This window comes from Benincasa hispida, chromosome 9 (assembly GCF_009727055.1).
Source record: "Benincasa hispida cultivar B227 chromosome 9, ASM972705v1, whole genome shotgun sequence".
Lineage (NCBI taxonomy): Eukaryota > Viridiplantae > Streptophyta > Magnoliopsida > Cucurbitales > Cucurbitaceae > Benincasa > Benincasa hispida.
Window position 1 is genome coordinate 84,069,280 of NC_052357.1, and position 72,089 is coordinate 84,141,368.

Consider the following 72,089-nt stretch of genomic DNA (forward strand, 5'->3'; position numbering starts at 1 on the left):
AAATGTTGTACATTTAACTTAGGGGAGGAATTGTTAGGAACTAGTCAAGGTTTAGTGGAGCTTTTAGTTTTGAGCAGTGGTCTTATTTTTAGGAGTTTGTTAGTTGTTGAAATGCCTTGAATCTATTTGTTGGCGCTTCGAATAACATATTCAGATTTTATATTTAGTATATTTATTTATTTGCAGTTATTTACGATTTTGACCCTCGTATTTAGAGCAGTGCGATATATAAACTATCTAACCTAGAGGTGCCGTTCTTAATGTAATTCTGAAAACATTCTTTTGAAATAATATTGTTCTCCCTTTACCCGTGGACATAGCTAATACACTGTTAGTGAACCACGTATATCTGTGTGTTGATCTTTCGTACTTTACATTCCTTTTTGTGTTCTTTAATTGTTGATTTCGCAACATTAGTAATAGTCTTCTTTATAGGAATTTGTTAGCAGTGGTTCCTTATTTGTAGTCTTTTCAGTTTGTTTTTGTATAGCTATATACAGTTCAAAAGTTTATTCAATGCCATGAAAAATATTAGGTTGAATATCATTTTTCATAAATTTGATTACAATTCTTACATGGCTAGATAATAGTTCAATTAAAAAATTCTTTCATTATTAATACTTACCAAAACTTGGGTATAAAATAATTGGTGTAAAAATTGTATTTCTATGCGACATATAAATTTGAATAGAGATATCATTTTCTTTTTTCTTTCCTTTTTTTTCTTTTTTTTTAAAAAAACAAGATTGAAGGAAGTAAGAAGAGAATGAAGAGTCGAAATCACATTAATAGGGAATTAATTAACCAATAAAAGCAACAGGTTTCTTAGAAAACAAGTCAAATGTAAATGAGCATGGCAATAAAGAATAATTGATGCACCATTCAATAAATAAGTTGATAAACCTAATTAATTGTTTACATATGTGATGCACCATTCAATAAATTGTTAACATATTTTGGTAGTTTTGAAATTCAAAATTTCATAATTGTTTACATATGTGATGCACCATTCAATAAATAAGTTGATAAACCTAATTAATTTCATTGATCAACATGGAATATAGACTTAAAATCGTTTTATGAAAAAATTGCCTAAAAAATGGAAGAAAATAAAGGAATTGAAGAATCTAGGGGTCTAGTAAATTATTATGCAGTGGGAACTGGGAAGCCAGGAAGGTGGTTATTTAAAATTTAAACAGTGCCCCAATTCAGGGGATTTGAGAAAGAAAAAGAAAGTCAACAATTTAGTCGCAAATTGGCCTTGAATTTCGTATTCTTAATGAAAATTTGAAACTTAATTAATAACATTAATGGAATCTTGAAATTTCTGCCTATCCGTAACGTTTATTTAAACAAGAGTCAACATTTGAAAATTTGGATCCCAACCTGAACACGTTTTTGCCAATTTTACATTTGTCGTTCGAGTTTCAAACTAATTGCTATGTAAAAACTATTGGTTATCACTCTTGATTTTAATTTTTCCTTTCTTGATCTGCTCATCTTTTAACCCTACATTTCTTCTTACACGTCTATTATAAAAACTAGATGTTGCTGTCAAAATAAGTATAGTTTAATTAGCATAAAATTTGTACTATCAATATTGAGATTAAATAGATTAATTTGTTCTAAAAAGTTACTATATATCATTGAGTAAATTCCACTAACCTTTCTAAGGAGATGTTACGAGCTTTCCCTCCAAAATATATTAAAAAAGAGAGAGAGAATAATTGACAAAGATTTGATGAGAATAATTGGAAAAATGATTTCGTTATTAAGTGGAATTTAATAACAAATCAAATCTAGCAGCACTCGATTAGGTTGTCTCAATTAACGATAATTCTGCATTCAACACAAAATCTTATGAATGCATCTCCATTTCGAACCTTAATTTCTTCACTTAATACTAAATCTTTCCCTTAATCATTCTCTCCACACCATACACCATCAGCTTCCTATTTATTGACAGCCATTGATCTTTTTTTAGATTTGCATCAATCCACATTCAAGTGCACGGGGTACACAATTATTTTAATTTATTAAAAACCACTTGATGATTTTACAGAAAACTATGATTTTCATAATTAAATCTTTGTATTAGCTGTGTGATGAACACCCAAAAACTGATTAGGTGAAAATCAAGTAATAATTATTCTTTTTATACAGCTTGTTTTGTTTGTGCCATAGCCGTAAGCTAATTACCATTCAATGATTCTTATTTTAAAATAATAATAATAATGAAATATTACCGTACCTAAATTTTTTAAGAATATGTGCTTGATCTTTAGATTTTGGAGAGTACAGTACAACAAGAGTTGTATGCTGCATTCAAGAGTACGTGCTTGACCTCTAGATTGTCAAATTAAATCTATTTTGTCCTCGAATTTTAAAGAATAAGTGTATTTAATTCATGAATTTTGAAAATTGTACTTTGTAGTCCTGAGTTCTTAAAAATAGACTTCGAAAGATCTCTAATTAAAATTTTCAAATAATTATTTAAAATAAAGAAAAATCACGATTATGATACAAACAAAAAATCAAATGCATCTATTATTCAAAATTTATGTACTAAAAATGTATGTATGCGACTATAAAAGTAATTTTTTTGAATAATAATAATAATAATAATAATGCCAGATGTTTGCAGCAAACGAAGCATCCTTGTTTTGATCAAATCGTGTTGCTTTAATTAATAAATCAAGAGTATTCTTTTTCCGGTTGGACCTCCAAGAGAGCATCTCCCTTTTAAAATTTTAAAATCACGAAAAGTCAATTCAAATTGCTGTTTGGGTTCGTCCAATTATTAAAAAGGGTAAAAGAAAAAGAAAAAGAAAGAAAGAAAGAAAGAAAACTTGGGATCCAATTCACTCTAAAAGTCCAAAAACAGTACAGTACTACAACACATAACATAAGGAAAATGTACAATGTTTGTCAAACCCAAAAGGAGATTCTAAAATATCAATTCATACATTATTATTATTATTATTATTATTATTATTATTATTATTATTATCTCAAATTGCAGAAATGCTCTTCCTTTATTACTTCTTGAAGGAAATGAAATCTTTTAGAAAAAAGGAAAAAGAGAGAGCTTTTTAATTAATCTCATTCTTTGAGTTTGAACGTTGGTCTCCTGAAGAAGACTTTGTGGTTCTTCGTATAATGTGGACCCGGGAAAGCAAAGCCCAATAAGAAACCGAAAGGAAAGAAATTGAAATTTGAAAAAGGAATTAGTTGAAGAAATAAGGGAATCCAAGGTGACTTGTGGGTGGAGAGTATGATGGGGAGTCCCGGTATCCGGTAAAAAATATATAATATATAATATTATATACATATTATATGGAAACCATCTGGGACCCACTAACCCCACCTCCTCACTCAATGACTTTTGCATTAAAAGCTGTTAAAGGTCAACTCTATCCCACTGTCTCCAACTAATAATATCTTGTCCTCTCTCTCTGTTCCCGATTTTACCGAGTCCTCAATCTAACGGCTATTCTCAACCCTTTTGACCTTCATCTATCTCTCCCACAAAATTTTAAAACCCTCCTCCCAACCGGTTCACCCTTTTCCTTTTAAACAGATGGGTCAAACCTGCTGACAATTTCCCCATACGTGGACTCTTTTCATTGGCTCCAGGGTTTGACGGCACACGGACCATGATCCACCCGTCACTTGCCCGAGATGCCATCAGTTTGACTCCAATCCTTTCCTTCCCCTTCCCCCAAATTCTTTTTTCATCTTTCTCTTCTCTTTCTTTCTCCCTTTTGCTTTCCTCGTCACCAGTTTCCTACAATTTCATTTCCTTTTCTTTCTCAATATATAAATACTCTGTCCCTTCTCACCTCTGTTTCCATTCCATATGCTCCTTCTCAACAATAACATGGCTGTGGACCTCATGGTGGGTTTTGGGGATGCTACAACTTCTTCAAGTTTCACGCCCAACATGGAAGAAAATGCCGCTGTTTCTGCTGTTCAAGAGGCCGCCTCTGCTGGGATTCAAAGCGTTCACAATTTCCTCCGATTGATGTCCCATACCCCTAATCACCAACACTCCCAAGACGATTCTTCTACTTCCACTATTCCTAATGGATACGAAGCCGTCGCCGATTCCGTCGTTAGTAAATTCAAGAAGGTTATTTCTTTGCTCGAGCGGAACAGAACCGGTCACGCCCGTTTCAGAAGGGCTCCGGTTCTTACTACTACTCCGCCGCCTCCTCCTCCCCCCAAGGTTAAGCCGCAGCAACAAGATCCGAGTTCGTCGTCTCCGATTTCAGTCCCTCACATTCAAGTAAAGAAACAAGAATCAGTGTCTGCTTTTAAGGTTTATTGCCCGACGCCCTCCCCTGTTGTGCGTTTGCCTCCTCTGCCTCACAACAACCCCCATCAGCCTTCACATCCACCCAATACCTTCCAAGCCCAGCAAAATACTTCGTCGGTGGTACACAAAAATGGGTCTGTAGATAGAAAAGATGCGACTACCACTATCAATTTTGCAGCCTCACCCCCGATTTCCGCTGCAAATTCGTATATTTCATCGTTAACCGGAGACACCGAAAGCTTACAGCCATCTCTGTCATCTGGGTTCCAGTTCACCCACATGTCCCAGGTCTCTTCCGCCGGAAAACCCCCTCTTTCATCCTCTTCGCTAAAGAGAAAATGTAATTCCATGGAGGATTCCGCCATGAAGTGTGGCTCATCCTCCGGCCGGTGTCACTGTTCCAAGAAGAGGTTGGTCCTTGCAACAGATTTTTAAAATACCACATAAATTTGTCTAAATTGTGTTTAGAATGAATATATTCGATTCGTTATTGAACTGTGAAATTTCTATGGTTTAGCAGGAAAAACAGAATAAAAAGAGTTATCAGAGTTCCCGCCGTTAGCTCAAAACTAGCCGATATCCCACCAGACGATTACTCCTGGAGAAAGTACGGCCAAAAACCCATCAAAGGCTCTCCTCATCCAAGGTGTGTAATTTTTACTTTGAATCATCCATTGTTTCAGTGTTGGTTTGTTTGTGTGTGTGTGTGGTGAAATTAACAACTGGTTCAATGAACTCGGTCCTTTAGTGGGTCAGAACAGAGGAACTCGTTGACCTCTGTTCTCGGTTCTTTTTTTTTAAAAAAAAAAAAAAAAATCCAAGCATAATAATTATATATTCGAGAAAAAGAGTGTATGATTTGATTATGGCATTAGGTTGTTTGTTTGTTTTCTTATAATGTCAAAAAGCAAATAAAATATAAAGTAGAGGAGGGTAGAGTAGAAGGGAGGACTGACAAAAGGTCATTTTGGTAAATGAACAGGGGATATTACAAATGTAGCAGTCTAAGAGGCTGCCCAGCACGGAAACACGTAGAACGTGCCTTAGACGATCCAACAATGCTGATTGTAACTTACGAAAACGATCACAATCACGCCCACTCCACCGAAACACCTGCAGCGCTTGTTCTCGAATCATCATAATAGTCAACTCATCCAACGGCCACAAATCTCCATCAATATTATATTATATCAAAAACAAATATATATATATATAAATATAATTTGGAAGAAACCTACAGGTTCAAATTATAGGGACCAATAGTCAACGCTGCGGCTTGGGCACCGTCTCCAAGAAGATTAGTGGGTGCGTTGCGCTGTCTGTCCGTGTCTATATAGAAAATTAGGATATTGCCCCCTTTGTGTTTCTCTCTCTTCTCTCTCTCTTATGAAGTTTTTTTTTTTTTTTTTGGGTGTTTTTTGGGATTTGGAAATTAGAAGGGTGTGGGAGTGGGAGAGGGGGAAAGGCATTGGACGGTGGGATTTGGTGGGTGTTGAGTCACGCTACTAGTGGGGCCTTTGTTTTTATAAACTTTCATATGCTCTCGAATATTAATATTCCTTCAGATTTTTTTCTGATCATTATATCATATTGGATTAGATGGTGGATTTATTTTATGTATTAACAAACAAATATCCCACCTTTATTCCTTCCCCATTACCATTTTCACTCAATTTTTATTCTTCTATGTAAATTTCCCATTTCTTATTCCTCTTTTTTTTAAATAAAAAAAAAACAAACAAAATAGCAAACATTTCGATCCATTCGTTTTTGGATTATAATTTGTACAGCAACGCTTTGTCGTTTGCAAAGAAGTTTAATGGTCAGATCTAAATAGAGAAGGGCAGAGATTCTGTGGTCACGTGTATTTAGTCATGAAATTGCTTAGAATATGTTTTTTTAAACTAATTTATGAAAAGAAAAACAAATGTGTGATTTTTCCTCACCGAGGGGTCTGGGTTTCACTTCACTTGGGCTCATTGATGCTGGCCCAAGCCCGATATGGGTCGAGAGAAATATCCATGATCCATTTAATTCTGTGGGCTTCTTTGCCCATCATCCACATCAACTTCTTGTTTGACTATGGGAAAGAAAACTGCAATGTCCATCAATCACAATCCGATATACGAAATTCAGCTTTCATTATAGATTTCTAAAAAAACCTGTCACTCATGTCTATACCTTTTCATAAAGAAGAGATAAAGGGCCGAATTTTTAATGTGCATTAAGACATTGAGTTCTTGTTCCACTAAGGGAGAGGCCCAGCTGTATCCAATAACGCAATCATATTTATCATCATAAGATAATGGAATCCAATGGGCAAAAGGTGTCTTGAAAATAAAGAAAAATAGTTGACTTCCATAAGACCTATCTCGATCCTCCAATAGAAGACTGCTGCTCTTTACAACTCAGATAATAATGTATGATCTTACAATTATCATGATGTTATACTCGTAACAAATCATAGTCTGAAAGCAAATTAAATATTATTAATTATTCAGTTCCGTACGAGTTCACTTTATAAAACTGAAGAGGCTGAACTATATGTAAGAAAGGGCCGATTAAAAGATAAGCTGTTGTCATATCCTATTGAACCATATCTTCAATTTGATGAGCATTTTATGCGATGGTGGTCTTTATACAAAGGCACGCTTCATTATAGCTTTTTATCATTACCATTTGGCTTCTGTTCCAGTGTTGGGACTTGAAGTACTGGACCCATTTTCTTGTAAAGTTAGGATCATTGGTTTCCACTTTAGTACTGTAAGATAATAACATAACTTTTTGGCTTTTGGTTTTATGTTTTATAAACATGACATTAAAATCAACTTACCAATTTACAAACCCATACCTGCTCTGTTTGAACCCAAAGAGGTTTCCAGCATACCCTCTTCTTTTCGCCAGCTTTCAGTTTCTTATATATAGTAGGCTGTTTTATGGAAAAACTTAGGTCTGATTTTGCCACTTCTATGCTTTTAAAATCCTGAATAACTACAAAGCAAGCAATTTGTTGGGTTGATAATGAATAACATACCTGCTAGAGTTTTGCTGTTTCTGTTCTTCAACCTTCTTTCTTCTTTCGTTGTCCACGCCATAGCCAACAATACCAACAGCAAAACACAAGATTTCAAAGTAGATAGTGCCAGAAGTTCGGGGAAAGGCTGTGATCACGACTGGTCTCACTGCAAGCACCCGATAACTCCTCAGCCATCATCTCTTTTGCCTGTTGAAGCAGAGGTTTTGATATTTGAAGACCTGAGGCTTTCAGTGGTGTACCCTGTGATTCAAAAATTCAAGTCAATTATCACCTCGGATCCTCTAGGAATCACTAAAACATGGGTTGGATCGGATATATGCAACTACAAAGGCTTTTACTGTGACAACCCACCGGACAACAAGTCTGCCACGGCGGTTGCATCCATCGATTTCAATGGCTTTCAACTCAGTGCACCATCCCTTGATGGCTTCCTCGATCAGCTCCCTGATATTGCTGTTTTTCATGCCAATTCCAACAATTTTTCTGGCACCATCTCCACGAACATTGCTAAGCTCCCTTACCTATACGAGCTGGATGTGAGCAACAACCGATTATCTGGTCCTTTTCCCACTGCTGTTATTGGTATGAACAGTCTCATCTTCTTGGACCTTCGGTTCAATTTCTTCAGTGGGTCAATCCCACCTCAAGTTTTCGTGCAGGACCTTGATTTTCTACTCATCAACAACAACAATTTCATGCAGAGTCTCCCAGACAGTGTTTCCATCACCCATATTCTCTATCTCACCTTAGCCAACAATAAATTCAGTGGTCCAATTCCTGGTGGCATTGTGAAAGCTTTGTCATCTCTGACAGAGGTTCTGCTCTTAAACAACTCATTATCAGGATGTCTGCCTTATGAGTTAGGATCACTTGACGAAGCAATCGTGTTTGATGCCGGCAACAACCGACTAACAGGACCATTGCCCTTTTCGCTAGGTTGCCTAAAGAACGTGGAGCAGTTGAATTTCGCAGGAAATCTATTGTATGGTATGGTGCCGGAAGTGGTTTGTGCGCTTGGACATCTGGTAAATCTATCTTTGTCGGACAATTATTTCACAGTTGTTGGGCCACTGTGTCGGATTTTGATAGGGAGAGGAGTATTAAATATTAGGAACAATTGCATTCCAGATCTTCCTTTCCAGAGACCAATTACTGAATGTGCAAAATTCTTAGCATTCCCCAGAATTTGCCCTCGCATGTGGTCTTATACTTTAATGCCCTGCATGCTTCCCTCTTTCAATCCCCCAATTTTTTCCATTCCCAAATATTGGCCACATTTTCCCTAGATTTATACATTCCGAGTCTCATCTTGGAAGCGCATTGTGTGTGTTTTTCAATTGAAATCCCAAGAATAGTCTCAGTTACATCTTTCATCAACCCCCATAGCAAGGGGAAACAGATTCGTACACTACAATTCATTATTGATTCCTAACCAAGAACATCTTCCGACGGGACTATGGCATTCGTATTGTGGTTTGTTTAACCCTAATTAAGCAGATAATTAGAGATACCTGTTACGAAAATCCATATAACCGGAGGCGTGGTTCACCGTGGGGATGCTGAATGATTGTTGGTAAATCTGATTAGTGGAAGCTTTGCCTTTGCGGCTGTCCTCGCCATAGCCGTAAGATAAGAAATTTGTGCACGGGCGGTAGGGTGTGCGGCTGCACAGCCAGCCCAACTTCTGTTGTTACCCACTATGTTGGGATTAGTGCTTTGGGTTAGGTATCAATAATCAAATACCGTCTTACAAAGTTATTTTTTGCTTCCTTTCTTTCCATATATGCCCTTCCTCTTAATTATTATTTATTACAATTGTCCCAACTCCTAATAATATGATTATTTTTTTTTAGATTTTCTCTTCTTTTGCCTTTTAACGTCTATTTAAAAAGGAAACTTTTTTAATTAATTAATTTCAACGAGTAAGATATTCATATTAATAATACTCTGTGTATGTCAACAAAACCTTGTAACTAAAAGAATTCGAAACAACCTGGTTATTGTTATTGTAAAAGATTCAATATGTATTTAGTTATTATAAGCATAATTCAACCATCAATATATTCTTTCTTTTTTCCTTTTTTCTTTTTCCTTTTTCCTTTTTTATTTTTAACAATGTAGTAATGTAAATTACTTAATTAACCCTAAACAAATAAAGAAATTGTGATTAGTGTGGGTATGACTTTTTTTCCTATAAACTTTGAAGTTAAAATTTCGATCTACTACTCCATGTTTCGTCAAAATAATTATAATTGATTTTTTTTTTTTGTATATTATTCAATATAGTGGTATGTTTTATAGAGATGAATAATAAGATACATATACACAAAATGAGGTAAAAAAAAGAAAGTATAAATTAGTCTAAAAAGTATAAAAATCCTAATTTGCTACTTTTCAGTAGAACAATATATGGTAACATCCTCCTTCAAAATCAAGGTGGTAGAGTGACAACCAACTTGAGTTTGTGAAGCAACTGAAGAAAGCGACTGGGTGACAAAGTTTTTGTGAAGATATCTGCCGGTTGCTCTGTAATGGAGATGGAGCGCAAGAGAAAAGTATTGCCTAGCTAGAAGATGATGTCGAACAAAGTGACAATCATTTTTAATGCACTTGGTATGTTCATGGAACATATCATTGTAAGCAATCTGGATGGCATTACGTTATTACAATGAAGTATACTAACAGATTGTCGAGAAACACCAATATCAACATGAAGCCAGTGAAATCATAGTAACTCAGAAGTAGCATCAGTAAGAGCATGATATTCAGATTCTGTACTGGAACGAGAAACAACAATTTATTTCTTACTTCGCCAAGAGATGAGATAATCATATAAGTAAAAGTAGTAACTTGTGGTGGAACGTCGACCAGTACGTGGGATCACCAGCCCAATCAACAGCAAGGTAGCCAGATAACACTAAGGATGACTTGGAAGAAAACTAAAGTCTATGGCTAAGAGTACCTTTGACATATCGTAGAATGCGAAGAACAATGGTGAAATGTATAGACCTAGAAGTGGCTAAGAGCTGACTAATAATGTGAACAACATATGCAATATCTGGATGGGTCATAGTAAGGTAAATGAGATTACTGACCATATGTTGATAAGGAATGACATCTTTGAGAAGAACACCATCAAATGGAATCAAACGAACGTTTAGATCTAATGGTGTTGGTGATATGGTTGACTCAGTAATGTCAGATCAGGATAGAAGATCAGAAGCGTATTTAGTTTGAGACAAGTAGTAACCATTAGAGTAAGATGAGACCTCAAGTCCAAGGAAGTAACTGAGTGGTCCTAAATCTTTCATCTCAAAGTGTTTCTCCAGATAGTTTTGCAAGTCAGATATAGTCTGATGCCCATCACCTGTAACTATCATATCATCAACATAGAGAAGGAGAAGAACAATACCATGAAAAGTCTGACGTGTTAAAAGAGTTGTATCATAGGGATTGGAACAAAATCAAGGTTGGGTGATAATGGAATTAAATGTGGCAAACCATGCTTGTGACGTTTATTTCAGACCATATAAGGCTCGTTGGAGAAGACATAATTTTTTAGATAGAGAAGTTGTGTCAGGCAGAGGTTTCATATACACCTCCACAGATAGAGTGCCATTGAGAAAGCATTTTTAACATCCATCTGCAGAAGGGGTCATTGTTTGGTAGCTGCAATAGCTAAAAGACTGTGAAGAGATGTCATTCGAGCTACTAGAGCAAATGTCTCTTCATAGTGAATGTCGTATTCTCGAGAATAGCCTTTTGCAACAAGTAGAGCCTTATAACGTTCAATAAAGCCATCAGTGTTGGTGTTGACAATCAACAAGCGAAAGCAATTAGTATCTTAAATACTCTAATTTCATTAACTTTAGCAACCAAGTAAGCATGTTCAAAATAAGGAAATAGGGTTTCTGAAGTATACCTTTGATGAACTCTTGAAATCTTCAATTTCAGCTCGACTGTCCCCTCCAACACCTTGAAGACCACCACTTGATCTTTCCTACTATTTTCTTAGCCCTAAGGTGGAACCCAAACGAGGTTGAATTAAGGAGAGATTTGGAGGACTTTTTTGGTTTTGGTGTGAAATGGTAGAGAGAACCTTTCTCTCACAAAAACTTAAATTGCATCCATCCTATTTCTCAGCAAAATTGATTCATTTTGTTCATCAACAACATGCAACCAATTTGATGAGAAATTGACACCATAACCCCAATATTTTGGGTGGAATAAAAGGTGTTTAAAGCGGAAAAAGTCCACCAAGTATTTTTTTTTTTTTTTCATTTTCAAACTGAATTCAAATTTCAAATTTCAAAATTTTGATCTAAAATGAAATTATAATTTTATATAAAATATTAATTCAACTATTATATTGTATAAAATTCATTAATTTTTAAACAAAATTAATTCCATAAGTAATTTTGTATAAATTTAATTCTTAATATTAATTAAATAGTTTAATTATTATATTAATTAAATACCAATTCCTCAAACATGAATCCTTATTCATGGATTTATGTAATTAATATTTAAATCATATTTAAATATTATCCAACTCTCCAAATTTATTTAATTCGATAAGTAAACGTTTAATTATATCATATATAATTAATAATTTCCTTAAATTGAATTTGAACGTTTCAAATTTTCTCATCACTCTATTCTAAGGTTTAATTTGTTTGTGAGCTAGTAGGGGACCTAATGGACCTACAAATCATGGGTTCCAAAAATCCGAGATTGACCGGCTAAACTCTTGAACCCAATTAACCAACATTAATTAACTACTGGGTCACCCCACTAAAACCCAGGCACTCCCCTCACTGTAGATCTATGAAGCACAAATACTTCATGTGAGGCAAAGAATCAGTATCAGACATGTATTGAGTACCGATACTTCAAATACTTCTCAGATACGTATCTGACACGCGATTTAACGTATCTATTTCTATGCGTACTTTTTTTAAAAGAAAAAAGACAAGTAACTCATCTAATCTTTCCCAATCTAGAATTAGGCAACCTATTTAAAAAGCTCACTACTTGAGTCTAAAACTAAAAGAGAAAAAAAAAAATAACGGACCAAACCCTAGACTAGAATCATCTAATCTCTATCTTCACATTTGAATTCCCACAAAGTCCACCAAAATATAAACCATTTGGACATCTTCAACAATAAGTTCTTCGTTTATTTTCATACTTCTTTTTTGCAATATGAGTCACTTTTCTATTGCATTTTATTAACTATTGTACTTCAACATCTTAGATGTTACTTTTTTTTGTATTGTATTTCAGTGTTTGTATTCTATTTTGTTCTATTGTTTTTAACTTGTATGCTAAATTTATCTATATCCTAGATTTTTTTTAAAGAAAAAAATGTATTTCAACGCATCTTTAGACGTATCCGTATCTAAGTTTTTTAGAAATTGACGAATCGCTGTATCTGATCGTATCCGTATCGTGTAGTCGTATCTGTGTATGTGCTTCATAGATGTAGATCTATTTCTGTACACTTGATATAAACCATAATTAGTAAGTCAACCCTTCATTCACAGGTTGTTCGTAATAATAGTTGGGTTAAAAGCTATTTTATCTTCAAGATTACATCTTGTTCCTTAAGTCCCACTAATCCTCTAATGAACAATTGGTTTGTGATTCAACCACCAAACCGAGTCTATCTCGGGTCAATGAGAGGATGGGGCCCCTTGCTCAAGACTCGGAGTCAATGTTGGTTTTTTGGCCCTTAATCTCAAATTAATTAATTAATTAATATTTTGATGATAATAAATCTGCTTTTATTCATTAACGAAGAAGATATGGCAGAATAACAGTTCCAATGCAATTTGAATCGCTCAAATCGGAGTTCAAACGAAGAAGATATGGCAGAAACAAGTTTAACGGGAAAATACTATGGTGGATGACGTGGCATAATCGGACCATTTGTATGTAGACATGTGACAACATATTGGTTGAATGGTAGATCATTAAGAGAGTGACACGTGGTGGGCTTTTGATTTTTGGATTGATTTTAAAAAGAAAACAATTTTTAAAAAAAAATGAATTAAAAGGAAAATGAATTTAATATTATTTTATGTTTGTGTGTAACGGCTAGTTTTTGACACATGAAATTTTTTATTTTTGGATTGATTTTAAAAAGAAAATGAAATTAATATTATTTTATTTTGTGTCTAACGGCTAGTTTTTGACATATGGTATGTTTTTTATTTTTGGATTTATTTTTAAAATAAAATGAATTTAATATAATTTTATGTTTGTGTCTAACGGCTAGTTCTTGACACATGGTATGTTTTTTATTTTTGGATTGTTTTAAAAAGAAAATGAATTTCAAAACAAAAAAAAAAATTAATATTATATTTTGTTTACGTTTAACGGCTAGTTTAGTTTAAAATCTCCACCATTGATTTTTCTTTTTCCAAAATCCAATGATCCAAATTAAATGTGGTTTCCAAAATTTTTTCCCTCTCTATTTGAACCCATCTTCTTCTCCAAATTTCTACAACAACTTTTCACTTTTACAATTCTCAAAATTAGCCAAAAAAAAGCCACCATTGTTACTCTCTCTACAAGCTTCCAATTTCTTTCTTTTCATCTTATTCTTGAGAGAAATTTCTATTGTATTGTGAGGATTAAAGTGTGTGAGCTCAATCTTGTATACTCACTCTTTTTAGAGAGTTTCATTGTGTGATTTAAAGTTTCAAAACATTGTAACGGTTGGATTCTAACCCATGGAAAGGATCGGGTTTGCTCTTGAACCCGTAAAAGAAGCAAGGTAGCGGTTCGGTTCTCATCCATGGAAAGAGTCAAAAGAATATTTTTTAATCGAAGTCCCAAGAGGCGCTTGGAAAAGTGGATGTAGGTCGTGTTTGATCGAACCACTATAAAAACCATTGTGTCTTCTTCTCTATCTTTTTCCTAGTTATTCTTGCATTTAATTTTAATTCCTTAATTTTGTTGGTTGAGATTGATTGAGTATATTGTTACATAATTTTTTATCAATATTGTTATTTAGCATAAATGAGAGTTTTTATCAATTTAATTTTAAAATATCTAATTAGATCAAATTGAGCATACTTTAAGAAAAAGTTTAATTAAACCATATTCACCCCTCCTCTAGGGTTATCATACCGGTCCAACAATTAGCACTTAAGGAAACAACCTCTCTACTATCCCTAAAAGTGAGTCGGAGTGAATTCCGTTTTGCACCTTATGTCCTCAGTTATCTATCCGGTTCTACCCCTGAAACGGGGGGCTTAATGAGCTGGCGCTATTGGGCCAACCCTCACCCATGCAAATCTCAGGATAATCCCGAATAAATAGGAGTTCATAGTTAGCTTAGAATTAAGGTCAAGTTACCTAGGTTATTGCTTTGAAATAGTCATTCTTAAACAATAAACAGTGTTATAAAGTAAGATTGACTTATTTCTTAGTCCAGTCTTATACAAACTCTTTGCACATGATGTCTCCACTCGCATGTCTCCACATGAACAATTTAGGATCACATTGTTTGTACTAAATATAAAGTGGGCCACATCCAATGTGTCCCCAGAATAAGGTACCCAGCCTTATCCATATACTATAGACCATTTTGGCTATCTACTCAAACTTGATCCACTCTTTGTTAGGCTTGATGCCCTAAATCTCGTAGGGTTCTATAGTTTGTAAATGATCTGAACAAACTCATTGTTTATTTAATAAAATATATGATATTTTATTCCACATTTTGTTGCATTAACCACAAACCAATAAACTAGCATTCAAGGTTATCTTGTAGCTTAAACATGTATGTAGAGACATACAGATGGATCATGTTTAAGTGATAACCTAAATGGTCTGTAGTATATGGATAAGGCTAGGTACCTTATCCTGGTGACACTATGAGTATGACTCGCTTTGTAGGTGTTACAATTGTTGTAAAGTGCTACAAATGATATGATCCTGATCATTCATGTATAAACATGTGAGCGGGAATATTCTAAACAAAGGAGTTTGTATAAGATCGGACCACGAAATGTAGTCTCATTATATAACGTCGTTCATAATAGAGACTTGCATTTCACCAGGATGACCATAGGTAACATGACCTGAATCCTGAGTGAGTTGTGAACTCCTGACTATGAGGGCGGTTCTTTCATGTGTATGGGTGAGAGTGGCCAGATTGTTGACTCAACAAGCCTACCATTTTGGGGATTCGTCTGATTGGGGAGTTGCAAACACAGCTACACAAGAAGGAATTCACTCATTTCCCGAGGTCGGAGTAAGTAGATAAATTGCTCCCTTAAGGGCTAATTTCAGGGTTTGAACAATGTGGCGCCACACTCTCTCCTGGCCTAAAAGTTGTTTAGTCATAATTAGACTATGATCTATAGTTAATTAGAGGGATCAATGGTACTTAAGGAGTTAGATGTAACTACAGGGGCAAAACGGTAATTTTGGCCCAGTTGTACTTACTAGCAATTTGTGAAGGGTCATCATACTGTTGATTGGTTATATCCAATGGACACAAAAATATATCTGTAGTACGAAGAGTGTAGCTGTCGGTCTTTAGTGTAGCTGTCGGTCTTTAGTGGAGTGTTTGACAGTTAATAGATGATGAATAGTTTAATTAAAGAGTTTGATTAATTATTCATGTACTGTTGGAGGTTCAAGCTACATGTCCCGAGGTCCCCTTGGTAGCTCAATAGGATTAAATGAGAATCAGTTTTTGGATTAATTTGAATTGTTCGAATTAATTGAGGGGTTTAATTATATATTATATAATTAAGTTATTTTAATTATATGTGATATAATTATTATAATGTATTTGATACGTTAAAACTTTAGTGAGAGGAAATAAATATTTGAATATGATTCAAATATTATTAATATGAATTGGATTCATAATTGTTAAATTTAATATAAATGTGATTTATATTAAATGTCATATGAGAGAGAAAAGAATCTATAGATTATATTGTATATGATACAATATTAAGCTATATATTATATGTTATATTTGATATAATATATAATTTAACATATATATTATATGATATGTTAGTTATCATATTTATATAAATTAATTGTTATTTTAATTTAAATGAGGGAGGGAGTCAACTCCCTCCCCCTCTTTTTTCTCCACCCACGTAAATAGGTGGTTGCTGTATTTTGGCTTTTGAAAGAGAGGAGAGAGTCTCCTCATAGTCAACTCCTTCAACCTTGGTATAACCCTTTGTCACCAGTCTAGTTTTGAAGGTTTGTACCCTTCCATCAGCACCATGTTTCCTCTTGTAGATCTATTTACAACTTATAAGTTTAACCCCATCAGGTTGGTCTACAAGATCCCATATAGAATTGAAGTACATAGACTCCATTTCGAGATCCATTACTTTGATCCATTCATCTTTGTTAATATCTCCCATTGCCTTATTGTAAAACAATGGATCTCAACTTCACCATCAGCTACCATAGCCAGGATTTTTGTTAAACCCATATAGCGAACAGGTGGGTTTGCAACCCTCCCACTACGTCAAGGTTCCCTCAACACTTGAGGTGGATTTGACCTACTAGATGATCCTACTTCAACAACTCTTGTTGAGTTACTAGGTTCTTCAACAACTCTTGTTGAAGATTCAGTAGTTTCTTTGGAAATTTCATTCAACACAATCTTACTTCTGGGCTTGTGCTCCCTTATGTGGTCTTCTTCAAGAAAAGTAGCATTTATCAATACAAACACTTTGTTTTCTTTAGGTTCAAAGAAGTAACCACCTCTCGTTCCTTTTAGGTAGCCTACAAATAGGCACAATCTTGAACGTGGTTCCAATTTCTTAGGATTAGCCTCAAGCACATGTGCTGGAAAACCCCAGATTCTGAAATGACGTAAACTAGCTTTACGACCATTCCATAACTTCAAAGGTATTCTAACAACACTCTTGGAAGGAACACAGTTCAAGATGTACGCTGCGGTCTCTATTGCATAACTCTAAAACGAGTCAGGTAAGGAAGCATAACTCATCATAGACCGGACCATGTTCGACAGGGTTCGATTTCTCCTATATGATACATCATTTGTTGAGGTGTACCAGGTACTGAGAGTTGAGATACTATTCCAAGTTCTATCAAATAGTTCTGGAATGTTAAATCCATAAACTCTCCACCTCGATCAGATCAAAATGTTTTAATTGTTCTGTTTAATACATTTTTAACTTCAGCCTTGAATTTTTTTGAACTTTTCAAAAGATTCAGACTTATGTTGCATTAAATAAACTACTCATATCTTGAATAATCATCAGTAAAAGTGATGAAATATTCATAACATCTCCTAGTTTTTACATTCATCAGACCATAGAGGTCTGAATGTAATAGCTCTAAAGGTTCATTAGCCCTATGTCCCTTTCTAGTAAAAGGTCACTTAGTCATTTTGCCTTCAAGGCATGACTCACACACAGGTAAAGAATTTTTTTCTAACTCATTTAGAAGTTCATTCTTCACCAACCTCTCAATCCTATTGAGATTGATGTGTCCTAGTCTTAGGTGCCAAAGTTGGGCATTTTCTTTAGGAGAAATTTTAAGTCTTTTATGTTGAGTGACTGCAGTCTTAAACATTTCTATGTTATGGAGGGCATTAGTTGCTAACGATTTTAGCATATAAAGATTATTTTGTAGTTTTGCAGAACAAATATCAACACAATTTTTGGAAATAAACACTTTATTTACAATGAAGTTGATACAATATGAATGTTCAAGGAAACACTTTAAAGATACAAGGTTCCTTTTTAAATCAAGAACTACATAAACATTTTCTAAAATAAGAAAATTGTGCTGTAAAGTCAACCGGAGACCTTCCACTCCACAGCTGAGACGACGTGTCAGTTCCAACCTGTATCGTCATCTCACCAGCATCTAGTTGCCACAAGGAAATAATTTCCTGAAATGAAGAACAAACATGGTTAGTGGCCCCAGAGTCTATAATTCAGGCAGAATCATTATTCTCCACTAAAACGGTTTCCAATACAAGTAAATCATATTTACCTTGTTTGACCTTCTTCTTTTCTGCCAAGTATTTGGGGCAGTTCCTCTTCCAATGACCATCTTGGTTGCAATGGAAATAGATTCCCTTTGTAGCCTTGATGAGTTTTCTACCCCTTTGAGCAACAACTACAAGGTTAGCTTTCCCCTTTCCACCCACCTTCTTCTTCCACTTTTTAGTGTCGGAGGAAGAAGGTGCATACTTAGTTTCAGAGGTCAACCTTTATGAAACTTTTTAGAAAATGAAGCAACATTTGCTTCACCCTTCTGCTCCTTGCTTTTTCATCAAGGATTGGAAGGTTTGTAGCTCATTGAGTAGAGTGGTCAAGTTGTAGTCAATCCTGTTCAAAACAACATTACTACGGAAATGTAGGAAACTTTCAAGTAAAAATTCCAAAATGAAGCTAACCTAATTGGCTTCATCAATGCTAGACTCATTCATCTCTGCCACGTTGAAGTGGACCATCATGTTGAGTACATGTTCTCGAACAGATGCCCCTTCTTGCATACGGACATTGAAGATGTGTTTAAGAGAGTCATGTCTGAGCTGTGCAGACGATTGTCCGAACATTCCCCTCAGGGACTCCATGATCTCACGAGCTGTGAGCATGGACTCATGCTTCTTGGCCAATACTTCGTTAAGACTAGCCAATATATACGCTCGGGCTTTTTTGTTTTCCCGTGTCCAATGTTCGTATGCTTTCTGAACGTTTTGAGGAGCATTGTGAGCTGGAATGGGAAGACGATCCTCCATCAGGACAAAACGAAGATCATCAATGATCAGTATTGTGTTGATTATATTTTTCCAACTAGCGTAATTCTCTCCCGTTAATTTATCCGCGGGGAGTAAACTTAAAGTAGCAGTAGCCATGTTAAAAAAACTTGCTGAAAAATAACAAACTATTTATATTTAGTCTACTTGCATTAAAACACTTATGACAACCAAATAGATTTTTAGTAAAATAGTCTAGTGTACCCTAAGTTACATCTATTTTGCAATGATGTTTCAATGAGGCAGGACAAAAGTCACCGTAGGGTGATCAAGTGCCCCTTCATTGAAATGAGGCATTCTAAATCATTAGACAGAAACAATACCTTTTCACTGCAACTAACACTCACCATTGTTCGGTCCAAAATTTATTAACATCCTTAACAATTCTGTGTAAGTGTAACCCTTCATTTTAGGTTCTAGAGTTTCGTCCCAATGAGTCAACCATAAGGAAAAACCGATTAGGACATGAAACTAAAGCGACCCTATCCATTTCTAGAGATTGAATAAAGCGTCATGCAATACTGCCATCCTTGCCATCCTTTAAGGGGACACCCACGATGCAACAAGGTGATGAATGAAACTTTATTTAACCTAATGAGAGAGACCGAGGGATGTGTTGTCACACGTCCCGCTCCCACTTACTATAAACAATCTTTCCATTCACCTTGTTATTGACCTACCCAAATGTCACCCGTAAGGGGACATCCATGGTGCCTCGAGGTCGAGAGTAGATCTCACAGTGTGAATTTATAGGGAGCAACGTGTAGAGGATAAAATGAAGTATCATATACCTCATTTTCCTTCCATTGAGTGTTTTACGTAGGGTTAATTAACTTAGGAAAAATTCGGCTATTGATTTTATCTAAGTGTTTGTTTAATTTGCTAAAAAACAACGCTTGTCTTTGATGATTAAACAATTTTGATTGAAGTCTCATTAAACTCTTTAGTAGAATTTGATCAAACTTGCATGGATGTAACAAATCTATCTAATTCACCTTTCTAGGTAGGTTCCCGGGTAGGGGTGCGACGTTTCCATTAACTTAAGTACCCTAACCTAACCCAAACCCACCTTAGACAAAAGGTCTTTATAGATACATTTGTTACATATTTAATCTTTTATTAAAAATCAATTTACCGATTAAAAGATTAAACTAAGATTTCTAATCTCATTAGAAATGTGATCTTAGGTCTATCTCAATCATATTTTAAAACAATTTTAAAAATGATTATAGCCTAAGGTTTACATGCAACTCTTAATTATTGATTTTAATTCTAATTTCATTTAGTTATAACGATTATAAATAAATGAAATAATTAAAACATCCATTGCATGCTTGACATACTTCAGTTAATCATAACATTTATAAATTAACCTAAGGTAATGTCTTGTTTCATGCAATCTCCATTCATTACTAATACATATAACAATTATATAACTAGGTAATGAATCATATTATAGCATACTTTCATACATTCATTCAACCATATATTATAACAATGATAATATACATGATGCATGGAAATGCTATAATGCATGCATACATATACTATAACATTTATACTATATGATGCATGAACATACTTTATAATTTAAATCATGCATATTCATATATATTATTGTTGAGAATGCCCTAGAACTCGCAGTTCGTGTTAAACATTCTATTTGTCAATAATAATGAGTTGTTTATTGCATTCTATTATGAAAATCTAATAAACATATCCATGATCATAGTCTGAATACTGTAACTTTATGTAGTGATATAAACAGGATCAAGTTAACAGAATATAGCCTAAATAGTCTAATATGTAACATCCCACATTTTTTTTTTTTATTTTATTTAATAATAATGTAATTTTTAGTAACTTTATTAGTTAGAAATTTAGTAATTGTCCTTAGTTGGAGGGCATGTTTGGAATTTTGGATTTGAAGTATAAGTGTGAGAATTTAAGTGTTGGCGTGAAAATTATTCAATTTTGAAATTCAATTTGAAAATTAATGACATGAATTAAATTTTCTTTTGAAAATGAAAGGAATTTAATAGTATAAAGTGGAATCAAGAAATGAATTAAATATATATTATACTATTTCCTTTTTAGTTATTATTATTATTATTATCTTTTTTTTTAAAAAAAAAAAAAAAACCAAACATTCATTCTTCCTCTCGCAAAAAGGAACCCCCACCCTCGTTGTTATCTCTTCCGTCGCCACCTCCCTCATTGCCCAAACTCCAATCGTTCGTTGCGCTGCCGATTCTCCTTTCGGCCACCACAGACCGTCCGTGCGACTCCCCATACCCTCCTCTGTCATCCATCTGAGTTGCACAAATCTCGCCCAACCGAAGAGCCGTCCGGAGTCGCAACGATCTCGCCAGTGGGAGGATCCGTCCGTCTGAGTTGCTGCTGCCTGCTTCGACCCGAAACCGGAGGAGCCCGCCGTTCGCAGCCGCATGCCACTCCTCCGTTCAGCCCTACAAACCTCTGCACCGCTGGTCCGCCGCCATAGATCTGTCCAACGGGCTACTCCAGTGTCTGTCACGGGACCGCCATTCAACTCCAGTTTCCCGCCGCCGACTCTTGGTTTTGAACAGATCTTGGATTTAGGTAAGGTCAATGTTATGAGATGGATTTCTTGAAGGATTTTTGACACCCATTGATTATTGGATTAAATAATCATTTAATTCATGTTTTGAAGGTTCTAAGTTGTCGTTCGTTGGAATTAGAATTTGTTAGAAGGAGATTTTGGAGTCGAGATTTTGGGAGTGGTTGTTGATCAAGTTCTTAAGGTAAGCTTTTGGGTAGTTTGAATTTGAATCTGAGGTTTCACAATTATTGTTGGACTGAAATTTAATGGTTGTATTCATATGTTAGGGCTGTTACTTCAAACCGCTGTCATCGTTTGGTTGTCTGATTGTATCTGTGGATTTTCGATTAAGGTAAGTAATCTTATCACTGGAACTGCCCACGAGCCAGGCTTTAGTTGTATGCTAGCATGGTGAGTGTATGTTATGGTAAATTGTTAGCATGTTGATTGATAGTATGACCTGAATCAAAGTATGTTCTGGCACGAGTTCTGAATTGTTTAAATACACAATCGTTAGCATGTGATGGTATGTGTTTTCATATGTCGACGTCTGATCTGCTGGTGTTGAGGCATACTTGTATGTTGTAGAATTATGATGTAAGGTTTACATGAACGTTGTATAATATGTTGTTGAGGATTATGTGTATGTGATGGAGCCATGGTACCACGGATTTCATGTATGTTTTAGAATTGTATGGTGTTGATTCTTAGAACGTTGAGACTGTGTGAATATCCTCATTGATTAGTTAGATGCTCACCAGTTTGTGTTTCCTTCGGGATTCACCAGTTTTGTGTTTTCTTCGGGATTCACCAGTTTATGTTTCCTTCGAGATTCACCAGTTTTTTGTTTCCTTCGGGATTCACCAGTTTTGTGTTTCCTTCAAGATTCACCAGTTTTGTGTTTCCTTCGGGATTCACCAGTTTGTGTTTCCTTCGGGATTCACCAGTTTTGTGTTTCCTCCGGGAGTCACCAGTTTTGTGTTTCCTTCGGGATTCACCAGTTTTATGGGCATACTTAACTACAATAGGATAGGACTCAGTCTCTTGTCTGTTTCATGTGCTTATGTGCCATAGGTGGTGGGGTTACTTACTGAGTATTTCATACTCATCCTTTCTTATGTTGATGTTTCAGGAAAAGGTAAAGATGTACCGGCGATGGCGTAGTGGAATTCGTGATCATGACACTGGGACTAGACTTTTTCGCTTCCGCACTTTGAAATTTGAGTCCTTATTTTCCTCTTAATATTTAGTTTTACTGTTAAAAATTTATTTCTAAGGATTATTTCTTTTATATACTTTTATTGGTCTTTAAGAATTTTGGGTACCCTATTATTTGTTTTAACAATTGCATTTAATAAATGCCTTTTGAACTTCTCTTGTTTTAATTAGCATTTATTTCAAATAATTGAGCGTCATTTTAAATTCTTTGCATGCATTTATTTTAGTAACGGCCTTATCTAAGTCCTAGGGGGTCGGGTCGTTACATAATAAGTATATGGATGAAATTGGGTATCTCATCCTGGTAACACTATTGGATACGACCCACTTTGTAGTTGTTACAAAGAGTTATAAAATTTACAAACAATGTGATCCACAGATCATTCATGTTGAGACATGTGAGTGAGGGCATCCTATGTAATGAGTTTGCATATAGACTGGACCACGAAAATAGTCACTTTTCTTTATAACGGTTGTTTACTGTTAAAATTGGCTATTTCATTATTAAGTAACCTAGGTTAACTCGATCTTAATCCTGAGCTAGCTATGAACTTCTGTTTGTTCGGGATTATCCTTTGATCTGCAAACGGTGAGAGTAGTCCAACAACAATGCTCAATAAGCCTCCTATTTTAGGGATATGACCGGATGAATAGTTGGGGACATAACCCCGCAGGATGGAATTCACTCCTATCTGATTTAGGGCCAGCAGATAGGTTGTTCTTTTAAGTACTGATTCCAGGTCTTGAACAATATGGGCCCGCCTTCTCATGATAGAGAAAGGATTTGATTCATAGGTATTATGAATCTGAAGAAACTCTTATTCAAGAGTACCTACAAGCGAAAGAGGATCTTTCCAATTCATTGTGACAGAATTACCGTATATATATTCAAACATACTTTCATAATGCTAAAGGGATCAAGAAATCATACCAGATGAAGATTTCTTCCTCACAACGAGTTTGAAGCCCAATCGTCTACCTCGAACAGTCACCACTTGGACAGTAGGAAACGAAGAAGACAACACCACTCAGAGCCCACAGTATTCTTGGAGTGAGAATCCAAAGTGTGGGCTTTGTTTGGATTTGATAGAGGGAAAGAGTAAGACAGACCGTACACAACGATCAAGTAAGTAGGAGAAGAGGTCGTCTATCACATAGACAATATGCTTGATCGTTTAGGTAAAGTATACGATCGTGTAGTAAAAGTAAGCGATCATCTATACGTTCATGTAGGAAAAGTAAACGATCGTGTAGGAAAAGGGTGAGTGATCGTCCGAACGATCGCGTAGGTAAAACTAAGTGATCGTCTATACGATTGTTTAGTAAATACCGAGAGCTAAACGATAGCTTAAGAAAAAGGTAAACGATCGTTTAGATAATAGCGCTTGACGGGGTAATCGATATATCATCGCTTAGCAATATCGTATATGTAAGCAATCATACAGTCACTATCGTATAGGCATTGATTTTCTAAACGATGACACTATGTTTTTCATAATATCCGTGCGCACCGAGATCAACACACCGTCTGCTATTTATAATGCATTCATCCGTTATTTAGAACGAAGAGGCGCCTTCCCATTTCCTTTATAACTGCCCATTGAATATGATCTTATCACATTCATAACTGATAAATTAATATCAAATATTAATTATAATATTTTTTTCTCTACTAGATATAAATCATATTTATATCCAGTTTCCTCCAAATTAATGTATCTCATACATAAAGTTAATTATACCATATTTAATTAACTCGTTCAATTATATCATATATAATCGAACTCCCACTTGTCAATTTGAACATTTCAAATTGACCCAAAAACTGACTCTCAACTTGTATCCAAGCTACTAAGGGGACCTTATGAACTTATGGCTCGAAGCTCAAACGGTACGTGAATAGCTGACTAAACTCGTTAGTCACGATATCCACCATCCGTTAACTGCCATACATTCCACTAAAGACCGACAATTGAACTCTTCTTGCCATAGATATATTTCTATGTTCATTAGATATAACCAATCATCAATACGATGGTCCTTCACAGATGCTCGTAGTTACAGCAGGCCAATTTATCGTTTTGCCCCTGTAATTACATCTTCCTCTTTAAGTACCACCGATCCCTCTAATGAACAATAATAGTTTTACTAAGTGTGAACATCTTTCGGGCCATGAGAAGATGCGTGGTGCCACATCGTTCAAGCCCTGGAATCAACCCTTAAGAGAGCTACCTATCTACTTGCCCCTGCCTCGGGGAAGGAGTGAATTCCATCTTGTGTAGCTGAGTTCCCAGCTCCCAAATCAGACAAATCCCCAAAATTGTAGGTTTGAGTCGGCATTCTGGCCACTCGCACCCATGCAAATAAAAGGACCGTCCTCAATGGCAGGATTTTCCAACTCACTCAGGATTGAGGTCATATTACCTATGGTCATCCTAGTGAAGTGAAGTCTCAGTTATGAACGGTGTTATATAACGAGACGTTAACACTTCATGGTCAAGTCTTATACAAACTCTTTGTATAGGACGCCCCCACTCGCATGTCCCCTACATGAATGATCAGGATCAGATCATCTGTGACAAGTCACAACACTTGTGACCATTCCACAAAGCGGGCCGCATCCGTAGCGTTACCAAGATAAGGTTTCCCTCCTATATCCATATACTACAGACCATTTTGGTTATCACTCAAGATATGATCCACTTGTATGTCACCACATACATGCTTAAGTTACATACAGATAACCAGGGATATTAAGTTTCTTGGTTTGTGGTAAAATCTAAATGTGCAAAGTCAAGTAGTGAAGTAAATATCATTTATATTATACATCACAAGTGTTTAAACAAAGTTGTTTACAAACTACTGGACACGAGACTTTAGGGCACAAACCTCAACAGAATCAACATTGTTCATTAGAGGTTTAGTGGGAACTTAAGGAACAAGAAGTATTCAGAGCGGTAAAACGGTTATCTTGACCCAGCTGTGATTACAAACAACCTGTGAAGGATCGACTTACTGACTATGGTTATATAAAGTGAACATAACATATCTACAGTGAGGGGAGTTCAACTATGGGCTATAGTAGAGTCACCCATTAATTAATGAATGGGAGTTAATTCGGTCTAATGAGTTTAGCCGATTAATCTCGGATCGTTGGAGCCCATGATTTATAGGTCCGTGAGGTCCCCCTACTAGCTCGTAAATGGATAAGCTTTAGAGTAGCTTGATATGTTAATTTGAAACGTTCAAATTAGAATTAAACGAAATAGGAGAATTTATAATTTAAATATATGAAGATGGATTTGTGTAAAAATTAATTTAATATTTGATAGAAGAATTTATATGTAAATATAATTTAAATATATGAAGATAGATTTGTGTAAAAATTAATTTAATATTTGATATTAAATTAATCAGAATTATTTAAATAATTATTTATTAATTTTATTAGAAAATTAATTTTGTGAAAATAATTTTATAAAATTAATAATATTTTCAGTTTTGAAGTCAAATTTAATTAATTGAAATCATTTGATTTTTGGAAAATTTGAAAAACTATAAAAATGCACAAAATGGAAAAACAGGTTTTTCCATTATCTATCTTCTACTTACTTACACAAACATCATTCACCTTGCCTTCAATTACTCCAAGCATGAGCTGCAACTTATGCAGTCTTCTTCTTTGCATGTTCACCTGCAATAAATAAAGAAGATTGGAGTGAATTTGAGGCATGTATTCAAAGAGATTTTACTGAAAATTTCGGGGTGAAGAAAAAGTTCTTCAAGCAGACTGGTGCAGTGAGCTTCTCCTTGCTTTTCGTTGCTTCAAGTTGTTCTTGAGTCCCACAACTCGTTCTAAAGCTCCAAGAGGATAATGGGGAAGATCTTGAGGTGGTTCACGGTGTTCTTTGGAGAAGACAACTGCTAAGGAACAAGATCTTGAAGAGTTCTACAAAGGTATGACTACAAACTCTTTTATATTAGATGAGCATGTTTTAGTTTCTGCCAAAATTAATGAATTTGAATACTTATTGTTCCTTGTTGCTTCTGTTGCATGTTGATACACTCTTACAATTATAACACTTATAATAAAATGATGCATGTGTTAGGGTTGATGCCCTAAAGTCTCGTGTCCTGTAGTTTGTAAACAGCTTGTACGAACGCTTGTGTTGTTAATATATGATATTTACTTCACATCTTGTATTTTTTTTCTCAATTACTTGTTTTATTTGCTTTACCACAAACTAATAAACATAAAATCTCTGGTTATCTGTATATGACTCAAGTATGTATGTGGTGACATACAAGTGGATCATGTGTTGAGTGATAACAAAATGGTCTGTAGTATATAGATAAAAGAAGGAAACCTTATCCTGGTAATGCTACGGATGCAGCCAGCTTTGTAGAATGGTCACAAGTATTGTGACTTATCACAGATGGTCTGATCCTGATCATTCGTGTTGGGGACATGCGAACAGGGGCGTCCTATACAAAGAGTTTATATAAGACTTGACCACGAAGTGTTAACGTCTCGTTATATAACACCGTTCATGAGAGAGACTTCACTTCACTAGGATAACTATAGGTAACATGGCCTCAATCCTGAGTGAGTTGGGAACTCCTGCCATTGAGGGCAGTCCTTTGATTTGTATAGGTGCGAGTGGCCAGGTCGCCGATTCAAACCTACCATATTGGGGATTCGTCTGATTTGGGAGCTGGAAACTCAGCTACACAAGATGGAATTCACTCCTTCCCCGAGGCAGAGGTAAGTAGATAGATAGCTCCATTAAGAGCTGATTCCGGGGCTTGAACGATGTGGCGTCATACACCTTCTCTTGGCCCGAAAGATGTTCACACATAGTTGGACTATGTTGTATTGTTCATTAGAGGAATCAGTGGTACTTAAGGAATGAGATGTAACTACAAGGGCATAACAGTAATTTGGTCCGGCTGTACTTACAAGCATCTGTGAAGGGTCATCTTACTCATGATTGGTTATATTCGATGGATACAAAAATATATTTGTGGTAAGAAGAATTCAGCTGTTGGTCTTTAGTGGAATGCCTGATAGTTAACGGATGATGGATCTCGTGGCTAAAGAATTTAGTTAGCTATTCACGTACCGTTGGAGCTTCGAGCCACAGGTCCATTAGGTCCTCTGGGTAGCTTGGATAAATTCGAGAACCAGTATTTGGGTTAATTTGAAATGTTCAAATTAACAAGAGGAAGTTCGATTATATATGATATAATTGGACTGGTTAATTATATATGATATAATTGGCTAAATATATGAGATACAATTTCTTTTTAGGAAATTAGATATAAATATGATTTATATCAAGTAGAGGAGAAAATACTATAATAGATATGTGATATCAAAATATAGGGTAAAAATATAATATGATTATATATTTTTTTTTATTTTTTTAATTGATTAATTATATGATAATTAATCCTAATTTCACGTTTGGACGTAGGTTAGTGGGGAACGTCGGTTATTGTGACCGATGAGTTAAAATGAAAAATGTTTTCATTTTGAAATCCCATCGTTCAATCGCTCAAAGAAAAAAGTGAGAGCGCATTGGTGTTGATCAAAACGATCTTTTAAGAAAATCGAGAGACTATACGATAGCTCTTCTTCGCCTAAACGATCGTCCACCTCGCGCTAAGCGATCGCACACTCTCGCCTACACGATCGGATAGCTTCTCTAAACAATCGTATAGTGTGCTGATTTTACTAAACGATCATATACCTTTTCCTAAACGATCGTTCAGTAAATCCTACATGATCGTGTAGCTCCTCTAGACGATAAGCACTTCTGCTATGCGATAGCGTTGTTTTCCCTCCCACTTGCTTATCGCCTACACGATTCGTATTTCCTCCGTCCTCTACTAAATTCACCAAAGCCCACTCTTTAAGTTTTCACTCCGAGAATACCCGGGGCTCTTGGTGGTGTCGTCCCCATTGCGGTCGTGAGTTTGCGATTGTTCGTGCTGTTGTTGTTGACGTTTCTGCTGGGCATTGGTAGATTACTTGGAGGGTTCCGCTGCTTGGAGTGCCGAAGTGTGAAGAATGTCTTCAACTGGTATGGCACTCTTTCCCTTGTGTTTTTGTTGTTCATAGCATGCTATTAATTAGAGTTGATTTGCATAACTATATGTGTTGAATGTATAATGTTGTATTTCGGTCACGGTGAGATCGGAGCAATCCGAACGCGCTCATGGAACTCTGTGTTATGAGATCCTTCAATTGGTATCAGAGTCAGGTTCTGATACTCCGATTTCATCTGTTGCAATGAAATGAGATTTACATTCATGGTGGGTGCATTTCTACGCTGTTTAATGGTTAAACTTGTTGTGGATGTGCGGATTAATGGATGTTTTCGGGATGATTAGCCTCGGTTTGATTTAAATCCTTTACATTTGCGATTGTTTGTAAATCCTTTTACATTTGCGATCGTTATCGAGTCTGTATTCAAAGTTTGTTTGAAGTTTTGAGTCGTTCGTCGAAGTTCTGGGCAAAGGTTGGGATCAGTAATCCAGAAACCTGGCTTTGATACCAATTGAAGGGAACTGTGAGCGGAAGAAAGATCGTCCCAAATCCCATTTTTTATTGAATGTAAATTTTACAATAAATTAAGAATAAGATATGCATTTACATAAATTACAACATGCTATATAATTAGGTTTTAGAAACATTGTCTTTGAAGACTTTTCTTCAAGAATCCTTCGAACAGTACACGAATGCCTTGAAGACTTTCTTCAAGAAAACCTCAATCAAATACACGAACACTACCACAAAGACTTCCTCGGTATTCTCATGTAGAGAATCCATGAATGGTGGGCTCTAACTATTTTAGAATGAGGGAAATTTTGAGTAGAGAGGAGGAAGAATTGAGATTGTTCACCAACAAAATCAAAACTTGCAGAACTCTTCTGTCTTTCTCACAATGTGTCAAAATCGAAGAACAGATTGTGGAAGAAGGAGACTTTATCCTGTCTTTAAAAAAAACAAAATACCACAACCACCCACTTACGTGGGTGGGGAGAAAAAAGGGAGAGGGAGTTCTCATTTTTATTTAAAATAAAATAAAAATGATATTTAATATATATTAAATTATATGTTATATCAAATATAACATACAACCTATAGATTTCATATTGTATCACATACAATATAACCTATAGTTTCTTTTCTCTCTTCTATGACATTTAATATAAATTACATTTATATTAAATTTAACAACCATGAATCTAATTCATATTAATAATATTTGAATCTTATTCAAATATTTATATCCTTTCAATCAATCTATAATGTATCAAATACATTATAATAATTATATCACATATAATTAAAGAAAAAAACTTAATTATATCATATATAATTAAATTTCTCTATTAATTTGGAAAATTCAAATTAATCAAAAAATTGATTCTCATTTAATCTTATTGAGCTACCAATGGGACCTCATGGACTTGTAACTTGAAGCTCCAATGGTACATGAATAATGAATCAAACTCTTTAATTAAATTATTCACCATCTGTTAACTGTCAGACACTCCATAAAAACCGAAAGCTGCACTCTTTGTACTACAGATATATTTTTGTGTCTATTGGATATAACCAATTAGCAGTACGATGACCTTTCACAAATTGTTCGTAAGTACAACTAGGCCAAAATTATCGTTTTGCCCATGTACTTACATCTAACTCCTTAAGTACCACTGATCCCTCTAATGAACAATAGATCATAGTCCAACTATGACTAAACCCCTCTCAGGCCAGGAAAAGGTGTGACACCACATTGTTCAAGTCCCGGAATCAATCCTTATAGGAGCAATTTATCTACTTACCCCGGCCTCGAGAAAGGATTGAATTTCTTTTTGTATAACTGTGTTCTTAACTCTCCAATCGGACGAATCCTTAAAATGGTAGGCTTGTTAAGTCGGTGATCTGGCCACTCTCACCCGTACAAATCAAAGAATTGCCCTCATAGACAGAAATTCACAACTTACTCAGGATTCAGGTCATGTTGCCTATGGTCATCCTGGTGAAATGTAAGTCTTTATTATGAACATTGTTATATAATGAGACTAAACATTTCGTGATTTGGTCTTATACAAACTCCTTTTTATAGAATATCCCTACTCACATGTCTATACATGAATGATCATGATCAGATCATTTATAACACTTTATAACAATTGTAACACCTACAAAGTTGGTCATACTTGTAGTGTCACCAAGATAAGGTACCTAACCTTAGTCATCTACTACAAACCATTTAGGTTATCACTTAAACATGATCTACTTATATGTCTCTACATACATGTTTAAGTTATAAGATAACCTTGGATGTTAGTTTATTGGTTTGTGGTTAATGCAACAAAAATAAATGGAATATAATATCATATATTTTATTAAATAGACAATGAGTTTGTTCAATACATTTACAAACTATAGGACCCTACAAGATTTAGGACATCAACCCCAATACATGGTAGCTGAGTAATTGAGCGAAATGACAGCAGATAGGTTAAAACACTAACTCCTATACCATGTTATTTTTTGTATATTATTCAATATAAATGTATGTTTATAGAGATAATAAAAAGGTACATATACATAAAATGAGGTACAAAGAAGGAAAGTATAAATTAGTACAGGTATAAAGATCCTAATTTACTTATTTTCAGTACAACAATATATGGTAACAACAATAAAGAAATTGTGAACCAAAGAAGAACATTGAAAATATTGGTGAGAGAGTAATGATATTGGTGAGAGAGTAATAATTTGGGCCAAATGGCCCATAGGACAAGAGATTGAAGAAATTAGCTACTCTATCATATTCATATCTAGCCTGACTTGTTTTTAGGAGCCTTTTTAAATATAAAAATATATTTAAAAATATTACACTTTATAGCAAAAAGTTCGAAAAGTATAAAGTACATTATAAATATTTTTGAGATTTTTCTATTTATAAGAATTTCCCTTGTTTTTTTACTTCAAGGAAATTAGATTTTTTCAAATTTATTTTTTTAAAATCTAATTATATATTCCCAACAAAATTACTATAACTCACAAGGTGAAGAAAATTATTAATTAGATCTAGAGAGCTGAATCTTTCACTCCTTAATATTGAATTGAATAATAATATAAAAAAATTGTGCTCTTAAGGTTGTCCACGCACTTGTGTCGACGGAGACCTGACATGTCCGCAACATTTTTTTTGTAGCGTCTCTTCTTCGAATGAAGGGCCAAAAGATTTTTTTGGGACAAGGTGTCCTTTGCTTTATTCAAGGTCATTGTTTGTTTTAGTCCTCTCACATTTTAATATATTTATTCTTTTAAAAAAATTGAATAAAAAACTATTTCTTATTAAATAAACATCTCTTAAGTTGCACCTTTTTTTTACATTAAAATGATTTACATGGTGTGATATATATATGAATAATTGTTTTAAATGGTAAGACTGTTAAAAATATTTCCAAATATAATAAAATATAGATGGTAATATTTTGCGATATTTAAAAATAAGTGAACTCATTTTCCTTTTTTTTGAAAAAAGCAACAAAATAGAAGAAGGGCACCAAATCTGACGTGACTTGATTTTTTTGTTGATTTTTATTTTATACTTTCAACTTCTGTTGAACTCAAATTTGTAATATTTACTCTCTGATTTTCATTCGATTTTTACTAATTTAATTTTTTTTAAAGAAATAAAAATGGAGTAAAATTTTCTTCAAATTCATAATAAAAATTAAGTTGATACAAAATTAGTCTCGATTATTGTAAATAACAACAATAATAATAATAATTACCACATGTTTGTTCTTAAAGAGTAGAATAGTGAGAAGTAAGAATTATGAATTATAGCTAATTGCGAACTCTTGAAATTTACAAATATAAAATATAATTTTAATAGTAAAATTAGTCAATTCCTCAAATCAAATAAGGAGTGGAGTTTGCAACTGGTTTTTGAAATAAGTTTGGAAAATAAGATATATAAAAACAAAATTCCAAATTCGATTCATGGACGACATATTGGGTGGGTGTGCTTATCAGAATCTGCTAGAACCATCTGGCGATGCTGTAATTTGGGAGCATATTTCAATTACAAAACCGAAAATCAAATAGAACGCCAAAAGCCAAAACAAGCCGTGCCCTGGATTTTTCATGTATAAAAGCGATACCTCAAGCTAAATTTGCCGATGATACCATGGACTGTTCGAACTCGAACATGATGGAGGCTGAATTTCCCTCAACCAGAGCCGGCGAAGCCGACTCTGTCCGTCACTTGCTCACATTAGCTCGTCAATTCATCAATCAACGAAAGCCTTCCCAAGCCCTCCAAGCGGTATGTTTAACGTTAACTTACCTGACCTCTCTCGGATTTTTTTGGTCTATTCTCGTTCTTTCAAAACCTCTCTGCAATGCTTTATTTATATTTTTAGCTTCTGGGTTTCCTTTGAACTGTAAATTAAATTACTTCACTTGGGTTCCGGTTGCCAAATTGGACAGAACAGTCGCTAATAGGGCTTTCTTCCTCGCTTCACAAATTGTAAATTAAATTACTTCTTGTAGATAATTGTCATCTGTACATTTCTAGTAATTGGGTTTTGCTGTTATTTTTAATCAATCATTAAAATATCTGCTAAAGAATCCCCTTTTCTACATACCAATATTCTTTGAAGCTAGACAAGAAAATGCCATCACATCCCGGAGCTTTCTCGTTCTCAGTGTTAAGGACAGCTTGCTTGATTTCCATCTCTGAAAATTCAACCCTGAATTTGGAGTGATACATCTTTTTGATTTTATGGTAATAATAACCACACACGAACGTCTGACGCTCAAGAAAGAGGGCAGAATCCCAACTCACTTCACCCACCAACACACACAAAGAGGAAAGAAAGGTGAACAATGGGAATGGAGAACGCAAGTTCTTGACAGAAGAAAGAACGTGTTGAAATGTTCATTTAGTGGTCGTATTTAGAATAAATAAATTGCAAAGAAAAATAGTTCCCATTTATGACAAGTGTAGTGGCCACTCGCTGTTAATTCGTACAGCGCTGACAACAATAATAGAGCTATGGATCCCAGTTATGGTAGAGTAGGTTTTCTGGGAATCAAAGTAGTATTAGTCTCAGTAGGAATTTGACTTTGATGTTACTCTTTACGGAACACTTAGAATACCTCCCAAAGAGTCCCCTTTATTACATCCCTATTTTCTTTCAAGCAAGTTTCTAAGAAGTAAGAATTCTTCACTTTCCGTAGCCTTTTTATGCTCAATGTTAAGGATAGCTTGCTTGATCTCCATACCTGAAAATGGCCTTCCCGAATGCCCGGTAATCCTGGCTGCTAAAAGGTAGTAGCTAACCAAAAATTCTTGACCCGAAATCTTGGACAATGACCTTGAAGGGGTTTGCGGTGGAAGACCATTTATATCCATTATCTTCAGAATCCTCAGTCATAGATATTCTCAATGTTAAGGATAGCTTGCTTGATCTCCATCCCTGAAAATGGCCTTCCTGAATCCCGATAATCCTGGCTGCTAAAAAGTAGTAACTAACCAACAAATTCTTGACCTAAAATCTTGGTTAATGACCTTGAAGGGGTTTGCAGTGGAAGACCATTTATATCCATTATCTTCATAATCCTCAGTCATAGATATATATACACGCACGCACAGAATTCTTAGGTCTACCATCATTTGTTTCCAATTTACTATAATGCCTCGAGTCCAGGATTCGGACTAGGGTTCGAAATCCAGGTTCGACACTTGATGGCCCTAGCATTCCCCTGCGTCCCTGCGACCTGGCTATGTTGTCCTTACGTATCTTGAATGCCTAGAAGTGAAAGTTGATCCCATAAACCAACACGGGTCCTTTCAGCATGTTTTGTCTTCACTCACATGCATCCTAGGAAAATTCCCAAGAGGTCACCCAACATAAGATTGTTCCAAACTAAGCATGCTTAACTTTGGAATTCTTATGATTGAGCCACCGAAAAGGAAGGTGCACCTTGTTCGTATAGGTAGTAACTTTCAATTTTTTAAGCCTTTCTTAACCATACTTTCATGCCCTTAGGATCCCTCTCATTCGGATGTGATATTAGTTCATTCATGTACCCCTCCTAAACTCGGGCTCTTACATGCCCACCAGCTTCTGCTTGGTTCATCCCTGAATCACATCTTACTGGGAGAGGTTCTGTTCTAATATCATTTGTAATGCCCTAAGCCCAGGATTCAAACCAAAATTCGGAATCTAGATTTGGCACCTGATGGCCCTGACATTCCCATGCGTCCCTATGACCTGGCTACGTCGATCTTACGTGTCTTGAATGCTTCTAGAAGTGAAAGTTGTCCCCACAAACCAACACGGATCCTTTCAGCATGCATTATTCTCACTCACATGCATCATAGGAAAATTCCCAAGATGTCACCCAACATAAGATTGCTCCAAGCTAAGCACGCTTAACTTTGGAATTCCTATGATTGAGCCACCGAAAGGAATGTGCAGCTTGTTTATATAGGTAGTAATTTTCAATTCTTTTAAGCCTTTCTTTACCATACTTTCATGTCCTCAAGATCCCTCTCATTCGGATGTGATATCAGTTCATTCATGTACCCTTCCTGAACTCGGGTCGTTACATTTACCGACGAAATCCTCATTATTCATAGTCCTGCCAATCTTAAGAATAAGAGAGTTTGAAATGCCGCCAATTCTCCCTCTCAGATGTTTTCCATTGATATTTTGGTGTGTTGGAATTATTGTATAATCAAGCTCTTCTGCATGAAGGGAAGTTCTTTTGTGACTAGTTGGGATGTGTGCTATGTGTAGACTTTGGGGTGAGAGAAATGATAAATTATTTCGAAAGCTTGAGAGATCTCCAAGTGAGGTTTGGACCGTTTGGTCCTTTTTTAATTCAACATGTCCCTGTGAGCCTTAGTAACAAAGCCCTTTGGTAATTATGTGTCAGGTCTTATTTCTTTTGATTGGAGGCTCTTTTGTAGTTTGTCTCCCTTTTTGGGCTCTTTTTTTGTATACCCGTTTACTCTTTCATTTTTTTTCACAATGAAAGTTCAGTTATTCATAAAAAAAGATCAAGTTGTTAAATTTCAATTGGCATTCTGAACAATTGCAACATAAATCTGTCCCCAGGAACTGATTGCGTTGATCTATACATTTGACATTTGATTCATGACTGCCAAATTTTTCTCAAAACTAAAAGCCTACACTAGGGTGTCTCTTGCTGCCCAAAAAAAAAAAAAAACCAGACACACTATACTAAGGTTATATTCGTCAACGTTGTTTTAAAACTAACATTTCAAAGAAGAATTGTATTATAGAATTTGAAATGTTCTAGAACTTTCTGTTCATTGACCTAAAGGTGTCTTGTACCTATATTTACCAATTGTAACTTACTTTTTTTTTCCTTTTTTGGTACCAACTGTATTGTATGTCACTCATTATAATACCATTAGCTTTCTACCCCGTGTTGATTGAGGCAGATATTGACAAACCTGTAATATTTCATACCTTTTAGAGGATACTACATGTGCACGTAGTTGTAGTTGTAGTAGTCAGATGCCTCCATCTACATGGTTAAATCATGGATGGAGCGTATTAGCTAATCTGCTAGAATAAGAATAACAGATTTTGTTAGTAGCTTTCAAAACCTTGTTTGTCATGTTCAAACAGGTTGTAATGGCAATGAGAACCCAAGGTGGGGATGCAGCAGTCTTTCAATCTTTGCACCGTGCCCGTGAGCTGTACAGAACTCGATTACAGGAGACTGCTGATGTTGATCAACTAGCTTCTTTATTTGCAGAGTGTGCGATAGCTGAAGCCCAGCCTCTGAACCCTGAACCTACTGAAAGTAACAATAACATATCTAGCTCATCGGTTGTCGATGGTCATGGTAATTCAATTCTGGCAGAAACTGGTAGGATGCAAGTGGTTATGGATGCATTCTCAGATGGGAGCAGTTTTATTTGTTTGCAATGTGGGGGCCTTGTTAGTAACCTTCGCAAAGATGAGCATTATGCATATTGGTGTGCCCAGATCTAACTTGTATTCGTGTATCAGTCCTCATTCTTGTCTTACCTGGCGAAAAACATCCTCCAGAATTTGTATTTGTGTCTTTCGATTTGTACATGGCACAGCTGCTTTTACGTTGGCACGCCCCAGTTGTCCCGATGCTAGCAAGCTAAGGTTTTAAACGGTATCGCCAATTGTTGTAAGTGGGTTATTCCTCGAGTAGCTTGCAACATATTCCTCTGCACAAGAGAGAGATAAGAAAAGTATAAACATGATCAATTTGGTTTGCCAAGATCATCCTCATACCTAAGTTCTCATTCTAGAAGAGACAGTGACCAGCCCCATATATGGGCAGAAAATTATTGTATGGAGATAACACCTATTTTTCCTTTCCAAATCTTATTTCAAGGCCTACCTGGTTTTGCAGATAACTAATCGACTGGTGATCAATGCTTGCTATATTCTTATTATTTAATTCTCATGTGGATAATTTTGGGTTTATATTCAATATAGTAAGACACAGAAGTGTTGCTAGCAACTCGTATTTAGCACCTTATTTAAATGCATGTTTTATTTTATTAACTGCTGACCTTTGTTGATTGAATGGGAGGGTCACTGTTTGATGGTTGCTTGTGTGAACCTACCACACTTCAAGTGTGGGATTAAAAATATATCACCTTGTCTGGCTGATGAAACAGACCCACCGATCCTAGGAGTATAAAATTGATTCATCTGTTCTTTTTGGTTTTCTTTAAAAGATCTGAGTACTTAGATTTGAATAAGAATATGCCCTTATTGGATATAAATAGACATGTTTCAAGAAAGTAGCTTTGTAAACCAAGAATCCAAGATCCGACAACACTCTCAGCTGCCTGTGATGATTACACAACTAAGGTAAATCAAATTATCTATGCAGTTGTATGAGATCTTGTAGATAGACTTTTTTCTGATCTGCCACTGTTTAAACCCAGTGAATGAAGACAACCACTAGACCATTGAAAGCATGCTCTGAGAGCTTGTTACCGGTCGTGTTATATCCTCTGCAATTTTAAATTATGAGGGTGTTTAAGGTAAGGAATAGAGTTGTGAACTCTTTAGATATCGTAGTATAAAGAATTAAGAAGGCATAAAATTAACTTTTTTAATTGTACGATACACGAACTCTTTAGGCACCGGGTTAAAAAATTGTCGGTGATTTTTATACCTTTTCCAAATAACATGAATTAAAGTGTTATTACTATCCACTATCAAGTTGAAGCTCCATAGTCAAACAATAGAAAGGGACACTAAAAATTTAGTTGGTGGTTTGACAATTTGGCTGAAAGTATTAATACAGATTATTCAAATCAACAAGTTGATGAAAGTTGTTAAAAAGCAGCCATGCTTTGTACGGTGATAGACCCCTATCAGACTCAAGAGTGCCTTTTTAAAGTTACATACCTATTAGCAACCAATTTTAAGTGTTCTATGCATCAAACCCCATATCTGATTGTCAATGAGGGATAATTTCATTCAGAGTCTTCGTGTTGGTCAAGATTCCACCAAGGAAAAAAAATCGATGGTTTGAATGTTATTAAAAGAACTAAATTTCATTTTGGTCACGATATCAATCCCGACCGAGATGATCCAAAATGAGATTGATAAAAAAGATGTTATTTGTGAAAAGATCAAAACCTTGGAGAGTTTATTTCTAACCAATACCTTTCTATCATCCTTGTTTTCTCCTCTTTCAATGAATCTTGAAGAGTGAGATTCACCAATTGCAAGGTTTCATTCATACCATTTTCCTATTTGTCTGTAAAGAAAAGAGATTCTAAAATCAGAGATAGAAAACTTTGTGTACATTTCATAAAGTTTGATTAGAAGATTCTTCTTTTGCTTCAATACAAATACATTTACAAAGCTTCAGTCCTCATGTAATAAGATTAGTCACACAAGAAGACATAAAACATATTGGAAAGAATTCTGTTTTTTTTTTTTTTTTCCTCTCCTCCAACCTAATAGTTTCTTTCAACAAATCAATATTGTACTCAAAACGAAGAAAAACCAAATGACAAAAAAAAAAAAAGAAACTTCCGTACGTATTCCTGCATTCCTTTTCTTGTTATTGACAAGATATACAAAGGAGGGGGTGGAAAAGAACATTAGAAAACTTTGGTGAGCAAGTTCACTATCTATCCATTGTATCTATGCTCGTCCTGTTCCCGCACTTGCGGCCTTCTTAACTAGTCGGATGACCCCATTTTCTCGCATCCACACAAGCTTTACAAGATGCTTCAAATGTGATTACCACAACGAAAAAGAATCCAAAATCACAAATCTACCAAAATGGTTTTCCATTGAAGAAATATGCAGAGATCATATTAGTCTGACTTTAGCTGCTGCCATTGGAGAAAGATCATGTCAGGTTCAAGTAAATACAAATGGATGAATTAGATGTCATTAAATGTGAAAAATAGCATTCCAGAGTCAGTCTTGCATTCAATGAATCAGTTATAAATGCACTTAACCAATTAAATCTGTGGAATATGAGCAGGATTTTAACCTAAAGTTGATTTTGCGTATGTAACTAAAAAAAGTGAGTTTTAAAATCAAGAAGAGTACCTGCACTTATTGCAATTTGTTCCTGTGACATGAGGTGGAATCATAGTTGAAAGTCAAAATGATATTTGGGGGACAATAAACCCGAAACCACCAAATATCACATCCCAGCAGGCAGAGCATGTGGTCGAGGCCTTGATCTCATTATTGTTTCATCACTATGCCTGATCCATTCTGAAAGTCTCCATGGTTTCTGCCACTTCCATTTAAACTGTAACAGCCATTGGTGATGACTTCTCTTCCATCTCCATAGTTTTCCACCTTGTCCTACAGTTGCTAACTTCTTCATTGATAAGTGTCCTATTGGTACCATCTGCATTAATAGCACCCTTCTAAGAAAATGTGAGCTCAACTCCTAAGACAGTAAATGAATGGGGAAAATTTTAACCTTTCGTGTTTGATCTAGGGTTGCAGCAGAAACTCTAACAGAGCCATTGGCAATTCCTGCTGTATACTTGAGTTGCTTCGGGGCTGGTACTGACATTGGAGACAAAGGACCACTTAATTCATCGGCAAAGTGTTTCAATGATGGTGGTGTACTCTCATGCTCCCGATGGACCTGAAAAGAAGCAAAAATCGCCAGTAAGAAAGATTTCTAATTATGTATACAACGAATGTTGAGGGATAGGAATGGCATGATCAAGCAAAACTATTGGGGAATCAGATATAGGCAGTGTCTCAAATTACCACTGATTAAAATCAGCAACTCGAAAAGTTTCAAGTTTTCTTGCATGATATTACACAAAAACGTCACAGGTTCTATGCCATATCTATCACTGTCCATGCACCTCATTACGAGATCTCATTAGATATTTCACAGCATTGGTCTTCCCATAAGGTCATGATGAAAGAGATTTTGATTTGGTCCTATATATTCAACATCTACGGTATATGGATGAAGTATATGCGTTTATTCATATTCCATTTCGAACAGTTCGTATTCGTGCCAAATTAACCACTCAGCAGAAATATAGACCTTCACTGGCAAGCCAAAATAGGATTCGTGTCTATATGCCGCATGGAAAAGCAAAACCTAATGAACATAAATCTCACCGGTGCAGATGAAGCTAATGCAATTGCAACAGCCTTCTCTCTCAATTTTAGCTCTTTCTCTACTTCCTTTCTCCGTGTCTCACTCTGCCGCAACAATCCCACAAGTTCTTTCAGTTGCTCCTTCATTTCCCTAGTTTCTAGTTCCTTTTCCCATAATTGGCACCTGTAATAAAACAAGCAAAATGATACCTAAAATTAAGAAGAGCGGTGGACATACATGGAAAGAGTTGAACATCAATCAGTTCTCATTAAATGCCAATTTCACCTCCCAAATCCAGGGAGGAAAAAATGGGTGCTGCATAGCCCCAAAATTTCCTGGTTTTTCTTTTGAATTGCCCTTTTGGGTATCAATTATACCCTTACGATGTAGTACTAATTCTGATTTTGCACATAGTTATAAAACATGAGTAGATGCTGAAAGTTAAAGCTGCTGATCGTTTAGGCTTCTTGTATCAGTTATGAAGATGTTTTCAAACCCACTTTTACATTATTAACTCACAGTCCAAGAAACTAAAGAGTATCTCTAATCCTAACAAAAATATCAGTGACAGGAACAGAATAATTACCGTGCATCTGCAAGAGAATTGAACATGTATTGAAGCAAGTTCTTAGCATCCCCCATGGAGCGCAACTGGTTCCAACGTCCACGGTTGGTGAAGGCACGCTCTCGTTCCTCTGCCTCTGAAAGTTGTGAAGCCATCGCCACAAGGGAATTTGAGGATATGCTTAGCATATTTTCAAGTGATGTCATTCTGGCCATTCTTGCGGTTGGTGACATAGAGGATACTCTGATCATGCAAAAGACAAATTAGATACTGTCCACTTCTTTATGTGAGAACCTAGAAGGTGAATTATTTTGTTTGAAAACAATGCTTACCTAGCAAAACCATTTCTCCCCCTTGGCGGGCTGAGGCCTTTTGAAGCAAACTCATCCACTTGCCTCAGCATGGATAACTCTTCCGCAAGTGCAGCTCGCCTGGATTGCAGAAAAATCAATATGAGTTTGAATTTTATTATACTAAAAACACAACCAAGGTCTAGTATAACTCATACACTTGGCTTTGTTTTTCATATTCAAAACGAACTTCATGCACGTTCACCATCACTTCCAATTCATGGTCAAGCCAGCGTTGTAGAGATTTCTCATTGCTCTAGAAAAGAGACATGTCGATTAGAAACGGGATCAAGCTGACACAATAGTGAGGGAAGCTATGAAACAGCCCATAAAATACCTGCCCATTCATTCCATTTCCGTTTGTAATACCTGATAAAATCAACAAAAAGGAATCGAATTTTAAATCAATCAAATGGTATAAGCAGGAAAATGGTTCTCCTATGAACAAGGCATTGACAAGTTAGACACACCTTGCATTGCCTTGCAAGAGTTGCTCGTCAAAAAGAAAAATAAAGATAAGCAAAATCATAACATATCCTAATTTAGAAAATACCTGAATTTTCACGACCATTAGATTTCCGAGCTTCTAGTAGTTCTTTCAGCCTCTTGGTGGCCATTGCAGCTTCCTCTGTTTTTCTTTGAAGAACCTGAAACAAATAATTGTATAATGATAGATGGCAAGAAAGGTGACCCAGATTTTACATGCAGAACCCAATTGCTATCCACTAAAGAAACAATATTTTTAAAATCTCTTACGTGGAAACCTTAAGAGAAGCTACAAGATAATATCCATAAACAAGCATCCAATGCATTTGAACCTTGTTAACAAGGAAAGACCATTCCGATCTAAACCCCTAGTGAAGCCTACTTTTTAACATGAAATCCTACAATCCAACCTTTTTGTAGGAAATAGGACAGAGAGATGATGAATAAGGAAGCAAGGAACAATGAAGTACTAACCATTTTCTGCCGCTGATTAAGAGCTTGCAGTTTGTGCCTTTCATATTCATTTCTCCTGCCCTCCTTTTTTAGCTGTTTTGCAAAGTTGTCAACAAAAATAGTGAGTAACAGATTCAAAGAAACATAGTCGATCCACTCAATAGTAAATAGTAAAGCATAAAGGGATGAAATATATTCTGAAATAATGCGACAAAGAAACTACGTTAAACCATTGGGAAGCCAACACATCACGATCTTTCTGTCATTTTTCTCAACTCAAATTGTTGAGTTTTAATCATTTACTGACTAGGTTCAGAGGTCAGATTACCTTTGACCATTAATATAATAGTTTTACAATTAAAACAATAAACAATAAGTATTCTAAGTAAAGCTAATATGAAAAAGAGGGGAATAATTGGAAAGTTAAACTAGAGTACACTTTCTTCCTTCTGAAATTTTCTGGTAGGTGTTACCTGGAGTAGCTCTTTCTCACGGGATGCTTTCCACTGTCGAAATTGTTCTGCCTCTTGTTTCATCCTTTGTTGTAATTGAACCTTCAAGTTAAAAGACTCAGCAAATGAAAAGAAAAGAATAGAAGCACATATACGCAAGAAATAGAGGGTTTACCTTCTGAGCCTTTATGAATTGAATCTCATCCTGCAATTTTTTTGCTGCTTCATCACTTTTTTGTTTTTGCTTTAGTAGCTGAACCTGATTTTCCTGTTTTTTCTTGAGTTCTAGAATCTGCAAATAAATAGATAAAAAAATATATGGTTAGAACTTATGTTTTTTCTTGGAGGAATTTCTTTCTCATATAGAAACGGCCTTCTAAAAAGAGAGTAATTTAATCACCTGAGCCTCAAGTGTTTTGAGTTTTTGGGAATGTATGTCATGCAATTTCTGTGTTTGACCATCAGAACAAGCAGCCAGGTTTTCAACTTCAGCTAACAAGCGATCCCTCTCTTGCTGCAGGAGTGAAGAGAATGAATAAAATTTCACCACAAAAAAATGATAAAGATTTTACTGAAGTAGAGGCTAACCTGGACAGCTCTTTTCTCATCTTCCAGTTCCACAATTTTCTTCCCAAAATGCTGCTTGAGAGCTGCTGTGTCAAATCCTCCAAAAAGTTTCATTTCCGACTACAAAGTCAGTAACATGAAAATTAAAACGACGCAGTAGGATAAAAATCCTTAATGTAAACAAAAGCAGATCTCCATACTCTAAAATATAATAACTAAACCATATCCACAAGTTCTGTTAGCCTCATAAAATTGACCGTTTAAATTTTCTACTGTTGCCATCTTCCAAAATTTACCTCTTTTTGCTCTAGACGTTTATTTAGTTCATGCAATTCCTTGTCCATGCTATTCTGTAAAAGTGTATGCTCCCACTCTTTTGCCACCTCTTCATCGATTTCACGCGACTCACCTGCCAACTTGGAAACTAAAATGAGTAAAACCTATTCAAACAAAACATGGAATGGAAAGCGACATAAACTAGTAAACTTAATGTCAGAAAAGCATAATCAAGACTCAGTTACAGTTGAGTTTCTAAAATTGATGAAAAGTGAAGTTATAGAAGTCTAAATTAGATAAGGTCATACCTGATATGGTTTCACTCATTTGAAAATCAGGTGATTCAATACTTTGCAAGCCCCTTTTGAGCCCATCGCTTTTGACCGAGCAATTTATTAGCCCATCAGTTTTGACAGAGCAATTTATACCATCCTGAAAGATAGGGTCCAAGGTTCACATACAAACTTGCCGGGAGATGAACATAGCCAGCATAAACTGTACAATATTCGCAAAAGCAAAGGAAGAGGTTGAGGGTGTACATACCTGGGCACAAACTTGGGCATCTGTTTCACATTGGTCCACAATGCCACATCGACTACGGTATTCATGAAGCTCACGACAGAGATCCTGATTGGCTGCTTCAAGCCAGGCAATCCTTTCCTTGAGAACCTATTACAATGTTTCACAAATTACATGATACTCAAAATGTAGAGCTATAAAGTGTTTCATAATCATGTACCTGAATTTCATCAGAGGAAGACCCTCCACGTGCAAAAAGTTCTGCCTGTAGATATTCAAGTTGTTGCCGCATCTTTAACATCTCATTGGACATGGGGTCCCTATTGACCTGGTCAGCAATGAAGAAGAGAAATATATACCCGGATATTCATTATAGAAAGAATATAGTATTCATCATCCCAAAAGACAAATAAGGGAGCTTCCATGTACTTACAACTGGCTTATTCTGGATATTGCGAGCTCGATTCGCATATTTCAAAGTGTTGAGGGTCTCCTCAGCATTAATATCAGCAGGGCTGATGCAGGCTAAGATAGTAAAACAATTTTATTATAGGAAGAACTTAGTATTAATAACTTTTAACAAATAACAATTGCTAAGAACATTCAATTTTCAGACATAGGAGTAGGAAAAGAAGAAAACTAATGGTATGGGCGATCAAGATCAGCAGAAACTGGGGAGGAAAAGATCCATTTTAAGGCAATAAGATGCACACTTGGCAAATGTTGGCCAACAAATGCCCTAATAATATGGTTATCAATGGAGGAGGATGTGGGAAGGACACGGAGAAGCAGAATTGCTCTGACAAAGAAGAAATTGGCACATTTATGCTTCAGACTAAATAAAGATTACAAGTTTACCTATCATAACAGTTCTGCTGTTACCACCAAGAGAATCCTGCAAGTAAAATGGAGAAATTTTATTAGCCTCAAATAGGGAGAGGGGGGATGCAGAGAAACGAGTTTCTTGAGGATCAGATGATTTGATTCTCTCACTGGGCTAAAAAAATTTTCTTGGGTGCATCTTTAAATGGAATTCTTTTATCAAGTAAATCAATCCACATTCAGAATTATAACAGAAGAGGACGGCTTATTGTAACAGTACTTTTGTTAAAAAGACTATCTAAACTGAAATCAAACCTGTAGGAGTCGAGTCAATTTACTGTCCCTATATGGAACATGAACCCCTTCTTTGCGCTTCTTCTCATCACCAAGAGCGCTGATGACATTACCAAGTGCAAGAAGACCCTTGTTTATATGAACTCCTGGTATTTAAGAGAGAGGGGGGGAGGAAAAAAAAAAAACAATCTGATGAGTGAATGAATACGTGCCAAAAAAAAGAACACCGATGAATGATGATCCATTCCACCTACCTTCCTTGAAACGTAAACCATCAGAACCAGTTCTCTTGGCTCGTTCAGATCCAGCTAAATCCACCAGGTGCAATTTTGCGCACAAATACTCTTCACTTACGTTGTCAATATTGCTTTCCCCAGGAAAAGCTGGATTTAGCTTACGCATTTGCTCTAATGTGATGGTGAAGATGGCATGAGAACGACTAAAGACAGATCATAGAATTCAGAAACAGAGTCAGCATCTAAGATTCTCATATATTTTAAGTTTTCAAAGGAAATTAAATAAGGAAACCTTTATATTTCATAATACATATGAAGCTGATATCACCATACAGTAACATTTTAGAACTTTCCATTGTTTATAATCATTACTCATCATTGATGTTTCCAGTAATTTAATCATTTGAACAAAAATAAAAAACATTCTGACCTGATATATTATAACATTGATGAAATATATTATATCAGCCACAAGATTAGGTTTGATAGAATCTACAAGTTTTACAGGAATAGTGACTCAATGAGCATAGTTTTATTTTAACATACAGAAGATAAGGCATGCAAAACTATCCTGAATTAGGTTTATTCTCCTCAGAACATCATTAATTGAAGACTCAAAAGACCCCCCCTCCCTCCATATCTGATAAGATATTTAGGTTCTAAAATTTTCCTCAAAGCCTAACCAGAAATTTTCTTGGTGGCTAGCTGAAATTTCAAGAGCCATGGAGACTCTTTCCTAGACATTTACTTCCTTGGATGTATATTGTGAAGTTTTACCTTGACTGATTATTCATATTCGTGCTTCCTGTAGCCCTACTCAGTGATCCTTGCTCCAGACAAGAAGCCATTTCTTTCAGTGTGTTTACACTAACTTCTGTAGATCCTGCTAGGGTGATGACACCATTTGACGATTCACGAATTTGTATTGGTGGTTTCCCAGGTAGAGTTACTTTCCCTGCATGTCCATTTGTACCCTCCACTTTGCTAAAAGAAGTAGAATCTAGCAGGTCTCGTACCTCTTCCTTGAGAATCTTTTCCATAAAAAATTCTAGTAAGAGCTTTGCACAAGGACTTAAGATGTTTGGGAGAATAAATAAATAATAAAAGTCATCAAGGAAGGGATCATGACAACAACCTCAATAAAAGAAACATGTAATTGGAATTCCATTTGACCCTTTAGAGTTTCGATCTTGCTGAACAAGACATTCATGACTTGAGGGATGATTCCTGTCTGACAACCATCCTTAAAACCCGTCCCCATGGTATAAGTTTTCCCGGATCCAGTCTGCATCAATCAACACGATCAACTAAGAGGTGAAACAGCATGATACGAGATTTCATATGAACAGAACTACTTTAAACTTACTATACCTGGCCATATGCCAGCACGGTCGCATTATAGCCTTGGAATAGACCATCTACAAGTGGAGAAACACATTCTTCAAACATCGATGATGAGGGTGAACCAGTGCTTCCGTAGACATGATCGAATGTAAACGAATGGGATCCAATTTGTACCTGCCCCAGAGTCAGAATGACATTTAATCACACTAATTAAAAGAAAATTAAACACACGTACAAGTATATTTGTCAGTGTACTCATATTTGCAATATCAAAAATAAGTTGAAGCAACAATTTGTGTTAATGTGCTTCAAGTAGGCGAGTTGCCAGGATCTTTTGGCAGTAGAGTAATCCAAGAATGATGCTGCAAAGCTCAAGTGTTGGAACATGGTTGCCAAGCAAAACAAGCTAGCATGATTTAGAACTAGTTTTATGCACTCTTACATGACAAATGAATCAACCCAGGTTTGCAAGTGATTCTAAAATGGTTAAAATAACTTATTGTTATTTTCAAAATCACTCATAAATTGCTTTTAATCACTCAAAATCAATTTTAATAGTATGGAAAATACATTTAAATGTGTCAAATTAAACCCTGAATTGATTTTGAGTGATTAATGGTGTATTTCCGAGTGATTTTCAACCCGACAAAAGTGATTTTAATCCTTTCAAAATCACACCGAAACAACATGAATTTACAACTTTTGCTATAACTCATCAAGCAGAGGCAGCAATCACATTTCTACCCAGAAAGTAGCAAAAACTTTTTACCTAGCCAAAGATATGTGACAGAAAAATGCATGTTATGAAGTTATGATCTTAAATTGACACGCAAATGTAATAGGGATAGCAACTTTGGTCATCAAAGTAATTTTGACGGCTTCTTCGTTGGGTGAAAGTACGTTATGATTGACTCGAAAAAGAAAAAGGGAACCCATCAGAATAGAAGACCTCCCACCCCCGGAAATTAGTATCATGCCGAGGGGGCGATGATTTCAGTTTCCTAATTGAGAAATTTGCCTAAGGAACCTTAAAGACGGAGTCGGTCGTTCAAGTACTATTTTAATACAATGGCAACATCAGCCGCCAAATTGCCATAGTGATTGTTCATAAGAATCCTGAAATTTCAAAATACTCTCGCGTCACACCCCCTTCTCCCCCAATTACAATCGGTAAGCTGCCGAAGTGAAAATCACTGGTGAATCTGAAAGGAGGCTCAATCAATAAAAAGACCCATTTTACGCCATTGCACAACTAGATCTAGATCTCTCTGAACCTGAAAAATTAAAGAACTGGAAAGTAGGGAAAGAAATAAATCTCCCTAAAGAAAGTAGTCATTGAGAAGAACGTAAGAGTGCAGAATCGCCCTCCCCACTTCTCCCACCTCTCCCCACTATCAAATCCAAAGCTCTGAGCTACCCACATCTACATTAGGAGAGAGTGAAAATTACCTGAGGCTTCCCGGAGATGACGGTGACACAATCCTTACACCCTTGTAGGCGCTCATCGCCGATGAGCGGACGGATGTGGACGGCGACCTTGACGCAACAATCCTCCCCAGCTTCCATAAGAAGCAGCCAGAGGAAGAGTAGAAGAAAGACAATGTTGGGAAAGGAATTTCCAGAAAGAAGAAGAATGGATGCAGGGAGTGAAGATTATGTACGTCAGAGTCTAGCAGTGAAAGATCAATTTTTTTTGGAAAACCGTTCGCATTGTCTGAAAATGGCGGAGGAGGGTAGGATCAGAAAGTGATACAGCAACCACAACACCCCAAAAGAAGCTAAAAGAAAAAAAAATAAAATAAAAATCCGGAGCTTCAGACAATGTAAGGAAAAAAGAATGGAAGAAGAAAGAAAGTGAAATAGTTTGTGAAGGTAAAGGGCGAGAAGAGAAGGGGTAGTTGAGGAATTAGAAGGGTATGTGTTATAACTGTAGAGAGTTAACTGCTGGGACAACAACCACTATCATTTTCCTTAGTCTTCACTACACACCAGCAAAGACGGTTGCGTCTGTGAAACTTTTATTGTCGTGTTTCCCGAAATGCCCTTCTTCCCCTCCGTTGCGTTGCCACCCGTTTTTACGGGATATTACCATAGTAGCCCTGTAGGGGCATAATACACGTAGATTTGTTTTCTTGAATACCACGGTGTCCGTATTATGGAATCATGGATTAGCGTATCGCGATATATCACGTGCAGTAGCGAGAATATAGTGAGATGAAATGGGGAGGGGAGAGCAAAGGAAGCACGTGATGAGGAATGGAATGGTGTTGGCGTACGCTTGGAATACACAGGCGGATGAGTGAAATGAGTCCATTAGAATTTAGAGTAGAGGATTGTTAACGATGAAACGGGGTAGAGAAAGAAGGTTTGTTTTAAAGAAAAGAAATGGTATTATGGGAATTTGGGAATGGTAGCGTGGTAAGGAATGCACGTGAGGGAGGTTGATTTATTTGATGATTTTGGTGATGGTACTGACAAAAATTAATTGGGAAAATGGAAGTGGATGGATTAATTAAGGGAAAGGGTTAGTTTGGAGAAAATGGTGGCTGAGTGGCGCCTAACCGATAGGGACAGAGAGGAGGAGGGAGGGTGGTGATGTGGTGATGTGGTGGGGGAAGGAAGTAAAAGCCAAGGGATGAAAGAAAGAAAAATAAATAAAAGAAATAAAAGAAATAGAGGTCCCACTCAAAATGAGACAGTGCCAGCTGGTGGTCTCCCACACTCACATGGCGTTTGATCGTTTATAACCAGCTGGACCCCACCTTCTCGCGGTCAGACTCTGTGGGCCCCACTCCTTTCACACTTCCCATTTTTCTTTTAATTTCCTTTCACTTCCCTCTAGTTTCCTATTCCCAAGCGTATTGCCTTCTTGCTCCGGCCTTGACCGACGACTCCAACCAGCTCACACACACAACTCTTACGTCATAACCCCTCCTCCCTCACCTAACTACTCTTTTACCCTTTTTCTTATATCTAACCTTTGGTTAACATTATACTATTTTATATTCTAACAACCTCAACGTAGCTTGCCATTGACCTATTTAAATCCACATTTATACTTTCGTTAAATTATTAAAAAAAAAAAAAAATGCCCCTCAACTTTATAGAAAATATCCTTTCAAAATTATTCTTCAACTTTTAAAAATAGTTCAAACAATACATTTGTTGGTAATTTTTTATGGAAACCGTTAAAGTTTTATTTCAAAATATTTCAAAACATTTCAAAAATACCCCTAACTTAATAAAAGTTCAAAAATACATTCACCTTTAATATTTAAACAAAAATCATTAATTCTTCATGACATAAATAATTTTAAAAATAAAAAAATATTTCTAGTGATCAATTTGTTTTAAGTTTTCTTAACTTTGAAAAAAACCAAATTTAAAATAAATTATATAGATATCCTCACTTTTTTCATATACGTACTCTCATATTTCTCTTAATTTTCTAATTCTTAGTTTATACCAATGTTTCAACAGCCAACATAAAAACAAAAAAAAATTAAGTTAAAACATAAAATACCACAAAATTTCACCAAATTTCAAAATCAAAATATCTTTTTGAAACATACCAAAATGATAAATAGTCAAATATCGTGCATATAGATACTCTCGTATTTCTCTTAATTTTCCAATTCCTAACTTACACCAATTTTATCAACAACCAAAATATACCAACGTTGTGACGCTAAAAGCCCCCTCACGAAGCGCCTTATAGAGCAAATTGGAAGCACACGTATCAAATGGAGAGCGACGTAGTGCCGTAGGGCATGACTACAACACTTGCCTAGCAAATTATTTATATGAATGGCGCAAGGCACAAATGTCGTAGCACTTGCATAATGTCATGCCTCCCCTTGTTCAATTTCACCATTTTGCCTCTCATTGCTTGCTAATTGCTCCATTTAAGCCAAAATTGTATCCGAAACGTCCCGACGGCTTCCTTTGCTCGATAACCTATCTAAGAACTAAAATAAATATTAAATTTCTAAGAACCAACGTGATTTAGGTTGATACTTTTTTTATTTGACTATTTATCGTTTTTGTATGTTTCAATAGTAGATTTTGAATTAGGAATTTTGTGAAATTTGGTGGTATTTTATGTTTTAACTTAAAATTTTTGTTTTTATTTTAGTGGTTGAGAAAATTGGTATATACTAAGAATTGGAAAATTAAGAGAAAAATATACGAGTAGTTATATATTAAAAAAAAAATGAGGATATCTATATAATTTATTTTAAATTTGGTTCTTTTCAACCTTAAAAAATCTTCAAACAAATTGATCAGGAGGAATATTTTTAATATATTTTTAATTTTTAAAGTCAGTTTTGTTATGATGAATTAATGGTTTTTGTAAAAATACCAGTGGTGGAGGTCTTTTTGAACTTTTATCAAGTTAGGATATTTTTTAAACGTTTTGAAAGTTCTGAAGTATTTTTGAAACAAAACTTTAATGGTTTTCATAAAGAATTAATGACAAAGGTATTTTTTGATATATATTTTTTTTAAGTTTAAGAGTATTTTTGAAAATTTTGAAATTTAATAAGCATATTTTACTCAAAGTATAAAGTTCAGAGGTATTTTTTATAACTTAACCAAATAGTTATCATAGTTAATTAAGTTATACTTATGTTCATATTTATAATTTAATATTTAAATTATAAATATGTACATAATTTTTTATGATAGTATCTTTTTTGTCCATACACCTAATATACAAAATAGTGCGTCTCTAAATGTCTTCGGCTACATGTACTTATCTTCGTACTCTAGAAAGTTTCTAATATGTCATTTAGCTTTTAGTTATGTGTCAATGAGTCCTTATTGCTCACATATCAAATTATAATTGCATTATATAACTGCACGCATAAAATTCATATGCATGATTTTCAACATTACACATTCATCATGTCCAAATTTTAAAATAATTAATAATAGGTAAAATTGAGTATAGTTCATTGATAACTGACATATATTTACAAAATAACTACATAAATAAAGACAATCGTAAAAGTTAAAATTCCTTTTGATAGTCATTTTCTAAAAAAAAAAAAAAAAAAAAAAAAAAACACTAATTGTATCCTTTTGTTTATTTTCCTTCTTTATTGCTTTTTAAGAATTGCATAAAATTTGTCTCTAGAAACTTGTTTTTATTTTTAAAATGGGATACAAATGTTATAAAAAAAACTATAGAAATTGGAAGGAAGTAGACATAATTTGGTACGATGTCTTTTTAAGTATCATTTTAAAATATAATGTCCCAAATTAATTAGGGAAGAGATCAATCATAGATATATAAGTGAATGACAATTCTCTCTATTGGTGTTATGGACGATTTTGGACCAAAAAGTATAATTGAGAATGAAAAGACGAGGGAAGATAAATACTAGAAAAATGCACTTGAGTTCGAAAAAATCCAAATATTAACTAAATCTTTGGTAATTAGAGATATGCCCAATTTAAAACTTTATTGTTTTTCTATAGTTCTCTAATATCTCTAACTTTAGCATCAAAGTCAATTTTCATTGTTTTGTAGGCTCTTTATTCTCTAAATTACAAATTTATTATTATTGTCACGTGAAGATCATGTTACTTTTTTTTCTATTCAAATTTTGGAATCAATAATTTTGTCAGAAACTTTTTAGATAGTTTGAAAAGAAAAAATATTGTCAAAGCACCCATGATTAAAAAAAATATATATATAGAGATTGAAATAGTCACACTAACATGAGGTGGACATATTTATAATTTCACCAAATTCAACATTACATTTAATACATAAACCTGAAGATATTAAACAAAAATAAATATGATTAAGATGCAAACCCACATGGGCATTCATGTCCAATTAGATCCCAAACATTCCCCAAAAAAGAAAAAAGAAAGAATGCAATTTGATTTATAATGGTAATTGGGAGTAATTAGGATGAGCGTGGAAATTGTGTGCGCCATTAACAAGACGCGACCTTAAATGCACATGTAAGTAAGTAAGTAAGTAAGTAAAAAGATTTAATCAAACAAACGCCATTTATTTTGTTGCGATGATGTAGAAATGGTAGTCCCTAGTGGCGTTGGTTGGGGCCAATCTGTTGGATCGCTAAAGCATTTCAAGAAAGATAAGCAAGGCCCATCATAAAAGTGTGATCGAGGGACTACACTTTTGTTTTTCTCCAACCAACATCATCCAACGTTTACGTTTCAAGCCCCTAAGTTCATTTAAAAAGTTTTATGCTTCCACCTATATTTTCTTCATATTCCTTACACACTTTAATTTTAAACCCTTGTATATATATTCTATTCCCATCCGCCCCCAACCCCAACCCCATTTGCCTAAATAAAACTCTTTACTTTTTCCCACATGCATATACCCCCTTTCCAATAATACATTTATATAGAAAATTAGTAAATCCTCATGCAAGTTTTTATTTGGCCCGCTGGTGAATGAAAATATGTAAAGTCATTTGTGTGGACGAAAATGCCGCCCATTCAGGATGTTTGCTCACTTTTTAAGATAGAGATAATAATTTTCTTTTGGTGAATTTAATTAATTTATTTAAGGTTTTTGGTTGGGTAGGTTTGGTGGTATTATATTAAAAGAGGGAAATAAAAAAGAAAAGCCATTCCTATGTTTTATAGAAGATGTGGACTGTAAGTTAAGCAATCAGTTTTCAGACATCAAATCCTTGAGACAGAGGAGGTTCTCCATCTCTTTTATTTGAGATGGAAGAAACAGAAAACCTAGAGGCTACAGATGCAAATTTTAAAACTTTATATTATAAAATCAAACCCCTCTCATTTTCTCAACCTAACTCTACATTTCTTTTTTCTTTTTGTAAAATCCGACCGTTACCCTGTTTGCAGCTTAAGCAAAGTTCAAAATAACCCTACCCATTTGCCCAACTAGAACAAGCAATTAGGATGCCTTTGTCTTGCCATTTAGTCAAATATAAATAATCGAAATAATAATTTCTATCTCTATTAATATCTCACCCTCTCTTCATTAATGCCCATAAAACTCAAATATTCACTTTTTACTTTCATATCAAACATAACCACTTAAATTATCTCAACTAATTATGATTATCTTATTTAAAATGGTTTGATCATAATTAATCTTAATTGTCAACTAATCAACTTCTAAATGACCATAATATCCTTTTGGCATTATCCTAAATTCCCTTGATCCCCGCGCTTTGAATGTTCTTAAAGACATCCATTTAATCAAGCCAAACATCTTTTTTTTTTTTTTTCCGTAAAAAAACAGGTTGCCCTTTCGTCTGTCTTCTATATATTAAAATTTAAAACAATACAAAAAGACAGATATTACGATGATTAAGCCTTCATCAATTATGTTGATTTATTAACTAATTTTACCCTCTTAATCTTTATATTATAAAATCTAATATATATAGTACTAATAAAGAAATTAATTTTATGCCAAACTGTTGGAAAAATAAAATAAAAAGCATACACATCGAAAACCTTTAAAATCGAAGAAAAACCATGAAAAAAATTCTACCATATGAAAATTATTCAATTACACAAAATTTTCTCTTCAATTCCAATCACATGAATATTTTTTTCACTCGTTTCTCTATTTTTAACTAAAAAACTCTTTAAATCTCGGAGTTAACCGTTTTTTATAAGAAATTGAAAACAAAGTAATATAGGGTTTTTCAAATCATTTTGTTGGATCTCATTCCTTTCCTATCTTTTTTCAAACTTGAGACAACTATTATTCTAATATTTCATCAAAACTTCCATAATGGTTACCTGACCCAAAATGTTGTCATTAGACCCAATTAGCAAGGCCACATGACAAGGGTAGAGAGATGTCAATTTTTGGTTATGGGGCATGTAGGGGCTTTGGTTTCTTTATTCACATTCCTTCACGAAAAAACTTTTTTTTTGCTTTTTATTCTGATCAACATGTAAAGCTTTTTGCATCACATGCTCCCGCCTCCTTTACATTACACCATTATTCTAAAAATACTCTTTTTATTTTGTATGCAAACCACTCATCTTTCTATCTATCTCCCCTTCAATTAATTATAACATATGATTGTCCAAAAGAAATTAAAACCCCTTTTGAAACAAGAAATTAAAATAATGAGTTCCCATAATTCAACACTTAACATGACGATCGATATATATAGCGGCACTTAAGTACAATTTTATTACACATATTGATGAGGGAGATAAGATATGATTGGAATTAAGATTATAATTAGATATTATCATGATTATGATTAATAATATAAAGCAGCTGGCCCCCAGAGAAAAATTTGAAATTTCTGTTCTCCATCATGTCTTGTCTTTGATGTAAGCTGCAAAAGCTTCGAGGGGATAAGAAAATGAAACGGGTTTGGGGATTTGGGACAGGACATGTGCTAACGTTAACAGTGCAAATGTTTTTATCATCATCACTAATTTTGGTTCTTCAAGTTTTGAGTGTTGTGGTTTTGTGGGCTTTTTTATTTGGGAAGATGAAGTGTATATATTATATATTTGGCTTAGTTTTTACCACTTGTACATGCACTTTCACATATTAAAAAAGCTGGGGAACTCTTTATATCACATGGTGCTTTGGGTTCCTTACAAATCCAATGGAGTTAATGATTGAAAGGAGGAGATAAGGGTGGGTTTTGGTCATCAAAAACAAGATTAAAAACAAAAAAGTGAAATCTACACAGCTCCAACATGCGTTTTACAGTGTTCTTTATTTATGTTTAGGTCCCTGCATGGCCCAGGTTTTTCATTAATGATGTGGAAATAATATTTATATTTAATGGGAAAAGATTTGATGAAAGTTAGGGTTGAATATGCATAAGCCTCATTCATTACTTTTTTTTTTTTTTTTTTTTTTTTTCTAAACAAATTTTAGGTTCTTTGGGCTGATTGTATTTTAGCTAATTGTGAATAATTTTCTTTTCATTGGGCTTATTTTATACCTTTGTTTATCAACTATAGATTTTATTTTAAAATGTTTTTACTAATTTTTTTCTTTTAAAAAAATTAGCAACTACTTTTTTTCTTCCAAATTTTGGATGGGATGTTTTAACAAGTTAAGTGAGAAAACTTATAAGTTAGGATTAGTTTATAAACTTAGTTTTAAAAAATAGAAAAATTAAAAATTAAGGGCTATTTGATAATCATTTGTTTTTTGAATTAAGCACCTACAAAATACTGCTTTATTTATTGGTTTATTTGTTTTTGTTATATCTACTTTTATGAGAATTTTTAATATTCAAGTTAAGTTTTTCTTAAAAGAGTAGGTTTGTTTTTAAAATTAAGTTAAAAATTTAAATGTATTGAAGGAAGACAAAAGCATGAGAAAGAAAGGTGAGAAAACAAGCAAGATTTTAAAAAGTGAAAAGAGGGAAAAAAAAAAACTAAAAATGAAATGGTTATCAATGGTCTCCTATATATTCCTTATTTCATCTACTTATAAGATCTAGTTTCATAACTGTTTGGTATTCTCTATAAGGACAAATATGTAATTGTTATGAAATCGACAAACAAAGAAAATAGAAAACGTAAAATAGTAGAGAATCGACAATGAAATTTACATGGTTCACTAACAATATGATAACTACATCCACAGGATAGAAAGATAACAATTTTATTAGAGAGAATTATTCAGAATATATAATAAAGACCCTCTACTTGGTCATTCGAAGCACCACATATCAGACTCAAGATATTCTAACACTAAATTTGTTAGAAAACCAAATTTAAATGATTTTCTTCAACCTACGCTATTACACTTTGGTCTACTTAAAAATAAAATGTAGGATTACAAATGTAAGATTCAAATTGAAGTTCCAGACATGTAGAAAATAGTTATAAATATGTCCTATCCATATTTAAGTGTGAAAATTTTATATTATTTTTTGAAAAGAAACTATATTGTTAGGGGTGAGTTTAGCATGCTCAACCCCATAAAAATACCTTAGGAGAGCCTAAAAAAAGTTTAGGCATTAGAAGCCTAAGCCTATGAAAACTCAATAGAATCCATAAGAATAGTTCATGAGAGCTTAGAGAAATCTAGATGTGATGAGTCTAGGAGAATCTAAAGAAGCCTAGGCATTAGGAACTTAAGAGGAGCTTAAGCCTAGAAGAGTCTAGAAGAGCTCAATGAGACCCACTAGCTTGTAGGACGCATGGAGCCTAAAGAACCTAGGGGAGATCGATTGAGCAATTGAGGCTAAAGGCGTACATATTCATAAAGGACGGGTCATAAAGGAGATGTTGAGAATTCGAATAGTGCATCCATTGCAATAATAATGATGTAACGACTCATCAAATTAATTTGATATTTTCAAAAATTTAAGAGGGACATTATAAGTTCGATGGACCGTTATGCTTTATTATTCTATATAAGTGACCAAAGTCATTGGTTGAAGGTATGCCTAAATATTAATTTTCTATTATATAGTTAATTATAGACCCATACTAACTTGAGTGTCGAAGTATGTGTGACTAGACACTAAACCTTACTTCTGACTTGTGAACACTTGGACGAATCTCTCTCGTAAAACAATTCACGGTTGATAATTTTTTTTGACATCAAGAAATATGCTTTAGTGACCTTTTCCTTTTCATTATTTACTTGAAATATCAATGCATTTAATGATTTTCTCAACTTCAATGAGCTGGGAAAGCCCACGAAGTAAGGGACGGAGGCGAGACCTTTGGGCCTCTCTGTTCCATTGGACTGCACTTTTGGGCTAGCTTCTCTTGCAAGTCTGACATATGCTATGCTCCATAATTTTTCTTTCATGATTCTAATATGAACAAATTGATCCCAAAAAGTATTGACAACGTAAATTAGAAGAAACTAATTAAATAATATTTATTCAAAACGGATACAACATGAAAATGTTTGCAATAAGTAATTTTCATAATTACATATTAACAAAATGATAATTACATAATGCAAGGTGCATTTAAATTATGAAAAGAAAAAATAAATTTTTTTAAAACTTTATCAATTCCAACGACTTAAAGTGAACATGACTCAACTTACATAAAAAACTACTCAAAATATATGGACGACCGACAAATATCTAATATTAAAATGAAAAATTGAAAAATATCTAAACACAGTTTTCATCCAAAAATGTTTATATATAAAATATTAAATTAAAATACACGGTAATTATTTAAAATTTTGGACATATATACCCTTCTAGCAATCAACAAAATTACACCATATTTTAAATACAAAATTTAATTAAAAAAAATCAAATTTTCCATTAATATAGGAATCAAAATCTAATCTAAAATTCAAAATAACTGGAAAAATAAGAAGATTCAATGGAAAAATGAATAGAAGCATTTAGTTACATAAACTCAGTAAATTATACAAAAAAAAAAAAAGAAAAAAAAATCCCTATGAAAGTGAAAAATAGTATCTATCAAAACACAGTGTGCACACACACACATCATCGGCAAACAAACAACTGAACAAGTATAAGCAAAATCAATATGAAAACAAATAATATATCAATACAAATAATAACTATATACCATAATAATATAGCAACAAATACAAGGTTTGCATGGGATCAAATAAATAATAATCCATATCTCTAGGAAATAAGGTACGCATTCAACCCTCCGACGTCTGTTTTCAAAAACATAAACCTGCATCAACCCCTACAAATACACAGTTTTTTTTTTTTTTTGCTTGTGTGTTGTTAACCATGCGTAGACAGTGTGTTCGAGATATTGTAAAAATTAATGACAATACAAAAATCATTTGACATAAACCAAGAGTTTTGTAAGGTGTCTTCTTCCTAACGTTGTCACCATTGGAGCAACCACCTGCCCGTCCACCAACTTAAACATAGCCAATTTTCCATAAACATGAATAGTCATCGTAATTCAAACACTTGTCAGCGACCTTCTCCCTATACAAGTCGTCTGCATCATTAGAGCGATGACTCGAGAGGCCAAAAATTAAGGTAGTGCAGAACATATTCTTGACAAAGCTAAAAAATTGGATAATTCAACAAGTTTAGTACCTTGGAAAAATTTTGGGCAACGGCTTGAAGTAGAAGTTAGGCAAGGGGGTTTGATATTTTAATCATTTTGGACATATCTTTTTCGACCTGGATCAACCCGTCGTCATGTGGAGCCATGGGATATATTTCTTCGACCTTGATCCCACCCAAGGATGCCTATGCCAATTTCGGGACAATGTCGTGCCATTGGAGAGAGAAGTGGTGGAAGATGAATGAGAGGAAACAAATCTAAAATTTGTTTTAGAGTGTGAAGAGTGTATACAAACTTGCTCTAAATATAAACTCGTGCATACATCTGATTCAACTAAAATCTCCAAATGCTGGAAAGCCTTATGAAAGCTAAAAATTCACAATAAAATCAAAATATTCATGTGGAGAGCTCTCACCCAAAGTCTCCTAACCATAGCCAGACTTAAAAGTAAAGGAATTACCTGTCGTACCTTTTGTCCAATCTGCACTGAAAAGGAAAAAAACAATCGAGCATGCCATCCTTAACTGTAATCGAGCCAAGAAAATTTGGAAAAACTTTCTCCCCTCAATCACCGATTCCATTCTCCTCAAAGGACCTTTAATTGACTGTTGGTTCCATTGGCCTCTTTCTCTCAATGATTCCGATCTTGAATTAGCGAGTGTTATTTGCTGGGCAATCTGGAATGACAAAAATAAAGCTAACCAAGGACTTCCATATTCTCCCTTTAATTTCCTGAAAAACTTGCGTGGATTGATAATTACTTCAGTGAACTTTCATCTTCAAGGGCGGAATTGACCGATGGTAGTTGGTCAGAGGGGTATAATGTATGCCCTAATTTATTGTATTTTGTAATTTATTTGTATTATATTTTTGGCTTCAGGACAAGTGAGAGATTGTTAGAGATTGGTATCATAAATCTCTTGTATTCTTGTAGTTTATAAACATTATATAAACAAATTGTAAAATAATTATTATTTTATAAGCATATACTTAATCAAATAAACTAAGATCCTAGGTTATTTTATATAATTTAAACATGTATGTAGAGACATACGAATGGATCATGTTTAAATGATAATCTAAACGGTCTGTAGTAGATGAATAATGCTGGGTACCTTATCCTAGTGATACTACGGATAAGACTCACTTTGTAAATGTTACAAATATTGTAAAGTGCTACATGTGAGCGGGATATCCTATACAAAAAGTTTGTATAAGATCGGACCATGAAATGATTAGTCTCATTATATAACGCCGTTAATATTAAAGACTTACATTTCACCAAGATGACCATAGGTGATGTGACTTGAATCTTGAGTGAGTTGTAGACTCCTACCTAAAAATGTGGTTCTTTGATTTGTATGAGTGAGAGTGGCTAGATTGTCAATATGCCTACCATTTTGGGGATTCGTTTGATTAGGTTGTTGAGAACACAGTTACACAAGACGAAATTCACTCTTTCCTTGATGTTGGGGTAAGTAGATAAATTGCTCTCTTAAGAGCTGATTCCGGGGCTTGAACAATGTGGTCACACCCTCTCTTGGCCGAGAGGAACTTGGTCAATTATGACTTATTGTTCATTAGAGGGATACTTAAGGAGTTAGATGTAACTACAGTAGAAAAATGGTAATTTTGGCCCATACTTACGAGCAATTTGTGAAGGATCATTGCACTCTTGATTGGTTATATCCAATGGACATATAAATATATATGTAGTACGAAGAGTGCAACTGTCAGCTTTAGTGGAATGATCGGCAGTTAATGGATGTTGGGTAATTTAATTAAAGAGTTTAATTAATTATTCAAATATCATTGGAGGTAAAATCTTTAGGTCCATAAGGTTCCCTCTTTAGCTCAACGGGAATTATAGAGAATTAATTTTTGATTAATTTGAATTGTTCAAATTAATTGACGGAATTAATTATATGTGATATAATTAATATAATGTATTTGATACATTATAATATAAAATTTATTTTGAGAGGAAATTAAATATTTAAATATAATTCAAATATTAGTTATATGACTGAGATTTATATAATTGAATTTAGTATAAATACAATTTATATTAAATGTCACGTAACCTTGAGAGAAAATAAAACTATAGGTTATATTGTATTTGATACAATATAAAAACTATAAGTTATGTGTTATATTTGATATAACATATAGTGTGTGTATATATATATATATATATATAAAATAAGATAGTTATTATATACATATATATTATAATTAAATTAAACTAAATTAAATTTTATTTTAATTAAAGAGATGGAGTTACAACTCCCTCCCTTAATCTCTCTCAAAGCAGTACGTGGAATTAAAGGAGTGAAAGCAGTTGTTCGACTTTGGTTTTTTCCAAGAAAGATAGAGAGAAAAATATTTTCTTCTCTCCCTCTCAATTTCATTCCTTCTTCCAAGAATTCAAGCAAAAGCCCACAACTCTTGCTTGAATTCTCAATCCCAAGAGAATATAGATGATTTTCAAGTGGTGGTGTCTTGGTTTGGAGATCAAGATCCAAATCAAAGCGTTCGTGATCGTGGATCGAGGGAATTACGCAAAGAAGGTGTTCTTCAAGGTTATGCATGTTAATCATGTATATTATAAATGTTGTATATATAGTTGCACGATTTATTTTTTGGCATGCCCATGCATCATATAGTATAAATGTTATAATATATATATGCATGCCTTAATAACATATACGTGCATCATTTATATTATAAGAGTTATAATAAATAGTATGGATGTATGTTATTAATTATTTAATTACTTTAGTATATAAGTGTCATGTATGTTAGTCTCGAAATGAAATTGCATGAAGCATGAAACTACCTTAAGGTAATTTATAATTGTTATAATTTATCAAATATGTCAATGGATGCAATGTATGGTTTTAATTTGTTTCATTTGTTTATAATTGCTATAACAAAATGAAATTAGAAATTAAAATAATTCAAAATTGCATGCTACCTTAGGTAAAATCATTTTTTAAAAATAGTTTTAAAATTTGATTCACATAGACCTAAGATCACAAATTTCTAATGAGATTAGAAATTAGTTTAATCTTTTTAATAAGTTTAATAGGATTAATTTTTTAATAAAAGAATAAATTAGTAGCAAACGTATCTACCAGGGACCTTTTATCTAAGGCTAGTTTTGTCTAGGTTGGGGTATTTAAGTTGATGGAAACGGAACACCCCTACCTGGTAACTGACCTGGAAAGGTGAATTAGATAGATTTGCTACAAGCATACAATTGTTGATTAAGGTTTATTAAAGTGTTTAACGAACATTAATAAAAAATTGTTTAACTATCCAAAGTAAGTGTTACTTTTAGGCAACTTAAACAATCACTTAGTGAAAATAATTAGTCGTATTTTTCTTAAGTTAATTAAACCTTAGATTATTAAAATACTCAGTGGGAGGAAAGATGTATATGATATGTCAATTTTTTCACTCACATTTCTCCTTTAATGTTCACACCGTGAGACTCATGCTTGGCCTTGAGGCATTCTGGGAGCGTCCCCCTTCAGATGGTATTTGCATGGGTCAATATCAAGGTGAATGGAGAGAGTATTTATAGTAAGTGAGAAAGGGATGTGTGTCAACATGTCCTACGGTCTTTTTCATTAGTTTGCACCGTGAGATCTTCTTGAACGGCCTTGAGGCACCCTAGGAGCGTCCCCATTCAGATGGTTTGTGCAGTAGGTCAATATCAAGACGAGCTCCAGAAATGGGTAGGATCGCTTTAGTTTTTGCCTCAATCGGTTTTTTCCTTTGATTGGCTCATTGGGGGTGGAACTCTAGGGTCTAAAATGAAGGGTCACACTTACGAGAAATTGTTAAGCTACTTACTGATTCCTTGACAAAATAAATGATGACTGATTGTTATAGGAATAAGATTTATTCTGGTGTAATAATTGGTTGAGAGTGTCTCAATTCTAATGTACGTCAAAACACTTAGTTGATCTCTATCAAGCATCCCTAAAGGAAAAAGAGAAAAATGTGGAAGTAAATTTTGCATACTAGGATAATAGTATATTTGACTCATCCCATATGACAGATTTGAATGCGGCGGACTTCTTTCAATCTCCTGAAGAGAAAATCGACAGAATTGATGGAACATCAAGTGTTCCCTTTGACTTTGAAAATACCTAGACTTAATGTTATTTTTTTTGTTCATCTCCATGTTTTTTTTCCTCTTAGTAGATGTTAACCTTTGTATTTCCAAATGTTGTTTTTCTTATTGTAATTGTTTTCTTTTAATGAAGAAATATGGACCATTTTCATGTGTTTAGTAACTAAAAAATTTGTAAAGAAGATGTATATCTAGCAAACAATGCAACCACATATACAATACTTACAAGTAGAAAATATTATTCCAAATTAACAATGTTGGAAGCAAAAGTCAATACAATATCAGGTTCTGCAAACCTAATTGACGGGTTTAGAAAAATAAATATTATTTTTCCTAGAGAAACAAAATTTACAATTGACAATGCATTGTTCTTTAGTCAATCAAAGAGAAATTTACTTAGTTCTAAAGATGTATGTTGCAATAGTTATCATATTGAGACTGATAGAAAGAATAATATTGAGTATCTTTATATCACATCTTCTGTCTCATATGAAAAACGTATACGGAAAGAATTGCTTACTTTATCTTCTGGATTATATTATTATTACTACAAAAACAGTATTTTTTGACGTTTTTTAAATGTTAAGAATGACAAAAAGGTCAAGGAAGCCAGTGTCAAGAATGTCGATTTCCTTGACGTTTTAAAAAGGTCAAGAAAGTGACACTTGACATTTAAAAAAGGTCAAGAAACACAGACACTTGACATGTTTGAAAGGTCAAGAATATGGGCATTCTTGACAAAGAAAAAACGTCAAGAAACACAAACACTTGACATGCTTGAAATGTCATAATATGAGCATTCTTGACAAGAAAAAAAGTCAAGAAATTTTGTGAACTTGACATTTAAAAAAGTCAAGAAATTTGCTTGTGACTTTTTTAGAAAAATCTACAATGTTAACATTTTTACCTATAATTGCTCCTGTATTTTGATCCAACAACCACATTTGGTATATATATGACATACATTTATCAATCAAATAAACAATATACATGCATAACAAACTATATCAACAAAAACCACCAATATCTCTTTATAAGAACTTAACTTCTTTAACATTGTCAATAGTATAACCTAAGGAGCATAATTTTAACAGTCAACCCATATGGACACTTCAAAACAATATAAGGAACATAATTCTAGCAGTCAACCCAATATGAACAGTTTCAAAAAATACATTTCAAAACTTAAATTCAGCCAACTCTATTCGCACCTTATCTAACTCGATTTGTGAGTACGGTTTTCTTGTATCAATCTATAAACATAAAAGCCAAATATTATAATGGATTCTATTTTTTTCCTATGCTATTTGAAATGTCGAAATGACGATAACATACCAAATCTGAGATGACAATGCTTCTTTTGGCCATAATATCCCTCATATACTTCATGACGTAGTATCCACATTCGGTAAACCCAACTTGTAGAGGACACTACAGAGAAAAAACTAGTAAATAAGAATGAAGTAATCCATATGCACTAGATGTCTACTTAATATGATGAATAAGTAGTCATTGTTAATTTATACTTGCCTTTACAGTTCTCCATAAAGTTTTCTTTCGGCTTTTTTTAATATTCTTTTGAGATACATCGCAATTGCCCTATTTGTCAAGAAATAACCACAAATTCTAAAATAAAGTACACTTTAAAACAAACACTACAAATGAAAAAGGTTAACTTACGTGTCAATTATATATCTTATATCTACTCGTGATGTTGTCCTTTTGAGTCTAGATAGTACACAATATCATCTTATGCATTTATAGCAAGTAGTGCCCAATGACCACTAGTTAATAAAATATAATTAGTATTTTTATTGCTAATGGAAATTGATAAAAATAAAACATATTTTAACTCACCCAGGATTAAAAGGAGCAAGAACTATTTGATTTACTTTTGACCATCAGTCTACTACACAGGTTTTAGTTTTAACTTCCTGAGAATTATGTCTAGAGGAAATGAGAGATGGATCTACAAAAGTGTATTGTGAACTTTCTTTTAAATCAATAAAGGATGAGTGCACGTACCTACAAAATATTTATAACATAAATATAGATGACCAGAATTGGAAAGAAACGTCAGAACTAAAGTCTACAAAAGTAATAATATTACTTACGCCATGTAAGCCACCAAAGTTATTGTCTTGACTTCATCCATGTTACAAAAGTTAATTATGTCCTCTCACAGGACACAACTCTTTCAACTGATGCCAAAAAGTCCAACTGGAAGTTGTAAAGAAAACTAGACTCTTTGGCCATCACCTTCTCAGCATATCTAAGAATGGATTTTAAAGATACTGGAGAACCGATGTTAAGTCACTAACTTCTTTTTTCTTAGTCATTTCCATTGAAGATTTCTCGTAATGTAGCAAAATCATAGCAACAAAAGTATATAAAGCAAAAAAATTAAACATCTGATGAACTTAATTGATTTTATTAGTGTCACTTGTTGGGTTTTATGCCCTAAAACTCGTAAATAGTAAATGTAACTTTTGACTGTTCATTAATAAATTATTATTGATGTTTTTCAATAAAGCGTTATTGTTTATATTATGTTAATCATGCCTAAATAACTCTAATCCAACAAACTAACATTCTGGATTGTTGTATGAATCTTGAGCTGTATGTGGAGACATACGGGGATCACTGTTCAAGATACAACATAAATGGTCTATAGTATAGGGATAAGGTTGGGTACTTTATCTTGTAACACTATGGATACTACCTACTTTATATTTGATACAAACACAATGATTCAACCTGTTCGTGTAGAAGACATGTGAGTAAGGGTATCCCATGCAATGAGTTTGCATGAGACCAGACCGCAAAATAGTAACTCCTAGCTGTAACACCGTTGATTAGTTAGGTTTCTAGTTCACTAAGATGACCTAGGCAACTTAGTCTCAATCCTGAGTGAGTTATGAATTCCTGTTCACAAGGGATTGTCCTTTGATTTGTATGGGTGAGAGTGGCTGGCTCGCTGACTCAATAAGCCTACCATTTTAGGGACAAAATCGAGTGGATAGCTAGGAACGTAATTTCATAAGATGGAATTCACTCATTTCCTGCTTTAGAAAAGTAGATGAATGTTCCCTTAAGTGGTGTTTCTGGGTCTTGAGCATAGGGCCCAACCCTCTCATTGGCCTGAGAGGGATCTCTGTTTATTGGTTAGACCACAAACATATTGTTCATTAGATGAACATTGGTACTTAAGGATGTAGAAGTAACCTAGAGGTAAAACGGTAATTTGACCCAGCTGGTGTTACGAACACTCGTGAAAGACTAACTTACTATTATTGGTCTATATCCGTGGACACAGAAATATATCTACAGTGAGAAGAGTGTAACTGTGAGTCTATAGTGGAGTGTACCCACAATTAACGAATATTGATTAATTCGGTTAATGAGTTTAATTAATTAATCTCATATCATTGGAGCTTCTGATCTATAGATCCATTAGATCCTACTGGTAACTAAAAAAAAAGGTATTGAGAAAATTAAAGTAATTTGAATTGTTCAAATTAACTAAGGGAACATAATATAATGTATGTTGATACATTATAATATAAAGTTTATAATTTAATTAAACTTTATGATATAAATTTATTTTTGAATTTGATTTAAAAATTAATTTATGGGAGAATTATATATTTGAAGGATTTCAAATATTAAATATAATATGAATTAATTTCATATTAAAACTATAGATTAAAAATAATGCGCATAAGGTGTACATTAAAACTATAGATTATATGAGAGAAAGAAAATTGAATGTGATTCAACTATAAGGTTAAATTAAATATGTGATATTTAATTTAATGATTAATTAATTGGAGAACTAATTATTTTAATTTAATTATATTTAATTAAATATGATTTGATTAAATTAATTGAATTGAAACTATAGGTTATGCGAGAGAGATGTATTAGAATATGATTCTAATATACATTTAATTAAATATAGGAGATATTTAATTATTATTAATTAATTTGATTAATTAATAATTTTTTGGGGAGTTACGAGATTTATGGGGAGAGGGAGTCTTTTCCCTAATTTTTTCCCTCTCCCTCTCTCTCTGACTCTGACTTTCACTTGTGTGGTTTAATGAAAAAAAAAAAAAAAACCTCTCCATTTAGAAAGTTTCCTCTCAGTATTTTCTCCCTTTCTCCTAAACCAAGAAGAAGGGATTCCACCATCCCGCCTTAATAGACTCAACAGAGGATACCGGTGAAGGCTTTTTGAGAGTGCTGCGTTTATTTCCAACAGAGGTTTTTCATCAACAAGGTATGATTTTTTTTAATTTTTGAAAGTATATGTTTAGCTTAGGTTTGTTTTCCAATGCAATCTCTGTTTATTATTAAAATTAGTGTTAGATCTGATTTTTTCCGCTGCGCGAGGGGGTTTAATTCCTGCATCACTTACCTTAAAGATTTTCAAATCTTCTGCATTGCAATTTACATTCACCTTTATCTTGTCTCTTCGTTTCTCTGGGGACTTAATCTCCTCCACCCTAATCTTCTTTTTCTATTTCTTTTCATATGCAGTCTTCATCTTGTCTTTTTGTTTATCTTGAAATTCGATCTCATCTGTTAAAAATTGCTTGGAGCAACTTCCATGTCCAGAAAATGCTGTAGAAGATGACATTTGTAGACGAGCTTCTAATTCTCTAGCACGTTGACGAAATGTTTCATTCTCACTTACAATTTCCTGTTTTCATCATTCCCATGTTTTGATTTTTGTTTCACTGTATAAAAGTAAGCCATTGGAGTAACAAAACCACCAACCCCACGCACACGCCCGTGCCTTTCTTGAGTACCCAAAGCTTGTGTTAAGATATCATTAGGAGAGTGATGTTTGTGGCGTAATGGATCTGTATTATTCTTTGAGATCTCATCCTAAAAAGAAATAAAATTTAATATAATTAAGCTATATGTCATATACTTCATGTAAATTTAATACCTGTCTTACTATTTGATTGATGACTTCTTGAACATCTTCATTGTCGTATTCTCCTTTCTTATTAACTCAAGTCTAATTCCACAGGTTAGCTCGATCGAAATCACTTTCATTTGAAGATAATTTCTTCTACATTCAAATGAAGAAAAAAATTGATATTGTGATTGAAGGAACTTTTTTTCAAGAGTACCTATGAGTGGAAGCGGATCTTTCCAATTCATTGTGACAAAATATCCACATATACATTCAAACATACTAATATGCATTCATAATGTTAAATGATTGACATGCTTAAAAGAACACTAAATAAGAGATCGAGAGATCATACCAGTTGAAGACTTATTCTTCATAGCAAATCTCGCTTTTGCTGAGATGGTAAGCTATTGCTCAACAAAACCCAATCGTCTACCTCGAACAGTCTCCACACGAACAGAAGAAAACGGGGATGACATCACCACTAAAAGCCCTCAGTATTCTTGGAGTGATAATCCAAAGGGTAGGTTTTGTTCGGATTTGGTAGAGGGAAGGAGGAAGGGAAATAGTATATAATGACCAAGCAAGTGGGAGACAGGCTCGTCTATCATATTGACAAAATGCTTGATCGTTTAGGTGAAGTATACGATCGTATAGGAAAAGGTAAGCGATCGATCGTGTAGGAAAAAACTAAGCGATCGTCTAGTAAATATTGGGCGCTAAACGATCGCTTAGGAAAAGGTAAACGATCGTTTAGTAAATAGCACGGACAGGTGTAATCATTAAGCGATCGCTCAGCATTATCGTATAAGTAAGCGATCGTTCAAGCACTATCGTATAGGCACAGATTTTTCTAAGCAATGACACTCTTCAACACAATGTCCGCACCTCCTATGCCTAACACACCGTGAGCTATTTGAGCGTCTCAAAGTGATTTTTTTAACTTACTCATCCGTTATGAAAATAGAAGAGACATCGTCCTATTACCCTTTTAACCGTCCAATTAATAGACAATAAATATCATCCCATCATATTCATAACTTATGAATTAATATCATATATTAATCATAATATTTTTCCTCCATTAAATATAAATCATATTTATATCCAATTTCCTCAAAATTAATGTATCTTATACATAAAGTTAATTATATCATATATAATTAACTAGTTCAATTATATCATATATAATTGAACTCCCTCTTATCAATTTGAATATTTCAAACTGACTTAAAAACTGATTCAACTTGTATCCAAGCTACCAAGAGGACCTTATGGATCTATGGCTTGAAGCTCCAACGGTACCTGAATAGCTGACTAAACTCTTTAGCCACGATATCCATCATCCGTTAACTGTCAGATATTTCACTAAAGACTGATAGTTGAATTATTCTTACCATAGATATATTTCTATGTCCATTGGATATAACCAATCATCAGTACTATGACTCTTCACAGATGCTCGTAATTACAGCAGACCAATTAACCGTTTTGCCCCTATAGTTGCATCTTACTTCTTAAGTACCACTAATCTCTCTAATGAACAATACAACATAGTCCTACTATGTGTGGACATCTCTCGGGCCATGAGAAGGTGTGTGGCGCCACATCGTTCAAGCTCCGAGATCAGCCCTTAAGAGAGCAATCTATCTAGTTACCCCTGCTTCGGGGAAGGAGTGAACTCCATCTTGTGAAGCTGAGTTCCTGGCTCCCAAATCAGACGAATCCCCAAAGTGGTAGGTTTGAGTTGGCGCTCTGGCCACTAGCACCTATGTAAATTAAAGAACCCCCCAATGGCAGGAGTTCCCAACTCACACAGGATTGAGGTCATGTGACCTATGGTCATCTTAGTGAAGTGAAGTCTCAGTCATGAATGGAGTTATATGACGAGATGTTAACACTTCGAGGTCAGGTCTTATACAAACTCTTTGTATCGGACGCCCCCGCTCGCATATCCCCTACACGAATGATCAGGATCAGACCATCTATGACAAGTCACAACACTTATAACAATTCCACAAAGCAGGCCGCGTCCGTAGTGTTACCAAGATAAGGTTTTCCTCCTATATCCATATACTACAGACCATTTTGGTTGTCACTTAAGACATGATCCATTTGTATGTCACAACATATATGCTTAAGTTACATAAAGACAACCAAGGATATTAAGTTTATTGGTTTGTGGTAAAATAAAAAACATCTAAATGTGCAAAGTCAAGAAGTGAAGTAAATATCATATATATTATACATCATAAGCGTTCTTACAAAGTTTTTTACAAACTATAGAACACGAGACTTTAGGGCACAAATCCCAACAGTGATAAATTTAGGAATCATGAGAACATATACTAAATTCTTACCATTTCCTCGACAAGGTTAGCATAACCTTTCCTTGAAATTCAATGATTGTACTTATTCGTAGATTGACGTTCTTGTTGCAAGCATCTTTTTTCCTATACAAACGTAATGATTATTAGTGGGGAATGACATAACAAATATTTATAAAATTAAATTAATAATATACCTGAAACTTTACACACAATCTCGATCTTACAAACTCTTCCCAATGACTTTGATCAATAAATGAATACTTTTCTTGTGGATTTATTAGAAGTTGAGGTTCATCTTTAAATGGTATAATGCATTTTGTTATTAACCAATTCTTAAACTAACGAAAAGCTATGCTTGGAGTTTTTATAATGTTCTTCCTAGATCTTGTATCAATTACAAAGGCGGCCTAAACATTGAAAAGTTAATGAAAATATCACATATACATTTACAATATTATCAAGATAAAAAGATGAATATATATAGCTCAACTGTACTATATATCTTATCTTTCAACTCAGTAGGCACACATTTCCAAGATGTATAGATAATAGGTACATGATAATGCATAGAGGATCCAATAAAATACTTTAACTTAGCTCCATTTTCACCAATGGATACATCATCTTCATTGTATTCCACAAACTTCTTTTCTCCCACACTCCTAATACGTGTTACATCAAACATAATAGTAGCTCCCCGTTCTCTCTTTTTTTTGATTGGTGGTTTCATTTGACCTAACAACTACTATTTCTTTGTCACCAAGCTCTAAATCTTCGTCACCCACTGTACTATGCTCCATCTGGTGTATAAATAAAAAACTGCAATCAAATAAAAAACGTCAAGAAAGGTGGTTTTTCTTGTAGTGTATACTCATATACGAGTAATTGAAACATATGCAACGATGAACTTGAAATTCATGAATTCAGACGTATTTACAATTTGGCATGACAGATTCTAAGGTCAATAATGATGAGAAGAATTATTGAGAATTCAAATGGACATCCATTGCAGAGTCAAAAGATTTTTCAATCTAATGAATTATCATGTGATACTTGCTCTCAAGGCAAATTAATCATTAACCATCACTAGTCAAAGTAGGGACTGAATCATCTGCATTTTTAGAACGAATTCATGGTGATATATGTGGACCTATTAACCCACCAAGTGGACCATTAAATATTTCGTGGCATTAATAGACGCATCCAGCAGATGGTCACACATGTGCTTATTATCAAGTCGAAATCTTGCATTTTCTTATTTGCTCAAATAATTAAGTGAAGAGCACAATTTCCTGATTATACAATTAAGACCATTCATCTTGATAATGTCGGTGACTTTACATCCCAAGCTTTTTATAATTATTGTATGTCAATTGGGATAAATGTTGAACATCTTGTAGCTCACGCTTATACACAAAATGGTTTAGCAGAATCATTTATAAAATGTTTGTAGTTAATTGCTAAACCATTGCTTATGAGAGCTAAGCTTTCTACATCTATATGGGAACATACTATTTTGCATGCAGTGCCACTTGTACGCACTAGGCCAATATCTTATCATAAGTACTCACTATTATAATAAACTTGTGACCAAATATTTCCTACATGAGAATTTTTGGATGTGCGGTATATGTTTCATTTGCTCCACCACAACATACTAAGATGGGTCCTCAAAAGAGGTTGGGAATATATATTGGATATG

General features: G+C 34.4%; 4 protein-coding genes across 6 annotated transcripts; 3 read left to right on the top strand and 1 right to left on the bottom strand.

Annotated features, from left to right (window-relative positions):
- The first annotated feature begins 3,155 nt into the window (after window positions 1-3,155).
- LOC120085892 (probable WRKY transcription factor 7) lies at window positions 3,156-5,898 on the top strand. 2 transcript variants are annotated; one of them, XM_039042159.1, is made up of 3 exons: window positions 3,156-4,728; window positions 4,836-4,964; window positions 5,301-5,898. In XM_039042159.1, exons 1-3 carry the CDS (start codon window positions 3,860-3,862, stop codon window positions 5,458-5,460), a joined length of 1,158 nt encoding a protein of 385 aa, XP_038898087.1. In that variant the 5' UTR covers window positions 3,156-3,859; the 3' UTR covers window positions 5,461-5,898. The 2 variants fall into 2 exon arrangements, with proteins under 2 accessions (XP_038898087.1, XP_038898088.1); XM_039042160.1 differs by having other exon boundaries at window positions 3,160-4,728; window positions 4,839-4,964.
- Window positions 5,899-6,102: 204 nt separating this feature from the next.
- LOC120085891 (uncharacterized protein At4g06744-like) lies at window positions 6,103-9,174 on the top strand. The gene has a single exon (XM_039042158.1). The coding sequence runs from the start codon at window positions 7,340-7,342 to the stop codon at window positions 8,639-8,641; it is 1,302 nt and encodes a 433-aa protein (XP_038898086.1). The 5' UTR covers window positions 6,103-7,339; the 3' UTR covers window positions 8,642-9,174.
- Window positions 9,175-32,987: 23,813 nt separating this feature from the next.
- Window positions 32,988-37,526, top strand: LOC120085161. Its single transcript, XM_039041042.1, has 2 exons — window positions 32,988-33,306; window positions 36,650-37,526. Exons 1-2 carry the CDS (start codon window positions 33,169-33,171, stop codon window positions 37,016-37,018), a joined length of 507 nt encoding a protein of 168 aa, XP_038896970.1. The 5' UTR covers window positions 32,988-33,168; the 3' UTR covers window positions 37,019-37,526.
- A 1,288-nt stretch (window positions 37,527-38,814) lies between these two features.
- LOC120085159 (kinesin-like protein KIN-4A) lies at window positions 38,815-49,308 on the bottom strand. 2 transcript variants are annotated; one of them, XM_039041041.1, is made up of 26 exons: window positions 48,436-49,308; window positions 47,014-47,160; window positions 46,778-46,927; window positions 46,420-46,673; window positions 45,661-45,845; window positions 45,428-45,552; window positions 45,149-45,185; window positions 44,724-44,815; window positions 44,511-44,618; window positions 44,315-44,440; window positions 44,080-44,203; window positions 43,792-43,904; window positions 43,517-43,615; window positions 43,329-43,442; window positions 43,104-43,220; window positions 42,950-43,030; window positions 42,498-42,569; window positions 42,091-42,184; window positions 41,875-41,906; window positions 41,696-41,793; window positions 41,520-41,618; window positions 41,209-41,430; window positions 40,643-40,805; window positions 39,978-40,148; window positions 39,593-39,902; window positions 38,815-39,366 (listed from the first exon to the last, which is right to left on the bottom strand). In XM_039041041.1, the coding sequence occupies exons 1-25, from the start codon at window positions 48,550-48,552 to the stop codon at window positions 39,690-39,692; spliced, it is 3,153 nt and encodes a 1,050-aa protein (XP_038896969.1). In that variant the 5' UTR covers window positions 48,553-49,308; the 3' UTR covers window positions 38,815-39,366; window positions 39,593-39,689. The 2 variants fall into 2 exon arrangements, with proteins under 2 accessions (XP_038896969.1, XP_038896968.1); XM_039041040.1 differs by having other exon boundaries at window positions 38,815-39,369; window positions 48,436-49,307.
- Window positions 49,309-72,089: the final 22,781 nt, after the last annotated feature.

Bases quoted from the DNA above. Each gene is read 5' to 3' on its own strand.
- LOC120085892 (XM_039042159.1), top strand. From the start codon at position 3,860: ATGCTCCTTCTCAACAATAACATGGCTGTGGACCTCATGGTGGGTTTT. The intron at 4,729-4,835 runs GTTGGTCCTTGC...TCTATGGTTTAG, and splicing joins TGTCACTGTTCCAAGAAGAG to CAGGAAAAACAGAATAAAAA. The intron at 4,965-5,300 runs GTGTGTAATTTT...GTAAATGAACAG, and splicing joins AAAGGCTCTCCTCATCCAAG to GGGATATTACAAATGTAGCA.
- LOC120085891 (XM_039042158.1), top strand. From the start codon at position 7,340: ATGAATAACATACCTGCTAGAGTTTTGCTGTTTCTGTTCTTCAACCTT.
- LOC120085161 (XM_039041042.1), top strand. From the start codon at position 33,169: ATGGACTGTTCGAACTCGAACATGATGGAGGCTGAATTTCCCTCAACC. The intron at 33,307-36,649 runs GTATGTTTAACG...ATGTTCAAACAG, and splicing joins CTTCCCAAGCCCTCCAAGCG to GTTGTAATGGCAATGAGAAC.
- LOC120085159 (XM_039041041.1), bottom strand. From the start codon at position 48,552: ATGGAAGCTGGGGAGGATTGTTGCGTCAAGGTCGCCGTCCACATCCGT. The intron at 45,846-46,419 runs GTAAAACTTCAC...ATCTGTCTTTAG, and splicing joins AATATGAATAATCAGTCAAG to TCGTTCTCATGCCATCTTCA. The intron at 41,619-41,695 runs GTATGAGTTATA...TCTGCAATCCAG, and splicing joins TATGAAAAACAAAGCCAAGT to GCGAGCTGCACTTGCGGAAG.